We start from the raw sequence: 72,089 nt of genomic DNA, 5'->3' as shown, positions 1-72,089 counted from the left end.
GAGTAAGGGTATATTGCTGGATCATTTAGACAAAAGTGGAATTATACGAGAAACACTGTGTGGGTTGGTTAAAGGTAAATCATGGCACACTAATTTGATAAGCAGCTATGAAGTTGTTATAAAAGAACTTTATGACAATCGCATAAAACTGGACACAAAGAATATTTTCGATATTATTTGTATACTTAGACTTTAGTAAGGCTGTTGATAATTGTCCCACAATGAATCTTTTTATCTTAAATTGGAACAATATGCCATTAGCGGAAAAGTATCATGGTGTATAAAACATTGATTAAATGATAGGAGACAAAGGATTGATTACTATTTGTTGTTCTCAATGAACTGGTGTTTGCAGTGGAGTTCAAAGGATTCAATACTGTGTCCGAATCTTTGTTTCTGATTTTTTAATGACTTTAAGAAGCATGGCAGACTTTTAAATTAGGGAGGGACAGTTTTAAACTAGATTAAGGAAATTCTGTTTTAACCGAAGAGTTGTTAACTATTGAGATAATTTACCTCTTCTTGTAGAATTTGTGCTTATGTTAACTAAGGAAGGATTAGATTAACATAAGATTATAATAAGGCTTAATCGATACTAATACTAAAATTAACGTTTTAATTTAATTACCTATTAAATTTTCTTTGTATTAAATGTCTTAATTAATAATTCATTTTGTAATTTTAATTTATCTCCCCGCCTGTTGGCTTCGCGATGTCCATCCATCTGTTCATACATTAGAAGTCTAGTTTTAAAATAACTGAACTTCTAACGGATGCATTTCCATAAACTTTTATTGATCCTTTTAAAAAAAAAAATTGTCGAGCCACCCCATTGTTCATTAAAACTGGGCCAATAGAAATCCGGCAATTATTATTACTTCCATAGGACGGATTTTCATGAAATTGTATACTTAGCTCGCTCTGTTAGAGAGCCGCGTAGCGTAATTCCAAATTTAATTAAATAGGACCAATAGAAATCCGGCAGTTATTATTTCTTTGTCCGTCCGTCCGCATGTAATAACTCCACTCTCAGGGGGGATGGATTTCGTGAAATTTTATATTTGTCTCGTTTGGAACGAGTTATTGAGCCTTCCCAAATTTCATTAAAATTTATCCAATACAAATGGAATGGATCCAGGTAAATTTTCTCAATAGTTATCTCAATGGAAATGAATCTGCATTTAGTCTGTAATAAGTGAAAATTCCAATTGAGTTATAGAAAGGAATTCGTATATGGAAATCATGACTCAAGCTTGTATATGCGCAGTATTTCAAACAATGAATATTATTATTCACTTATGTTTAAAAAATTAAAACAAAAAACATAGCTGCAACTTAACTTGTGGACACCAGTATTTGAATTCCAGTCTGTCGTTGGAATAAATCCTATCTAAACTCAAGACTATTAACAAAAGGAGATTTCTAACCATTACGGTTTTCAAAGGGTAACTAGTCATTTTAGTAATCAAAGATGACTAACTCAGGTATGTTACTGGCCCTTGGAGATACTGAGTAAAGTTTTCAACGGGTTATCCTAAGAAACTGTCCAAACATATGTAATCAAAACATACAAAATGGTCTGTCAAAGTTTGACCGGACGTTTGAGCAATGCCCCTCTGCAGTTTATTTCTTTTGATCTCTGGCCAAAACAAATAGTGAGAATTTTAAAAACCACTTAATACATTGGTAACTGAACAAAAATGGTAACATTTCATAGTGTATTTCATTGATTCACATGACTCTGTGTATAAATAAGCAAACACAAACTTGTGCAAGTAGATACTTATTTCAAATAGTGCGCTGTGTTCCGGTACTTAGATGATCCATCTGTATAATTTCATCTGTCATTTTGACAGTTCGGCCACTTAATCTGGAGTGTCTGAGCTATTAATATCTCTCACTGTAGCGATCATCAGTATGCTGATATTAGTGATTATACTGATAACATAATTTCATTACACTTAGGAACGCCAGTCGTTTTCTTAGGAATTTCAGACTCAGAACATTCCAAAGAGGAGTATTTGACTTGTTAAATTGTCTCCACCTAAATGAGCAATGACTCTCCGAGTGCAAATCTTATCTCCTTCGCGTGATGTATCGACTGGGAATCACCCTGATCACTCTAGGGAGCAGTAAAGGGTGAATGAGCTAGTACATCTTTTCCGTGTGTTTTGCAAGGCACACTAGCTCAGTAATTGCTTCTGGGTGGTCTAAACTAGTATATGAACAGGTTTTTGTGTCTACCATATGTTCTCAACATTAGGGCGCGCTTGATAAGACGCCCAGCAAGGCAAAAATTCTCATCATTTAATTTTATTTCCACATTTTTTTCTCCCCAATTGTTTTGAGGATTCGAATAATCGTGAAAAAAATTTAGCATTTCCCCATCCAAACTGTTAATCCGTGTTGGTATGGTTTCCGTGGCGAAATATGCAAAGTATAAGAAAATACACCTAATCACTAAAGTACACTGAGTGGTCATTTATTAGGGACACATCCTTTCGTGAAATGGAGCAGCCTTTAGTAACAGCATCGCCTTGTTCGTATTACCCAATATAGAGTCAGATGGGTGATATATAGAGATGCTGTGTGTCCAGTTCAGTGGGAAATTTCACTACTTCCAAACAATGGCCTTGTCTAAATGTTAATCTTTATTTGATTAAAAGATGAGACCATTGTGTCATCCTCTTTCAGGATTAACTGCTCCCTTATCAGATAGTAGGTAGTTTTCAGTGGCAACGTGAAGATAAATCAGTTGTAAAGAAGTTGTTCAGTGTGAGCTGCCATGCGATATACAACATCAGTTTTCAATGTTGTAATATAGTTAAAGCTATCCGTTTTCTTTGAGTGTTGTAACTAGAGTGATCAGGTAGTTCTGAAACAGACTGAAACAGTGGCCTCATCTTTTAATCAAATAACCGATTAACTTTTTGGCGAGGCGCTCTGTTTGGAAGTAGTGAAAAACCAGGACAACTCGTTATAAAGTCAAGTTTGTTCTGCGAGATTTAAGACAATTCAATTATTAATGAAGTTTAAACCCTGCTATCTGCAAAAAACAAATGAAGTGCAGGCCTGCAAACGTCGTATAATTTTTCTAAGGCCATATGGTTTTAGCTGTACTGGACCTTTTGAATTTCTCTCTTTTAGTGCAATTTCTGTTTCAGTAAACTTTGCAACGGGCAATCCGGAGCGGACTGCCTGTTGCTTTTCTCTCTTCTATAGTTATAACGGCAGCAGAAACGAAACTTAGCAGCCTTTGTTTACATGTGAGAAAGTAATTGAATTTCATCACTCAAAATGTTACGTGAACTGATAAATTGTGAAAGTTTTTTTTTCTGAAGTATCCACTGATATTTTGACATTTACTGTGTCCATTTATTGTTGTTTGTTCATATCAACATCAAATTGCATTTTGTTTATATTTTAACCACCAGTGCTGTCCGTTAGTCAGTATAAACATTTGCAGATGTAAATACATTCAGTTGTTAGTGAATGTATTTACATTTGCGTTTTTTCTTCAACATCTGTTAGAAGCTGTTGGTCAGAGGGCACCTTACCTTTCGACTATCTTCCAAGAGTCTGCGACGAATTGTGGGATCATGGACATGAATTCCAGAATCGGAAAGTTCTTTTTGAAGATCAAAACTTGTTTTCTGTGGGTCAATCTTAGATTTTCTTAAAATGATTGCTGCATCTCTGACTGTAGTTTTTTGCTTTCTCAGACAGGTTCCTTTCCTCCTGGAAGACACTGACCCTGTCTCTCTCTTGCATTATAGAATGCTATTTACAGCACTCACGCTCATTCCACATGTTTTTGCTTTCTTTTTGAGCCATTGGTGTATGTGTTCAGACAACGTTACAATTTTTGTTCTTTTCTTTGGTGTTATATCCATAGCTTAACTTCAAACTATTGCCTGCATACTGGAAGAACTTGACGCAGTCACCGAATGAAACAGGCGTCACACATTTCCTTTGCAGAACTTCAGGTTTGGGCCAAACTTAACATCTTCATGTAAGTTCTGCAAAGTTCCTACCCCGACGCTTAAACATGTAAGTTAAATTCAGTATCTCATCAACCAGTTTCACGTACAAAACCCACGTAGAGTCATAAAAGTACGCTAAATTTTTTTTCTACTTTTTTTTTGTCTCATTTTCTGCGATTTCAGATTATATAAATCTAATTTGCAATTCGCAGACTGTTCTCAACAGGTATATCGATTTGAAGTTCTGTGTTTATTATCGTAATATAAAGCTATTTTGAGAGACATAAAAACGTTTATTTTTCGTGTTATCCTTCAGAAAACATTAACGTAAACTTACTGTAATCTATGATGTAACACAGAAGAAAGGCGGAAGTGTGGATAAATTTTCTTTCCTCTCGAGTAATGCGACACGTGCCGATGGCATACTTGCGTTGTAGAATGCCGCATTCCTTGGCGTTCGTTCAATACTTACTCTGTAGTTGTAGAATTACCGGAACATTCTCCACTTAACCAGAGGAGAATGCTGATCCTTAACCTATGAACATTTTGGGTCTACTTTGAAGCTTTAAAAACTGTACCACTTTAGCATCCGCGAGAAAAGATAGTTGAGTGACCACCTGCTCTGTGTGATCTCAAGGCATTCCTTGCTATTATAAATTAACGAGGTATAAAATTGGACAAGTACTAAACCTTTTCGTTGCCAAGAAATCCAAAACAGTAATCAGTTTTGCAAAGTTCTCACATTTGAAGAAATGTAACATTTAAATACAGCTGTAATCATTTTCATCCCGGTTATGAATTTTTCCTTTCTTAATTTTAATTTTACAATTTTAATGATTTAATTTACGTTAATGTACGTGTATATCCAAATTTTGATGTTGTTTCATTTTGAAATACAAATAGAACCTGTTTGAAATCCATTCTCTGAAATGTCTTTAAAAATCTCTTTGATCTGAAGAACTGAAATTACGTTCCATTAACCTTTTCTTTTATTTTTTTCTCTTTTTTTTTTTTTTTTTTTTTATGTAGAGCCAGGGAGTATCCGACCTTAACTAAACAATGGACATGACACACATTTGATATCGATGGAAGCCAAAAACTGGCTCGGAAGTTATCAGTAAATAGATAGATTATTCGGGAATAAGAATTTTGAAATAGTTGGGCACATTTATTCCTACTAGCTGGGATTCATATCTATCAGCTTAGGTGGCCACAGAATTCTGAAAACTAAAGTTACGACGTATTGGATGGGGATATTTCATCGCAATCAGTAATTTGAGCAGATTATGCTCCAAAAGTGCAGTTCAAATCCAAAATTAGTAAACTTGTTCATATAATAGTGACGACGCTTTGAATTCATGAATAAAACATGCGTGCTTATAACTGCACTCTGTAATGGATTTAAGGAATTATTAGTATATCTTAAAAACGTATTTAAGCACATTTTCACGGTCAGGCTGGTTCTAAAGCTCAGGAACCCGGTGAAAAAATTAAAGTTTGGTCCATCCGGCCATCCTCACCGTGCTTAAGAGTGCCCTCCCTTTTTAAATTGGCGACCCGGGATGCACGCCGTCGTGAGGAGCACAGTTGGTAGGATCGCTGTCCTCCCCACGCCGGCTGGAAAAGCCCTGAGTTCGATTCCCGCCAATGACGAGAGGAATTTTTATTGGCCTTTTTCACAACGTGGCTGAGTTAGTCGGTCTCAGGCGAGAGTAGTATGGTTTTCCTCCCGGAAACTCGGGTTTTTTGTTCAGCAAACAGAAAATCGACCTCAGAACACACTCGATTTACAGACAATATACACGGAACAATATGGTCTTAGTCGCTGATGCTTCTAAAACCCTATAATAATAACCGGAATGCACCCGAATACCCCATCTGGCCTTGGTATAGTCCCCCTATGTAGTGTAGTGAAAACCTGATAAAACAGTTCCGTACTTGTCATCTTAGATCAGGCATACATAATTTTTTTTGACGGAATTTACACAAGCTGCCAGTTGGCTGGAGCCCTTTAAAGTTTAGAGAGAACCTTTTAGAATTCCAATAATGAAATGTCGTTTATTTTTCTCTTTAAGTCAGAATGGCCTTGAAGTTCAGTCAACTCCATCTGCATATGTTTGGGAACTAAGCCAATGCTGTATCAAATGACAAGGAGAAAATATTCAGACTTCTTTCTTTGGAACGGAACTGTGCCGATCACTGAATTCTTCGTATGGTGAAAATAATTCATTGGCATATATAGCAGTAAATTTTTCGGGATTTTCTATAATGTAAAAACTGTTGTTCGTTCTAACTTATTATTGTCATAATTTTATTGCTACCAAAGTTGTCCCTGTACACAGGTGACCACTTTGGTAGCAATATTGGCTATTCGGATATATACGAGGGGTGGCAATAAAATTCCCGGACTGATGCTGTTGCGGTCATGTTCGATGAGTTTGATATGAACAAGGAGACGATTTGTAAAATGAAGATTTTGGAAAAAGAAACGTATGCTCAAAATTTGTGCTGCACAGCCTCACGGATGAGCAGAAGCAACAAAGAGTGTCATCATACGAAGACTTCACCCAGGCTTATCATCATAATCCTAATTTCCTGGACTGTATTGTCAGTGGAAATGAATATTGGATATTTCAGTACGGCTCTGAGCTTCAGAGCATACAGAACATCAAACTCATCACCAAGGCCCAAAAAGTTTCGTTTACAGAAGTCTAGGATCAGGACGATGCTGATTATGTTTTTTGACAAGCAGGATGTGATTCACTAGGAATTTGTAGCTGAAGAGGAGAGAGTCAATACTGCGTTCTACGTGCAGTATTGACCCGAATGCGGCCGCAATTTCAAGAGAAAGGCAGCGGGTTCTTGGTCCACGACAATGCTCACGCTCATTGTGCACTTGTGTTGTGAAGACATTTCTGACGAAACATAGCATTGTACAGATCAACCATCCACCTTACTCTTCCGATCTAGCACCGGCGGACTTCTTCCTCTTTCACTTTGTGTTCTCTTTGTTTGCACTAGTCCAGGAAATTTATTGTCACACCTCGTATACATAGCTTAATTTTATCATCCAGTCTAAAATAAAATTTAGGGCTAGAGCCTCAGACTGTGGAATTTGCTAGACATACAAATTAGTGCAATGCATCAGTTCTGTATGTAGTAAATCACCGAAGTTGGTGAAATGGCATAGTTTTCATTACATCTCATATTGTGAATACCTTCACAACGAGTTGCCTTTATTGTACTACTTCCAATAAGTAACGCTTCCCCATTAGAGAAGACTTGTTACTTGTTCTCAGTGGATACCACCACCAAAATGACCGTTTTAGGGCTATTTGACTCTTCATCGGTGGGTGGATAGGTATAACATTAACAATCTAGTTATGAAGTTAACTCCACAATATGAGTGACACCAAACGGACTTAGAGAAACTATTTGGATAATTTTCCCAAAGAACTTTCTTGAGCAATAGCTTCTAGACCTAAATCCGCATTTAATACTGAAAACACATAATCAGTTATGTGATTAACTCGACTGAGGAGAAAGGATAATGCTGGGAGTTGGACCATTTCCCCCCCCCCCCCAGTGGGATAACAATTGAAATTTCCAAACATTTCATAAATAAATAAAATTATAAAATGTCGTTTTAGTAATAAGTTTCTTCTATATATAATTAAAATTTAGTGAAAAAATTTTAATTAATATTAATAAAGTTTTTTTGGATATAAAAAGCATGGATAACTTGTCCTAATCTACAGAGGAAGAGATGTCTCAGAACAAATTTTATGTTTTTTTTTTTTTTTTTTTTTTTTTGGACGAGTTGTCTTTATATTGCACTACTTCAAACAAAATAGCATCGCGAAGTGGGTTACTGTGCCTTATATTTAAAAGATGAGGCTATCATAGAACTATCTATTTCAGGATTTAGGTGCAGATGGAATATTATTCAATTAAACATGTTTATAGAAGTTTTCGAGATATTAGCAGTTTGTGCATTTTTACTTAATAAATTAAGGAATAATTGATGATCAAGAAAAATGAACAAATATATCATTTAATTCAATTTAAATAGGTACGTATACTAAGAGTTTTTAAAACAGTACCACTCATTTTATTCTTAGAAAAATGATTTACAAAATCAACCAATTAAATCAATAAGAAAAAATCGCCGAATTTAATTTCACTACAAAACCCTGACATCCAATTGATAGGAACACATTTTTTCACGCTCTAACCTCTTAAGTTTCAAAGTGTTTGTTGGTCTGGTTGGATAGACTTCGTGGAGATAAGTCAATGAATCTCTGGTGTCCATATTTCTTTGCTAGGGTAATAACCCTAGTAAAGTAATACTAGGAAGCCTGTCGTACTCACGTGACAATGATAATATTTATGGATTCTAGTTCGTTAATCTGATGATCTTGTTATGCTGTTTTTAGCTGTAGAGTTGCATCTACGTGGTTTTATAGGCAACTACAAAATGAGCCATTGTGAGCACAGATTTTTGAAATTAATGTGTTTTTCAGTACGGAGCTTTTTATCTTCTCTGGGACAGGATGTGATGGCAGTGGATAGTTGGCTCTACCAGCGGCTGATGAGAAGATAACCATCTGATTAAGATCGTTTGCAATAGTGATGTTGAGACATTTAGTTATGTGAATGGTCTCTCGGCCGTTCTTGCGGTCAGTGTACGAAGCAGGATAAAAACAAAAACTGGCTGTCGTTAGCTGTCAGTCTCACTTTAATAAGTAAGCGTTGGAGAACAAGAGAGAGCAGCTGCTTTAGGCGTACGATGCTATCATCATTCAGGTCTGTATAGTGGATAATAGACTCCTTTATATAAGTGCTCCCTGCAAGTGGACGCATGCCGAATCGAATGCAAAATAACAATTTCGCCCACTACTTGCCGGGTTAAAGATTAACAAAGATTAATTCAAAGTTGCTAAAAATCTCACAGTAAGATTCCGGCACGCTCCGTCCCACGTGGCCGGTTTGTAGACTAACAAAAAGGTTATCTTGTAGACTTCCTTTTCCATTAATACTTAGAAATCGTGCTGAAGAGCAGCCCATCGTGGCTCTCTGCTTACAACTCTAAGGTCAAGAGCGCAGCTTTGTGTTCCGCGTGCTATCTTTCCAGTGTCACGTGATCCAAAGGAAAAAAAATGGGCGGGCTGTTGAAGGGAAATGTCGGCAATATTGGAACGGTACCGCACTGCCACAGCTGGTGAATTGTAATCTATCTTATACAGCATTTGTCGCTTTGCACAGTGACCTAACTCCAGGGAAAGTAACATTTGTGGAGACGACATGTCGCCGGATTCTATTCTTTTTGTTTTCCATACCATCAGGTTTTTTAACACATGCTGATTTTTGCTCTGGTTTCGAATGGAAATCGTTTTCATGTCGATAACAGATGGCTTCATCTCAGTTAAGCTACTGTTCTCACTGATTTCTTCAGCCGCTTCTGAATCCTATGGTCCAGATGAAATAATTGCGTGCCACCGAGTGCGTAGACTTTGCGCAGCATCCACATTTTAGTTTGAATTATTAATGGAATGAATTTAAAATAATCAATGACCCTACTTCGCATGTGAAGTGAATTACATTAAGTTTCATTCGTAAGACAAATTATAAATGTTAAGGAAATTTCCGGAATTGAGCATTTACTTATTGTATTCTTATTATTGTATTCTAATTTTCATACGTACACTGGCCAAAAACATACGAACCTTTGTATTAAGACAGTCGCAGACAGAAGAATTGCAAATAGATGCCAAGAAAACTGTGACATGTATCGTTGGGTATAAACACAGCACAGGCTTCGACTGCAATAATCTGACGGATGAATATGAATTAAAGCTGGAGTTTGTAGTGGATGGTTTCTGGCCCTTTGGTTCATAATATTGATCTGGGGGTGCCAGATTGATATTAATGCAATGATTTAAGTCCTGATTATCACATTCCACTCTAGAAGGGATAATTTGGTGTTTTCTTCAATAAGTGTGCCTATACTTTGGTATGCAGCTCCTGATCTGTTGTAGGCTCAGTATCTTCAGCAGTAGTCAGTGGCCCAAGCAATAAAGACAATTCTTATAAGTTTAAGAATAGAGGTTGCGGAAGTGTCTGTCCTTATGTGGAATTTTTTCATGTTTTAGTACACTGACTTTTATTTTTAGAAGGAAACGTGATATGATGAGGATTCTAGTGAGATGTCGACCTAGGAGGAGAGAGAGGGTCAATTGCAACAATTCCGGCCCATGATAGCTTATTCAATACACGTGGGCAATAGCTTTCTGATTTTTCATATGTGGATTCTGCTGATTTCAACAGAGGTAGAGATGTTTTTAGATACGGCAGTTCCAAACGCAAGCACGCGTGGTGTTGTCAGGCCGATACTTGGAAGTAGGTTGCTAATATGGTAGGCAATTTCTTACGGATTATGTTTCAGTTCAGAGATTTGACATGGGCAGATGACTGAGACTTCGTTGGTTGCTACTTTATGAAGATGAAGTTCATCTGTAAAGTGATCAGCTTCCTGAGTATTTGTTCGGCTAGCTGGTTTATCGGGATCATTAAAATTCACTTCTGGTACCTTAGCAATGCCATTACTTAGCGAATTTTTTGGGAAACGTTTTGCAACTTTCTAATTATTCTGATTCGCATTACTGTCGATGGATATGAAAGGATTTCACTTAACTGCTGTGGGGGGGGGGGGGGATTTTGATTTAATTTTTTTGATGTAGATATTTTACCTTTAGTATTTATATTTTATTATTTTATATTATTCGTATATATCCCCCTCTTTTTTTTTTTTTTTTTTTTTTTATATTTATCCCCACTTGCAATCTGACAATTTCTTTACAGAAAATTCCAAGTTCTAGGGAAAAATCTCCTTGAAGTGTTTAATTCCCTTTGGGTAGGCCTTTACACAGAACAACAAAGAGACACACAAATGTTGTATAAAAAAAATATCAGTTTATTGGACACTTTTACATAGATACATCAAACAAAAGAAATTTATTAAACTCATGACCAAATAGATTTAATTTCATCTTCTTATAACAGAATGTATAGGAGCAAGGTATTTTGCCTATTGAGTAAACTCAAGGAGGTCTATTTCCCTTACATAAATCATAATTAACTATCCCCTCTTTTAAACTAACAAAATGTTTCTACTTCCTTACTCCTGAGTTCAATTGACTTTCAAAAGAATCTATTAACATTCTCCTTTCATTACAAAACAATTCCTACTCCAAATTGATAAAGCTCCGATACTCTTAATTTCAGTATAAATCATTACTCTGTTTTCTAACAGATTATAGCCTACAACCTTCTCTAATCTAGGTAATTATTACTATCAAATTTCTACAATTAACTACTTGCACATTCGGGGGTTACTGACATCCGTCTATCCCCTTCCAAAATTCATACTTAGTCATTCACTTATTTAACCAAATATTAACAAGTATCAATCACTTCAAAAATTTTATATCTATTCCCTTCCAAAATTTATCTATATATATATTGACTTGCCCTGGGTAATGTCCTTCAGTCCATACCATTCACTAACATATTCATTACAATATAGTACTACTTATACATATGTGCTCAATCAAAAGTTCTGATAAATTGGTTATCGGGTGTCTATAGTCGGTGTGATGGTGAGAGTACTTAATCAAACTAATCACTTACTTACATAACTTGGCAGACTTCACGGTACATCCTTCCCTAAGCGAGTAGGGGATCCTTTCTATCTGGGTCGCATCTCACAATCACTGGGGGAGTTCGACATAAGATACTGGATTCCTTCTTGGGTACCTTTTATTTCTTAAGGACGCATTAATTTCATCTAATCAGAATGGCTGTACTCTTTTTGTCCGGCTTCGGATTTCATCAGCTCCAGCGTACTTGCTCTCAGAATATCAGGCAATCTCGTTCCTTCATAATGGAGTTGACTCCTTCTCATCTACTTTAAGGATCTTGAAAAATTTTCCCTCTTTTCTATGGCACGTGTTCATCTCTCACTTCGAAACTCAGTCTACTTTTGACTGACTGTCTGACCGACTTCTGCGCTCCAACTTCTTCTTTCCACTTACTCGACTGCTTCTCTCACTACTTATTAGATCACTGACTTAACTGTTCACTTAAAGCTTATCTACCCCTCATACCCACTACACATTAGAACTTAGCCACTTTTCTCCACCGGCTACTCTATCTAAAGAAACTCATCCCTTTCTTTTCTTCTCCAACTCTCATCTTACTGCCCCACTCACTAACACTGACCCACTCTCATCTTACTGCCCAACTCACTGACACTCTCTCACTCTCATCTTACTGCCCAACTCACTGACACTGACTCACTCTCCTTCTGTCCGTCTCCATCCACAAATTTTTCTTCTCAGTTTGTCACGCCTTCCTACAGTGGTTCTACCAATCTCCTCCTTCCTATATTCATTTTTATCCTTTCATTTGTTGGCAGGTCAGCCAGCCCTGTGGCACGTGATTCACAATACCCCTCTCCTTTTTTATTTCCTACCTGTTAACATCCGTTGAGCTCTTTCATGTAGGCCGAATGCATCAAAACAACTCCTTCTGTGTCATCACAGCTTGTCTCCATAGCACTACAGACAAACCACAAATGTGTCACTGGAGACCATCGCGTCTATTTTTAGAGGCTTGTGTGTGCGTTTTGCCGTATGCGTTTCCGGTGCGTGACCCCCCATAACTATAAGTGGTTTGTTTCGCCGTACCTCCTGCTGGGCTTGCTATAGTATTTTCCGTCAGTTCTCTGTTTTGACGGATGTAAAGCTAATTTTCTGTTTTTCGTTCTTCCTACCTTTTAAGTTTTACAATCCTTACTGGATAATTCTTGTTTATTGAAACTGACGCTATTAACAATTCTCCCAACGGCAAGAATCCAAAAAGGAAAACTAACTTCAGAAGTCAAAAAAAAATATTTTATTTTTGTAAGATTTTCAGATCTTACACTGCGATGGAACAAATCTAAAACATACCTGCTCGGAGTTAAATTGAAACCAAATGTTTGTGGTGACGATGGATTCTTAAAAAGAAATAAGAACTTAGAATCTTTTATTGGTGGCGTCGGACGGTACGGTCACGTATGTACGTTGCTCTCAATAATCATGAATATTAATGTAGTTATGCCTAAGTGTATACGGTGATTTTAGTGTTGTTATGCTCGTCAAGTGACTCTGAAAAGGAAGATATCAACTTTAAGGCGATCAAGGCTCCCAGGTATTTATTATTTGCAGTGTTTTCTTTCTCATATTGCAGAATCTCATAAGCGGACACTAACAAGCCGTATTATCGCTGCCAGCTACAGATCAAGGTCAGTTGCCCTAGTGATACACGTCATACACTAACCCCCGGAGATTCACGTCCCACGCAAACGGATTAACTGCATTCCTAAGATCGGTGTCAAGCTCGCTGAACCAAATACCGTCGTTTTAGCCTGTTAAAACCTTCAAACACGAGCATTTGTTTTTTCTCCTATAGACATTCAAACATGACTGAATTGAATGAAGTCTTTACCATAGCCGAATGCAAATTATGCAAATTAAACACGGTGCTATGCATAATCTGTGTTACGTGCTGCTCTACCTTTTGTGGGTCATGCCTCAAAATCGACCTAAAATAGATGAATAAGCAACGGAGACGCAATTTTTCTTGCGTTTCATGCGAGGAAATACCTGACAACGAGGGATTAAGGACACTTTCCCAACGTGATGTGATACAATGCACATCGACTGAAACTATATCATCTGCACAGGAAAAAAACACTATCCTACCATACCTTAGCAGAAGCACCACACCTGAAACTACCGATGAACAGGTACAAATCGCCGAGGGCGACAATCAATACCCCACAGATGACGATGCTGTCTCTACTTCTCTGTTGCACTACAGGGCAATTGAATGCCACCCTGAAGAAGTTATGCATGACGTAGCTACCTCGGCCACTAAATATTGCCAAAGCAACAACTTCGATACACGTGAATAACTACCCCCGGATAAGTAATGATTATGTGATTCTCATAAACAGTCAGCTGAATACTCTCATTAATGAGCTTAAACAAATTAAAGCACAAAACTCAAGCCTATTTGAAGAAGTACAACTACTAAAGGCAGAAGTAATTAGAAATAAGTTCACCGTTGTGAACCAGCCTTCAGTCATAGAACAAAACCATCGAAATGTCAAAGGCGCTACATCAAATGAATACATGCTACCAGCTTATCGTGATAGTCATCAAAGTATGAAGAAACCCACTAAACCTCAAACCAGCAGTACTAAAGAAAAACAATCTTTAACTAATAGGAAACACAGCGACCTGCCTACCCCCATCGAATTAAGTCAATTACCTGTATTAGAGCACCCTTGTGAACCTAGGTGTGTTATCGATTATATATCTGAAGCAACCGTTTCTCAAAATGCTCCATGCCTACACTCAAGCATGAGTGGTGACACCAATAAAAAAACCCACTTATGCACACATTGTCTCCCAGCAGTCATCCGTCAAACGATCGCGACCTAATTCCCCTTCGGAAGTGTCATTAACGGTCAATGATCCAACTTCTCTCCAAGATAGTTCTGTAAATATATTGGTAGCCCAGGGGGCCGGTCCCATTCAAGAAACATCACCAGCATACCCCAACAAAGCCAAACCAGTCAACCAATCCAACGTATTGGAGAAAATGTACAATATAACATCCATCCAAACAAAATCGAAAATCTTCATATCAAGACTTGGACCGTCCAAAACCGATGCAAATATATCTAAATTCTTTGAGGAACAAATAGGGATCAAAGTGGCTGTGAGACCTGTGAAAACAAGATATCCCTCCTATTCTTCATTCACAATTACTTGTGAAAAACAGGATGAACTAAAAGTGCTAGATACCAGCACCTGGCCGCCAGGAACTCTAGTAAAAATGTACAAAGAACGGACACCTTCCGCATCCTACCGCACAAGATCGACAATAATACAGGGATAGCAACCAATGTCAGCCTCATGCCAACCTGTCTCAATAACTCCCCTTAAATGCTTCTACCAAAATGTACGCAGTATCAGCAATAAACTACACCCCCTACAAACCATCATGTTACTAGCTGAATATCAGTTCATCTGCTTGACTGAAACCTGGTTATCTCACGGAAGGCAACTAGATGTCATAGGTCAGCCTCTTGATTACGTCAGCCTCCATAATTCCAGGGATAGCAGACGCGGTGGAGGTGTTGCGTTACTGTACTCATCCAGTTTCAAGCAGTCCAGATTTCAGGTGACCAAATCAGATAAATTCGAAGCCCTATGTGCCACATTAAGAAAGGATGCCATACAACTACAAATTTGTCTTGTATATCTACCCCCTGACCACACAGAAGATTCACGAAATGAACTGATAGCATGGATAGCAGCCAACCTAGTCCCCAATATCCCCACCTTCATTATAGGCGATTTCAACATGCCTACGCCTCGTCATGATGAGCCCACTGAAGATCTCATATCAGCCATTGGCACATTTGGCTTATTTCAACAAACCACACCTCCTACCAGGGGGAACCAGATGCTGGATCTATTATTCCACAATCTTCCACACCTAGGTCTGACCGCTGAACACCACAGCTTCCCCTCGGATCACTCTCCCATCACGTTTGAGTTCAACGTCACTGTAAACTCAAACACTGATGAAGCTCTCAGGAACAAGAAGATTAGCAAAACAGTATTCTCCATCAAATATTTAAACCCAGAGATCATCCTTGCACGTCTCACAGAAATAAACTGGAAGGATCTACAGCAGGAATCAATAGACACTGCTATATCTAACCTGGCTAACCAGCTGCTTGAAATTGCCTCCCAAGGAGCTTCCAAACAATTAAAACTCTCTGATAGATCCAATACATGGTTCAATGCCGAAGTCCAAGTAGCATTCAAGAGGAAACAAAAAGCATTCAGAATATGGAAAAAGTACCATAACTCAGCTGACTACCAGCTGTACAAGAAAGAGCGGGCAACCTTCCTCAAATGTAAACGAAATGCAATCCGGCAGCTGGCACTCAACAGAATAAACCACTCGAAACGTATAACATCCAAATGCAACAAAGATTTCCATATCGATGAGAAGGTATTTCAGGAATGGGTATCTTTGACTTTCAACGAATTGCCATTAGACCCAAAAACCCCAAACCTAAGTGATTTCATCATACACTCCAGACAGCCCCTTTCAACTATAACGCTAACAAAACAACATCTTATAAATACCATCAATAGACTTCCTAATAAATCTACAATTGGTCCTGACGGCTTCCCTCTCTTCATGGTTAAAGTGTGTAGTGCCTTCATTGTGGAGCCCCTTCTTGTAATCTTTAATCGCATATTGAAGTCCGGATCAATCCCGACAATGTGGAATCACTACAGGGTACAACCCATACCCAAAAGAAGAAACCCAAAGGAACCTAAAGACTTGAGACCGATCTCAGTGGGTTGCTCTCTATTAAAAGTGTTTGAGAAAGCTATCTTATCAGCACTGATCGACCAATGCTTCTCTCATAGACCGAAACATCTGCATACCGTGATCCCCAAAAGATCTACATATACAAACCTACTGGATACCCTATTTAAAATTCAAACTGCTCTCAACAGTAAATCTCAGCTGGACGTTATCTTCCTTGAAATTTCATCTGCTTATGATAAGCTCTCAATTCCCGCTCTCATCAACATTCTGGAAAAGTACTTTGGCATTACTGGAAGTCTGCTAAAAACCATCAACCGCATCCTTACACCAAGACAACTCATCATCAGCTACAAATCCTTCCAACAGGAGTGCAGTATAACGAGAGGAGTACCACAGGGAGGTGTCCTATCCTGTGTACTGTTCGCCGCTGCCCTTGAACCCTTCCTCGCAAGGTATACTGATTTCTCATCGTATGCAGACGACCTCAAATTAGACATAACATCTAAAGAAGCTGAACAAACTCACCTGACTAATCATCGAGTCTCCGTCCTAATCGACAGCCTTGTAGCATATCTACTGCAAATAGGTCTGGAAATAAATGCATCAAAGTCAGCTCAACTTACCTTTACAAAAAAGAGAATAAAAAATGACATCACAGCCTATCACAATGGAGTGCAGATAAGGAAAGTGAAGTCTCACACCGACCTCGGCTTGACTTGGGACGAGGGTCTCACTTTTCAAAACCATTTCTCGACCATGAAAACGAAGACTTTCTCGGCGATGTGGGCAATTCGACAAGAGCTGACGGGGTTACTGAACGTAGATGTAGTCGGAGGATACGTTCAGCGGTGCCTACAACCTATCGCACTGTATGCATCACCAATCTGGTCTTCTGCCCCGACGTCGTACATAAACAGATTCCTGGCAGTCGAGTACTGGGTAATGCGATGGATGAACGGGGTCACGGGCAATGCTTTCACCATCTCCAGGGCTGTGTTATATACCAACTTAAATATCACTCCCTGGAGAGTTCACATTGCATCCAGGAATATTCTTCTACTTTCTCAGATGCTTATCGGTGTGATTGACGCCCCCAGTCTTCGAAGACTTATTTCTACTCCACGTGCCGGACGCAGTAGTGACAGTCCCTACCTACCGCTGCATTCTACGCTATCCAACCTGTGCTGTCTGAAGAACTTCTTTCCAAACAACGCAGTGAACCTTTTCAATTCATTGACAATAGACCCTGTGAAATACTCCAAAAGCAAGCAGTACAGGGTGAAGAGCATCTCAGAAGCGCACTGCTTACTTCAACTATAATCTTGGCAATGAGTGAATTTGTAAACACTTGTGTAAATTATTGTAAATAATGGTATTCGTGCATTTTTGTACACTCTTTTTATATTGTAAATACTGTAAATAATTGTAATTTTTGCTTTTTGTACACCCTTCTTATATTGTATATAATTGCAATTCTTGCATTTTGTACACCCTTCTTATATTGTATATAATTGCAATTCTTGCATTTTGTACACCCTTCTAGCCGGTCGGCTGTGTATAAGGGGTGAAAGCAAACACTTGCTATTTTTTAATAAACGGATTTTAATAATAATAAAAAAAGTCAATTTCTGGTTCAGTAGATTGTGTGGTTGTTACCATTGACTGGTTCAATTGGTTTGGAAGGCTAATGAGTTGTAGATCTGTCTTTGATCGCTTATTGGCAAAAAGGTCGTTTAGAGCAGATACTCGTATATTTGTTAACGTGAGTAATAATTTTCTTTATATCGTCTATACTAGGCTTAATTTTCGAGTCATAAGGGATTTTTGGTGCCGTGTTCTCCTGCATGGACAATGAGACAGTTGGCATTATTTCAGAAAAAGAAATATCAGTTTGGATCGCAGCATTGTTAGTGATCCAGGCCTGATACACAAGCGATTTATCGTTGGCACTTGATATTTATGACGAATGTTCAGATGAAATCATTATCTCAACCTTGGATTGCACTAGTACGGTATTTTTTTTTTTTACTGTTTGCCATGGATGTTTCGCCATCACCATTGCAAAGACTAGGTTTAGTTTAACTCCATTGTTATTGACATCAGTATTTTCATGCATTTTACTTTTGGCTGGCTCGCTTGATTGCATGTTATCAGTCTCTCTGGTTGTTTCAAGGGTATTTGCTACTAGTTCGGTATCTGCCTTTGGATCAGGCGCTGTTTTAGATTCGAGTCCGACAACTGTAATTACAGTACAGTCCTTGATTCTACATCCGGAACAAATAAAGATCTGTGTCTTGGATAAAGATTCTAGAGAACTTAAAGAAAGGTATCTTTGTGGATGTAACAGGCGATAGAATGCTATACTTTTCTGATACACCTTTTTCTTTTGTTTAGTGACATTATATGTGAGGTTTTGCTATATCATTATTGTAAAGTCCCAATCAGATGGTAAAAAAACTGCTTTGCTGTCCAGGTTTTAATATTCATAAAACGCGTAAGATTTACAGCAAAATGCCCATTGGAAACTTGCAAAATCAAGTCCTAATTTGTCACCGTTCAGAAGATTAACTTCAGGTGTACTTTCAATGAAATTATTTAAATGTAATAGAGCGGGTATTGCACGTAAATATTATTGCGAATAATATTTACGTGATTATTTGTTGATACTTCATTCAGATTTGGCTAGATCAGAGTATCCTGAACTTGGTCATATGCAGTGTTCTCAGTATGCTTAAATATGACTGTTTTCAAAAACACAGAGCACGCTCGCCAAGGCGCATTTTCAAACGAGTGGCAGATGGCGATGTATTGGTGCTGAGCTGCCTCAAAGGACTTTAATAACTATTGACTATTAATTTATTTTATTTTTTTTGTTTAACATAGTTATAAACCAGGAAAAAAATTTCTGAATTGATTTAAGTTTTTGCATTTACGCTACGGTTTTCATGTTGCTTTCCATCTTACTTCGGAAACAGAAAATTAAAACACAATGCGCATCTTTGAATATTTATATTAACTATAAAATGGCGTATGATTCAAATCATAAGTATGTTATTAAAATTTAAAAATAATAAAATATTTTAAGTTTTCAAATTTCATGTTTCACTGTGCATATTTTTACTAAAATTATTTTTATCATTTGATGTTAATATTTAAATGGAAATCCGTTCTGTTTAATTAATAGCTCGTACAGGAACGTCTCACTAATGATTTATCATTGTATCCACTCAAGTTGCCATATTTTTGTTAAAGCATTTGTTTTTCTTATTTTCACACTTCTATCACTCTATTAAAGAAATTAGTTTGTACGTTTAAGTGAATAAGATCCAGTAATTAACATCAGTAATTACTTACATTCTTTCTGCAGTTTATAACAACATACAGTTTATTACTTTCCTTTGTCAATACACCAAATAATTTCTAATATCAAAATTTCACAGCATTTTTTGTACCGACATTATTAGTATTAGAAATGGCCGCATGGTGCAAGAAAGCCTATGGCTTATGCTACACCAGCCAAAAAAAAAAAAAAAAATCCGAACAAAACAATGATAAAAACAAAAAATAAATAAATAATAATAATTAATAAAAAAAGGAAATTAAACCAAACCTATCATCCTATGCCCTTTCCTGACCCGAAAGTACTATCCAGATGTCCTTTGAATTTCCCCAAACTGTCAGCCTCTACCACCCATGTAGGCAACTCATTCCAGTAATTTATAACTCGCCGGCTAAAATAAAACTTCCTGCAGTCCAATCTAAACATTTCCCCCCGTAACTTGAATTTATGTCCCCTAGTTCTAGCATCATTTATAATCTTGAAAATTTCGTCCTCATTCATTTTACTGATGCCTCTCAGAGCCTTAAACACCTCAATCAAATCTCCTCTAAGGTGTCTCAGAGTTTCCAAACTCTGCAACCCACATATTCGAAGTCTTTCTTCATAAGAACGCCCTTTTGCCGATCTCACCAGGCGAGTTACCCTTCTCTGCACCCTTTCAAGAAGCTCGATGTCTTTCTTCAGGTGCGGTCTCCATACTTGAACACAGTATTCCAAGTGTGGTCTAACATAAGCCTTATATAATGGGATTATCACGTCCCTATCTCTACTTGCAAAAGTTCGATAGATCATCGATAGAGCACCATGGGCCTTCCTTGCAACCTGTTTACAATGCTCTGAGAATTTCATGTCTGACCGTATCGTAACACCCAAGTCCCTTTCCTCCAGTACTGGGTTCAGCTGAACTCCACCAAGTGAATAAGTTATTTTGGGATTGCTGTTTCCCAGGTGTAATACCTTACACTTCGTTGGATTAAAGCATAGCTGCCATTTTTTTCACCATTCCTGAAGTCTATCTAGGGTTTTCTGAAGAAGCTCGGCTTGACAGTGATAATTAACCACTCTACCAATTTTAACATCATCTGCAAATTTAGACATCACGCCCTCTATCCCTTCATCGATGTCGTTTATTAAAATTAAAAACAACAGTGGTCCTAATACTGATCCTTGGGGAACGCCACTTCTTACATCAACCCAATCAGAGGAATAGCCATTTAACACAACCCTCTGCCTCCTGCCCTGAAGCCATCCTTCTATCCATCTAAGGGTTTTCCCAGTGATTCCAACCTGTTCCAGCTTATAAAGCAACCGCTCGTGTGGGACTGAGTCAAAAGCTTTGCTGAAATCTAAATAAACAATGTCGAAATTATTCCCTAAATCCAGTTCTTGAGTGACCCTTTCGAAATAGGGAACCAGATTCGTTAAACATGATTTTCCCTTTTCAAAACCATGCTGAGTATCCTTGAGAATTTCAATTCGATCCAAATGATCCTGAATCCCACCCTTGATCATTGTCTCTATGATTTTCTCTACCACTGAAGTCAGGATGACAGGTCGATAATTTCCCACTTCACTTTTAGAGCCACCCTTATGTATGGGAGATACATTGGCACTTTTCCAATCCAAGGGAATCTCCCCAGAGTCCAGTGATGCTCACATAATTAGCCTCAATGGTTCAATGCACTCACTTGCCGCCTCCCTTAAGATTATAGGGTATATTCCATCAAGTCCAGGAGCCTTACTGGTCTGTAGGCTCGAAAGTTTTTTTTTTCTTTAAATAATCTTGCGAAATTTCAATATTACTATACATATTTTTTAACTTCACTCCCACAATTTCCCATTGCCACAAAAGGCTTTTCATTTGTAAATATCGATGCAAAATAACTGTTGAGTTCATCTGCAACGGCAGCTGGTGTATTTAATACTGTCCCCTTTCCCTTACGTAAAGGTCCGATCTGGTTTGTCCTGCTCTTCTTGGCATTTATATATGTGAAGAATTCCTTATCCCCCCCTCTTTGCTCTGTTTGCTAGTGATTTCTCATAAACTGCCTTTGCCTGTCGAACCTTTTCTGTGGCTCTATTACAGATCAGATCACCTTGTAGCTGTCATAGCCTTCAGTACTTTTTATTGCTCTGTAACCTTTCCATGCCACCCTTTTCTTCTCAAGTAATGTGGCAACTTCACTCTTCATCCAACTTCGAACCCTCCTCGTGGAGTATTTTTTTAATGGTATATACGCATTCAAGGCATCTGTGATTAATGTTTTAAAAGCGTACCACAGTTCAAAGGTATTTATTATCTGCGCGATATCTACCCACTTAATAGAGGCCATGTAGTACCTTAAGGCATCGTAATTTCCTTTTCTGAAATTAAAACCCATTCCTTTGCCTTTTACTTCAGCTACCTCTCTCGTCATCATCCACAGTAGAACTCCGTGATCACTTCCTGCTACTGGTTCCTCTACTGTCAGCCCTGTTATGTCATCTGATTCACGTGTGATGATGAGGTCTAGGATATTCTTTTCTCTAGTACTTTCCCTGACATGTTGATACAAATAACAGTCATCTAGTTGATTTAAAAATTTTGTTCCCCATGTCGAGTTTCCTTCCCATTTACTCCAATCAATTAGAGGCAAATTGAAATCACCCATAATAAGACATTGACGCTTACTTGCCCATTCCATTTGCATGTAGAGGCTTTTGTCATAGTCTTCACAATCACCTGGTCTATAGATTACTCCTACTCGCATTGTACCTTTGTTTCCAACTATCTCACACCATACAGACTCTATACTAGCATGTGAAATGTCTGAATCCGGGAAAGCTATCGTCGCACTCAGGCTGCTTCTGATAAGAAGCATTACCCCACCACCCCTTCTATCTAACCTATCCTTCCTAAATACAAGCCGTACTGAAACTCATCATCCCCACTTTCCGGGTGGCACCACGTCTCCGTAAGCCCTATTATGTCCGCGTTACTTGTTTTAACCAGCAGTTCGAATTCGCTCATTTTATTGTCGACACTTCTAACATTACTGTATGCATTTATCTACTTCTACAAACTAAAGGAGTTGGCGTTTGTCACCACAAGTGAAAAATGTTTCTGATGTGTGATTTCCTCCCCGTCTCTGGCGCTTGGTATGAAAAGCAAGATTTCCACACACGTACTTACCAGGATTCTGAGTATTGTCGGTGCCCGTACATTGCGCAAAGTTTTCTTATGAAATAAGATTCCACTGTTTTTTTATATCGGTATCCTACACTCTTCGTCTTTTATTCCATCCCCCCCTTGACTGACCTTTAGAATATAGTCTTCCCTCCAGATTGCCACAGTCTTAGGGTGTTTATCCCCCCCCCCTCTGCTGTTTTGAAATAGGCAAACGAGTTCCCGATTTGAACACAGTGGCAGAGTGGGGTATAAACACTAACTAACGCTAACCATAGCGGCTTAGAGATATCAGTCAGTGTCATCTTCTTCTATCGCAGTTCCCTTCTGGGAATTCAAAAATTAAGATTAAAAAAAGTTCTAGGGACTGTCACGGTGAGGCGCTGCTGTTTAAACTAATTTTAATAATTGACCGAGTTTTCTAGTCCCACTTCATGCGCACAATCTTTTCCGTTTAAAATAAAACTGAATTTTAGTAACGCGGCTTATTGGATCTACACTGCTCGACAAAATCAACAGAACACGTATGAACGTGTTTAAGTCGTGCAGCATGCGATAATGCGGAAAACTATTTGTAAATGAGGTGACATAGAATAACGATGAAGTGAGGAGACAGGGAGAAACTTCGGACAGGTATAAGGGACATTTCTAGGGGTTGAATAAGATTTAGGCTTGACGTAGCCGAGTGGTCAGGAGTGAGAGTGCATAGCACGCGTTCCTTGATTGACAGGGGTTCAAGCCCGTGATTACTAAATACGATAAATATTTGTATTGATGATTTATTGTAAACTCTACTGATTTGATTGTCGTTCCGGAGTATAAACAGAAAACTAAAACTAAAACTAATTGCCAAACAGATCGCATTACACAAGTCAGTACAAGATGCTCGAAAACGTGGTCACATGACAGTGAGTGAATTCTCTAAACGTCAATCGGGCCTGACAGCTGTGAACCCTGCTCCATATAAGGGTGTTTATGAGATTCTGCGGCAACATTCTCCCCCCAGCGCAGATCTCAGCTCACCAATGTGTTAATCGCACTGTACCCTTAAGCGTAACAATAGGATAATATACATTATTCCGGAAACAACTACTGATCATTAGTGGTAATTTCGATCATAAGATGTTCCGAAGAAAGGGAAAATGTATCCAGGTAATTTTATGGTGTCAGATAATTTTTTTTTTGTAAATTCTAAGTGTTAATTAATTAAATTATTTATTGTGGCCATTACATCAATAAACAACAACTTTTACTTTATTTTTACTTACGTAAGCTGATTTTATTGCTTACCTTGCAGAACGGAAGAATTACTGAATATTCTCAGTATGCTGCCAAATCTACAAGAACTATCCACGAGCTACAAGGACATAAATAACGAATTATCTTTGTCACCAGAACAAACATTTAAGAAGCACAAAATGTTGAGACTGAACTACCCAGAATGTGATAGAGAAAATGAAATGATAACACAACAGGTGTGGCACACCATAAAAGAACAAAATTTCCTCTTCGCATTTCTTTTCAATTGCGTAAATACGAACTGAATTCAATGCACACCTAATTTTCATTGTCATCATCCTCTTGATCCGGTTTATATGGTTTATCCAATGATTCGATCTGAAACCTCTTTGTGTCCTTCATTTTCAGAAGCCAATCTATTCGCAACGCAATTTCTTCAAATTCTGAACAAAAATATTCAACTCACTGAATTTAAGTACTGCGGAATCTGCAATAAAGACGTTATGACGCATATCATGCCCGCAGACAAAATGCAACATTTAACTACAAAATTCTCTCCAACAATAAGTAAGCAGAGATAGAGAGAGAGAAGCCAATAAGTAACTGAATGCTTCCTCAATATCAGTGTAACTAAGAATAATCCTGAAAGGAACAAGGATGCAAGAAGAAAACATCAATCCATTATGATTCATCGTTGAAACTTGAAGTGGAAGTTGTCAGTAACTGAACTTCTTCTGATGAAATCGTCAACACAAAACTGTTGACAATGGTTGAAATTGAAATTAAAAACTTTTATATTTTCAGGCGAGAACTACGGAATTTTGTGTTCTATGAAATTTCTAAAGTCGCAACAATAAGACAAGTGTCATTATTTTCTAAACCCAACTGAACAAGTGTCGATTTGATGGAACCGTGCCCAGTGATGCGAAAAGACGTGTATATCTTTGGAGAAAACCGAGATTTAATTTGCTGATCTGAAGTACATTATCGATGAACTGGTATGTGATTCCACCCTTGACTGACGTGGTGCAAAGACCTTGCCAGACGTAATTCAGTTCCGATCAGATACGGATCTTTTCCTACTTAATATCATTTTAACAGTTTGCAGAAATACCAGAAATGCTATCGGCAATGCGTGCTTGAGTCGACAACAGAACTATCTAAATATAAGATGAAGAGTTAAGGGCAATGTCCCACCTGTTACTTGAAGGATTTCCGTAGAAACTCTTCTAGAAGTACGTAGCATGCAAAGCAGCATTGAGAACTAAAGAGGATAGTTCCAGTTCATTAGTATCACATCTCGATGAATACTCAAAATGCAATCACATTGCTAGAAGAGTTTTGTTGGGATTTGGGTGCCAAATTAAATCACAAGGTCGGAAGCCAATATCTGCATTAAAGTATTATTCAAAATATGTTCATAGAAATCATCTTACTCCAACTGATTTATTTTCCTGGTATATGCTTCTCTTCGTAAGTAGATTCCTTTAGTAGACTCTTTCTTAGCAAGCCCATATTAGTGTAGACTGCATTCAAATGTACATTCTTCCTCGGACAGCTTATCTTAGAACAGACTGCATTAATATTACGGACCCTCTAAAAACATATCCTCAAAAATATATATAATATTTTTGAGGATATCTTTGCCTAAAACGTATATGTCAAGACCATTCAAAAAGAAGGTTATTTTGTTATTTGGAGCATTAGCAACTAAGGCCATATTGCTCCGTATGCGGTGGTCATTCCCTGACCTTTCCACATCCTCCGTATTTGGTGGTAACAGGCTCGAACACCGGTCTAATCAAGAAGCATGTGCTATGCACTGCTGCTCCTTCCCACCTGGCTAAGGAGGCGCCGCCACAAAAAGAGGGTTCCACCCAGAAAACAGTTCAAGATCATTCCAGTGAAACGACTAGTCTTGGCTAAGATAGTTTCAATCTTTGTCTTAAATTCAATTTTTGTAACCAAATTGCTTCCTTATTTGCAAATCAGCGTGCTTTTCCATGGCTTATCCCACTTATTTCCCATATTTCTAAGGTATTTTCCCAGTTTTTGTGCCCGAAACACTTGAACGGTACATATTTACATTAGTTTTGCTACGTCACTTTCGGAATGAAAAATGCCAATTTCTGTATCTCTGAAATTATGCAGTAGAGGGTGCTGAAAAAAGTACTGAAAAATAACGAATGCATTTGTGGTTAAATATCTTCAAAATGGTGACTGGCTGATCAACAGGAAGGGAGAAAAGGGCCTCTGTACCTAAACCCAAAAGCAGCCCAAAGTAGAATTTTAGTCAAAAGGATTCTGGCTGCTTCTGTTGAAGAAATAATAAGTTTTAATTTATATTTTCCTCAATTTAAAATACATTCTCACAAAGCAGATGGCGCTTTAAGCCAAGTATCCACCATTTGAAGTTTCCTTCTAAATACTGATGAAGGGGACCATTCTACACCAAATAACCAAACAAAGAAGGAGCAGTAAATACAGCGCAGTATTGTACCGGAAGGCCTCACACATAACAGAATAAATACTATAAACAAAATACAGTTCAAGTGACAGTATTTACAAACATTTCAACCTTTTCTTTTTAATAACATCAGGGGAATCAACTGCGGTCCCTGAAAATTCCTGTTATGATAAAGATCAAATTGTATCCTGTTAGAACTTTTAAAACTTATTCGTACCTCACTATTACTCACCAAGAGTGATCTGAACTCCGATCTTTTACCAAACACTAAGCGCATAAAATCCTGAAAAGCAGTAAAATTATCTGACCTTTCCACAAAGGATTTTAAATTAGGGACTCTGTGCTTCAATATTTGTCTCTCTTCATGATACTGGGGATAGTGTTGTAGTACGTGCAACCAAGTTTCAAATTCTCCACACGAACATGTCAGAATCCAGATTCCTTTAAAAAATTTAGTTCTTAGGGAACTAAGTCCAGTCAAGATGTAAGACGCCGTCATGTTTGGTGAAAAGCAAAGTTACACCGACGTTGATTATGCAAAAGTCACGTCTGGAATTAAAACCCTTTTAGCTTCATCGTGTTCTATTTCATCTCATTATTGTTGCCATATAATCTCCAAACCGAATTTTAATTTCTCATTTTTAAGAGTATTGGCTTGGTTTGTGGTTATATTTAGACATGAAGAAGAAATGCCCTTCTTAAGACTGCTTATCATTCCATTGGAGATAATGTGGAGATCTGGGGGATCTGTAATCACTTGAAGGCTAGGTTTCATACCGTTCTTGGTATATGCTTAATTGATAAAAGCAAGGATGTTTGCTTGTGTGGAGATGAGTTTAGCTCTAATTTTAGTTTTCGTAGCAGCTGTCAACCACATTCTGAATGCGTCAGAAACAGTGGGGATCAAGATAGCTGAATGATATCAGCCAAAAACTTTTTTAGTCAAGCTTCACTCCTTTCTAGACTGCTAAATGACCTAAAGACGCCTTAAATTTCTTAATTTATTAACAAAATCTGTTTTCTTGTGACTGAAAAGTGATCTTTTTGTCCAAAGTGATGAGGAGGTATTTAACACTAGTTACAAAAAGGAATTTTCCTTCCATCCAAAAGCATGCGGGGAGGTCTGTTGTGATTAGGGTGACCATTTACTTGTGAAGAAAAACCGGGACAAAACGTAGTCCAAAGAAACGTATTGCTTCCTAACCTCAGTGACCACTGGTAATTGTTTCTTGCATCCTTTGCGCATCTGATTACATCCCTCCTTAATCTGCATCATCAAACACGCAGAATGAACATCATTTCTAACTCATTTATTCCTTCAATTAAAGTTTTTTTTTTTTTTTTTTTTTTTTTGGAACAACCTCCTTTCACAGATATTTGTAGACATTTATATTTAAAAGTACAAATATAAACATTAGTTTTAAAATTACTTCACCAACTCATAATATAATTTGATATCCTTGTTTACAATATGAATACATTAAGCGAGGTGGCCTTCGATTACAAATTCTCTATGAAATTCTGCAGTTACGCATTATTAGAAATAACTGAAAGAATGAAACAATTAGTGGAGTGAGGATCGTGTAGTGTCAGTTATACAGCTGGTATGTGCTGCCATCTATCTCCAGTGCATCGAATTACTATTAGATTTTATTCGTAAATTAATGCTTGACGCACACGATAAACGTAATAACACCTCATTTCTGTTTTTAATTGCAAATTGTTTACAAGTATCACATTCATTTTTATTATTTGCATATATATATATATATATATTTTTTTTTAACTACAAAAATTTCACCCAAATTTTGGTCCTCATTCTGTGGCGCCATCTGTTATTAGGATTAACTATGAAATAGAAGAGATCAGAATTCCAATGATTTTGTGGACATAACTGGAACCCACTCTATATCAAGTGATGTTGATTTGAAAGACTTCTTGATATACCGAAGATTAAATGAAAAAAAGAAAAAAAGAAAGACAACATCGTGCAGAAATTGAGCTGCGTTTTAATCCAAAGAAATCGAACATAGTGATTTCTGTGTATTCGAATATTCAAAAATATCTGGATTCAAAAAACAAAGTGTGAACTGCTAGCTAAGCAGCAAGGAATGTCTTATAATGGCGGGTTTTAACTTCCCAGATATTGATTGCAACTTGTGGTTTGGTCTCTGGCACACTAGCAACACTTTTGTGGATTGTTCGAGGATTGTTTTCTACAGCAGCATGTTCGAGAGGAAACCGAGGTGGACAAACAGCCTTCCTCTGATTATCAGCAACCATTATTCACGCATTAAGAATCTGCAAATAAAGGAACCACTAGGTGGCAGTGATCACAGTGTGCTGTCGTGTGATTTTATGAAAGAGGTAACTACTAATCAGAGATAAGGGGAAGGTTTTTACTTTCATAAAGGTGACTACAGTGGTTTTTCATTCCAACTAAGATATGCTTGTTACGGTTTAAACCGAAATGCATCACTGCTGATGGAATTTAGACCTAAACCTCGAACAGAATTCCTTTGTTGGTATAGAAATGCTATTAGTTTCCAAGATTAATTCATACTCAGATGATGTAATGAGACGGATGGCAGAGAGGAAAAATGCAAGGAATACATGAATATAAATTATCAGGTGATAAGTTATATGTATGGTGAATATGACAATTTATATGCATTCCTTGCGTATGAACTTGGAATGAAGTTTATATGGAAGGAATGCATCCATATAAACGAATGCATCCAACAACAAATCGGCAAGATTTGTTGTCGCAGAATTTTATTGATACCCTGGTATCGAGTGTTGTTCACCGTTGTCAGGCCCGATTAGCGTTTAGAGGGATCATCGCGGTTCTACTGTCATGTGACCACATTTTCGAGCATTTTGTTCCGACGTGTGTAATGCGATCTGTTTCGCAATTCTTATACAACCCCTATAAATGTCCCTTATACCTGTCCGAAGTTTCTCCCTGTCTCCTCACTTCATCGTTATTCTATGCCACCTCACCATAACAATTTCTTTTCCGTTTCATCGCACGCTGAACGACTTAAACACGTTCGAGCGTGTTCTGTTAATTTTGCCGAGCAGTGTAGATCCAATAAGCCGCGTTCATAAAATTCACATAATTCAGTTTTATTTTGAACCAAGAAGATTGTGCGCCTGAAGTGTGACTAGAAAATTCTGTCAACTATTAAAATTAGTTTAAACACCGGCTCCTCACGATGACAGTCCCTGCCGATCGGGCTAGCCGGGTGGGTAAAGTGCCTGCCTCGCTACCCAAAGGTCGCGGGTTCGAATCCCGCCTCGGGCTTGGATCAAAGTACCGCAAAAACTTTGGGAGGTGCATTATGGCCGGAGAAGCCCATACGCCAACAACGACCAAAAAAAAAAAAAAAAAAGTGACAGTCCCTGTAACTTTCTTTTTTAAATTTAAAGATTAATTTAAATTTCAGATTTAATTTTTTGATTTACCAGAAGTGAACTGCGGTAGAGGAAGAAGACAGTGTAACATTGACATGTGTAACCCGCTATGGTTAGAGTTAGTTACGGTGTGTACACCCCACTCTGCCACTGTTTTTAAATCGGAAACTCGTTTCCCTATTTTAAAACAGTAGGAAGGGGATAAACACCCTAAGACTGAGGCAGCCTGGAGGGGGGACTATATTCTAAAGATCAGTCGAGCGTAATGGACGAAGAGTGTAGGAACCATGGTATCTTCTCTTGAGACCAACTAACTCGACCACGTTGCGAAAAACGCTCATTAAAAATTGCTCTCCTCATCGATAGGTCTCGAACTGAGGTCTTTTCCATCCGGTGCGAGGAGGATGGCGATCGAACCAACTGTTCTACTGACGAGAGTGTGGAATAGGAGTGAAATTATATAAGGGGGGAGCGACGCGCAGAGAAAGAAAGAAATGGCGAGAAGTGGGAGAAAAATAAGCAAGTTAAAAGGGTGAAAGTGAAAAGAGGAACTATAAAAAGTAAAAACGAGAATGAAAAATTAGACTAATATTGAAAAATTAAAAAAAAAGAGTAGAATAAAAGAAGGAAGAGAGAAAGATTAAGCACCAAGTTGGGACTATCGCTCACTTATACTCTCATCTGAAACGACACTGTAGAAAAGGGAATGGATCCCCCTTCCAAAATAGCGAAGAGAAGAGAAAAGAAGAGAAGAGGAGATTGACACGTTTAACCTGCTATGGTTAGCATTAGGCACGGAGTTTATCCCCAACCCTGCCACTGTTTTTAAATCGTTTTAAACTCGTTTTCTTATTTTTAAGCAGCAGGAAAGGGTGGATAAACACCCTAAGACTAAGGCAGTCTGGAGTGGGGACCGTATTCTAAAATCAGCCGGGGGGTATGGAATAAAAGACGACAAAACCCAAACACACAAACCTACATGACACATTTCATGCGTTTCTGTGAATACCAAGATTGAAACTGCCGAGTCAAAGAAATATCATTGTTCGCATGGAAGAAACCGCCTCCCAAAAGAGTTGCAGCGGTATTGCACTACTTTGAGACGAATCATATCAGAAACCGATCATTTAATTTAAAGATTTCTTTTAAATAAAAGGTAGAATCCTTCTCCCGATGACAGTTGTTTGAAGTAGTGCAATATCGGACAACTTGCTGTTTGTTTGTTTATGGGCTTTAGGGTGCAAGGGCAGCAAGACCATAAGGCGCTTAACTATGATGATGTTAAATACACAGTAGATATAAAATAGTATTTTATTTATAATATTAACTTGTACCCAGAATCGTCTTTCTAGGTAATTCATGTTTAAGTTAAATACAATTAGTTTATTATACATATTCACAAATAAAAAATCTAGCAAATCATTACACATTATTCACTTGATATAAGTACATAGCATGGATTACGTTCCTGGTCATTAGGCTCTCCTATCCATCATCTTCTTCTTAATATTGGGCCACTAACACTCTCCTACGATCGGTTTAACTTAACTCTTTCTTAAATACAATTGGCATTTAATTATTATTCATACTTATCTAGCACAATCCTACATTCTTCTTCTTCATGGTTAATACAATTCTTCTTCTGGAATTTAATGTCCACTTTACAAATTATTTTAGGCTAGTCTCACGTTAACACAATCAAATTACTCGTCAATGAGATATACATTGGTTTATTTATTTCTTGATTCTCTCAGGCAAATTTCAGCATTTAGCGACTAATTGCACCACTTCTCTACTTCAGTAACATTATACAAGTTAACATAAACTCTACCTGCTCTATACGTTAACCGGTCCAGAATTATTACTTTCCCTCCATTAGTTCACTCTCTCCATTGCCTACGCACATGACTTGGTTCTCATCGTATCTCAATGTTCAACAACTCAGCTTGTAATCAGGATGTCTGAAGGCCTTCAGCACCTAAATTTTCCGGCTAAATAAACCTAGCTTATCTAAGGCGAAAACGAAGTTAATCTCATTTAACCATGAGTTTAATCTGAACAGCCTTCCAAGTATTTAGACTGACGGCAATCAAATACAGTATGTTGTAACTTGTCTAATGAACTGTTCCTTGTCGTGTTATGATGTTGTGTTATTTATATTTGAAAAAGCTACGGTTAATGTAGTTAATGTAGAACTATCTAAATATAAGATGAAGAGCTAACGGCAATTTCCCACCTGTTACTTGAAGGACATCCGTAGAAACTGTGCTAGAAGTACGTAGCATGAAAGTAGCATTGAGAACTAAAGAGGGTAGTTCGAGTTCATTAGTATCACATCTCAGCAGACACTCAAAATCCAATCACATTGCTAGAAGAGTTTTGTTGGGATTTGGGTGCCAAATTAAATCACAACGTCGGAAGCCAATATCTGCATTAAAGTATTGCTCAAAACATGTTCATAGAAATCATCTTTCCCCAACTGATTTATTTTCCTGCTATATGCTTCTCTTAAATAAGTAGATTCCTTTAGTAGACTTTCTTAGCAAGCCCATATTAGTGTAGACTGCATTCAAATGTACATTCTTCCTCAAACAGCTTATCTTAGAAGAGACTGCATTAATATTACGGACCCGCTAAAAAGCTATAACAGGTTTATGTCAAGACCATTTAAGAAGAACTATGTCTACTGCGCAGTTCTGACGTCCTACAACGTGCTCCTCCAATGTCTGTAATCTTTCAGTGCCACAGTAATCCCATGGCTTAAGTTTAATACCTTCCGACGCGGATTTAAATCACCAATCCAGATCTTTAAGTGATTCCGGAAAGAAGATACAAGGTAAAAAGATATTTATGATTTTAATATTAGTATATCAAAAGCCAACAGCGCTCTACATGCCTTTTGTGTCCCCTCTCAAGGTCGTCCGTGCGAGCTTCCCCCCTTGCGTGGGCCGATTGTTCTGAAGCTGAAAGAACCCCCTCTCTTCGTCCTTGGGAGTTCCCACCTAACAGAGTGAATTCCTTTCTAGAATTATCAACCATTCACTAACTAACAGCCCTATTCGGCAATATGAAAAAAGTGGCTAAGGGCCTATCGGGCATAAACACCGCAGGGATCCCTCATTGCAACCACCGCGACATACCCGAAAGTAAGGGTAACGCCGGCCAAGAGAACAAATCTTCCGATAGCCACGATATTTCAAGGGCATCTCCCCGCAAGAGCGAAGTCTCGGAATGCACAATGAATCGTATGAAACACACGAGAATGAGTCGCAAACTCAAATCTATCCGCAGCGAAACCAAATCAAAACGCAAGATTGCAATAACTACCCGCCCCCACACTCCTGAAAGAAAACAACTTGAATTGTAGTAGTCAAACGAAAAATATTAAAGCAGCACCGATAGCGAACAGCAGAACGTCAGCCACACCCAAACTACCCAGCTTAATGACGATACGGAAAGAGATAACACTGCTAAAAACTCATGTAGCAAAGAAAGAAAAAGAATTCGCGGAACAGATTTTGAAGGTGCAGGAGGCTGATTGGAAAAGAAAAACAATAGCAATCGAGGAAGCATCTACGAAATTGTGTGAAGTCCTCGGGACAATCGCTCGCACCCTTCAGGAAATAACAGCTGGACGGTGTCTCTGCACTAATGACCGCTGCATAGTCACAAAACGGGATGCAGCCAGGCCAACAACACCCCTGGAGTCTGCCGAACTGCTTACACAAAACGAAAAAAGGCACAATAAGAATCCCTTTAGGGTGGCTAAAGAAAATGAAAGCTCCCTTGAAACTCTTCTAATCAAATCAGATTACTGCAAGTTCCTGAAATCACTTGAGAATCGAGATCAGAAGAAGAAAAGCGACAAACGTCCACAGGAAGTAAACAAAGCCACCCGCGTAGTGAACCGCACTAATAAGTTGACTCTGTTTCACGAAAGAAATGATGATATTGTACCACACGACAGACATGACCAAGCTGCTGAACCGAGAATCGCTGACCACAGATGTGTATCGAGAAGCAAGAGCCCCACTCCATTTTCTCTCCCACTAGAAGGCAACCAAAGAATTCCAACATTAGCCAACAAGCGATTATCAAAGACTCACCCTAGTAAACAGAAAATATGACATCTCTGTCGCTTTGCCCAGAACCAAGATCTTTGTCTCCCGGTTTGGACCCTCAACAAGCCCCGATTCCATAAAGAGAATGTTTCTGGTGGAACACAATGTCCCCATCGAAGTAAAACAGCTTAAAACTAGGCAAACTGGCTACGCCTCATTTCTAGTAAGGTGTTCACCCACTGCCTACGAAAAAGTTTTGGATCCCGACTTCTGGCCTCCACGCATACTTATCAGACCTTTCTCTGACGAAAAAAGGCCATCTCCTCAGCAATCCCTGCTTACTCGTCCTCTACAATAGCAATCATCTATTCCAAAAAACCTCCATCCATGCCCCACAATCAGGGTCTTCTCGCAAAATGTGCGCAGTATTGTTAACAAACTGGCCCCTCTGCAATCTCTCCTCCTGCTTGACGAATATGATTTCATCTGTATCCAGGAAACTTGACTTAACGATGGAAGACAACTCACCCACTTGGCCACTCCCCACCATTACAGAAATCTTTGCAACGGCAGGGACCACAGACGTGGAGGTGGCGTCTCCATCATTTACAAAGACCTCCATCACCTTGTGTGTGTACAACTCAGCGATTCCCCTGCATTTGAAGCCATTTCTGCAATTTTTAAAGTTAAAGAAGTGAGAACTCAAGTTGTAGCGGTATATTTACCTCCTGGCCATAATCCCGACACAAGGGATGAGCTAACTACCTGGATTATAACCCACCTCAAGCCTCACATGCTCACCTTTGTTTTAGGATATTTCAACATGCCCTCTCCAAGACACGAAGCTGCTGTGAAAGACGTCGTATGCTCCTTCTCATCTCTAGGCCTTAGACTAACCCATACGCAACCTACAAGACGACATCAAAACCTCGACCTCTTATTCCATAACCTTGACCATCTCACTCTCACAACGCCGATCTTTAAGTTTACATCAGATCACCTACAAATTTCCTTTGATAGTGAAAGCCTATGCTCTCCCCGACAGCTTGCACAACATGACCATAAAGAATCCCAAATCATGATCCTCTCATTAAAATATATGCAACCTGAAATCATCCTACAAAGACTAAAAGCTACTGACTGGAAAAAAATTGCTGCTAGCCATCCTGATCAAACGCTTACCAATTCAGCTAACTTGTTAAAAGACATCGCCTGTGAAGGGGCCTCCAAATCTGTACGCCTGTCTCCCAGGACCAAGAACTGGTTTACCAGAGACACAAAACTCGCCTTCATTCATGAAACAGAAACTATACAGGAAATGGCAAAGAACACGGGATCTAGCCGACTACCAACCCTATAAAAAAAATCGGGCACGCTTCCTACGCATTCGGAGGAAGGCACAGAACGACTGGATTGCACACAGAATGAAACTTGGGAAAAGAATCTTCACCAACAAGAACCAACAGTCCCCCATAACCACTGACATCTTCTTTGCATGGGCAAACTGGCTCGCAACTAAGCCCTTATCTGCCCCAAACCCCTTTATTCGGGTTAATCCACCAGCTAAACAGGCATCACTGGATAAAATAGCCATCACAAAAGAACGCCTTACTGAGGTCATCAACAGTCTTCCCAACAAGTCTACCACTGGCCCGGATGGATTCCCTGTTTTCATGATTAAACTATGCAGTGTATATATCGTTGACCTCTTACTTGATGCATTCAATTCCGTCCTCGTAACAGGAGTTTACCCTGCTATCTGGAACACATTATGTTTCTCCAGTTCTAAAAACGTCGAACCCAAAATCGCCTAATGACTACAGACCAATTTCCGTAGGATGCACTTTCCTCAAAATCTTGGAAAAAGCCATACTTCCTGCTCTCACCCATCACATGTTCGGCCACAAACCTTCATACCTCCATAGTGTACTACCTGCACGATCCACGATCACCAACCTCTTGGACACACTGTTCAGAATTGAAGGTACCTTAAGCAACAAAGAGCAACTGGATATTGCGTTCCTCGACATTAAGGTGGCCTTTGACAAACTGTCCACCCATGCAATATGTACCATACTGTGCAACTACTTCAAAATGTCTGGCAGCATCCTAGTTCTCCTTAGGAAACTCCTTCAGTCCAGGACCCTATGGATCAGAAATCAAAACCATAATCACCACATTCTCTGCTCCAGGCGTTCTCTCTGGGGGGTGTTCTCTCTGCCGCCCGCTTCGCCGCATCTTTAGAACCCTTCCTATCAAACCGTACTAATTTTACCACCTACGCAGATGATATTAAGTTCTTCATCATCACAAAATGCCACAGTCTCTTCAGTCTATTACTGTGAGCTCCAACCGACAGCAACATGAACTGGAAAACTACCTTCATGCGATTGGGCTCTCCATTAATAAAGCGAAAACTTCACAACTCTCTATCACCAAGAAGAAAAATACCAACGATGTGAACATCATTATAGCGAACTCTCCAGTTAAAAAAGTCACCCAACATAAAGATTTGGGTATCATCTGGGACAAAGACCTCACCTTCTTGCCTCACTTTAATGCTACTCGAACGAAAACATATTCGGCTTTATGGGCAGTAAAACAAGAGATCTCCAACTTCCATAATCCGGACCTTATTATGAAATACATTCTTCGTTGCATTTTCCCAATTCCATTATATGCCTCGACTATATGGTCCTCAGCACCCTCATCATACCAAGCCAGGTTCCTCTCCCTGGAATTGTGGATCTTTGAAATGGCTAAATAGGGTTGCCGGGCTAACTCCTACAATCTCAAAATCTGTTCTTGTCACCAATCTTAATACGGTTCCTTGGAGGTATCTCATCATCTCTAGGAACCTTCTTACCCTCTCTCAGCTTCTATCATGAAAACTGAGGTCACCCGATATCATCGCGAGACTGGAGAAGATGCCAGTCCAACACCTCTCCATACAGATCGAAGCTGCTGTAAGGACCTGTCCTTACAACTGTTATTTTTATAATGTGAGTTGTTAATATTGAAGAATTATTAGTATTTTAATACAGACAACCTTTTGAAATATATATCAGGTCAAAAGTAATAACAGAATTTGAATAGGATAGTTCAGATAAGTCCCAGGTTTAATTGTGCTCGTTTCGCCTATTACTGTTAAGCTAGAGGAAGATTAACGTAGCAACGGGGGGGGGGAAAGCGTTTCGAACACGCGATTCAATAGGAAACACTGATGGAGCAGACCGTAGTTAATGAGCACAGATCAGAGCTAACGTTTCTCCCTTAAAGAACAATGAGCCGAAACAAAAACAATTAAGATAGAGATGGAGCTCAGTAATGGAGGTGCTGATGAAATTTAAGTGCACACTTTAAAATTTCACGGGGTCAATTAACAACAGGTCTAGCAAGACAAAAACAGGGGCGTAGTTGGGCAGACACAAAGAAAATCTAGAAAATTCCAGAAAATACTGGAAACCAAAAGTCTCTCTCTTCAAGGATGGAAGGACTCGCCCACGGAAGAGTATAGGGGACGAATGGGAATTACGGTGAAAAGATGAAAAGGTCAGCGATTGGTCAAAGAGAAAAGCATGGGAAATTTTGAAATTCAGAGTGGAAAGAGAAAAAAAAAAGAGTTTTTGGGAGAGTCCTTGGAAGTGTGTAGAGGAAGAGAGAAGTGTGGTTGAGTCGTAGTCCAGTTTGGGTTGTGGTGGTTGCAATTCTGGGGTGGTAGTCGTAGAAATGGGAAGGAAGTTTTTCTTGTGAGAAATTTTGTAAGTTTAAAGTTTGGGAAGGAATGTGTCCATGTGGAAGAAAGAAGATACAGCAGTAGTAGCCAATGAATGCAACAACAGAGTGAGAAGCTTTTGCAATTCAAAGTGAAGGAAGGAGAGTGCCCAAGGAGAATTCTAGAGAATGACCTAAGAAAGGATCCTTATTCAACTCAGCAGAGCAGTGCCTACAGGAGAGCGTACTTCAGGTAGATTGAGATATTCTAAGGATGAACAACTGCCCGCCTTCTAGTCTACGCCGTTACGCTGATGGTTATGGCAGCCCAGAATAGAAAAGAACACTAGGAACACACTGAGTAAGTGATAGTCAGTACGAAAAAAATCTTAATTTAATAAAAGAAAGAACTCTAGGGGAAATACTTAACCTATGGGAGAAAGCTAAATGTAATTGCCCCCATGTACACAGAATTGTAGAGGAATTTAGATTAGGACCTTACGGTAAAAGTTCATTAGTGGGTAAGAAGGATACTTTGAGATAATAGTTAATTTTGGGGGAATGGATAATTAGATAACAAAGGATTGTTGTTGAATGTGATGTTATACTGTATTTGGATATATATATATATATATATATATAGAGAGAGAGAGAGAGTATAACTTAGTGTGATAGTAATTGTTAAAACGGATAAAACACTAATTTAGTGCCCTGTTAATTAAAGAATTAGATACTGGAAGATGGTTAATTACATTGATTGATTATGAATGATGGACAGGTCTGTAGTTGAGGAAAGGGAGATAAATATGTGTGTATATATATATATATAGCTAATTGAAATTGTTTATTACCATGCTGAAAGCCACTTGTAGACCTACTAGGACAGTTGATTTGTAGGAAAGCTGATGTAAGGATTATGAGATGTAATGAACGACTAGATTTGTTAGAACCCAAGGATGAGACACACACGAAGAACCTGATATATATATAAATATATATGTGTGTGTATGAAGATTCTGTAGTTTAAATTACAAAGATATGTACACATTTAAGGCCTAGCAGTCCAACAAAGCCACACTTAAAGTTCTCAGTTAATCGTAGATATTGATGGAAATGTATATAATGTCAATAAATATTATATTTTGGTACTTCATTTTGAACTTCAGTCATTTGGTCAGTCATTTTGAACTTCAGCCAGTCCAGAGGAGAAAAAAAAAAAAAAAAATATATATATATATATATATATTGAGACCCCCTTCGAGTCTAGAATCTTCTGGGAAACAAACAAGTCAGGTGCAAAGTTGGAGGGAACAGAAAAGGGGGCATAGACGAGTTCAGGAAGAATTAATTAAATAACTATTAATGAAGTAAGGAAGTTGGGAAAATAGTAAGGCAGAATAAAGTATTGAATGATATAAATATTGGAAACATAGAATATATAAACGTACATGGATTAAGATAAAGGAGATAAATAAAATAAACGTTCATAGACACATTAATTTACATTTAGATTACCCTGCTCCACATACTCATTTGAAGTAGATTTGTTAATCAGTTCTGCCAATGTGAGCAAGTACAAAACAATTGGAAAGTGAAAATGGATGGCAAGGTGATTTCTAAAAATAACGCTTCAGAATGCAGGTGATGGTAGAAACATTAAAATAAAATTTTATTTATATTTACTGTTTAACAATTAGAACAGTATCTAATACTGCAATTAGATTTTCTCAATTAGAAAAGTAAAATTAACATTATGTTTCTTCAATTCTGTTGTTAATTTCTTCATTTGTTTCACCAGAATTTCAGTATTTTCTTGACGTTTTACCTGTTTGGTTAGTTTTACCACTCTTAAGCCTGCAAAATAAAAAAAATAATAATAAATAATTAGAAAGGCCATTATTTGCCAGTTTTAAATAATTATTTACAATATTTATGACAACTAACGCGCAAATTACACATGAAAGGAGGAAGATTCACTTCAGTACAAAATAAACATCACACCTGAGGGCAGCTAATGGTTATTCTTCAGACGCGTGTAACGGCAACACTGATTTCCCTCAAGGATCGGTCCTTGGCCCACTGCGATTTCTCATTTTGATAAGCGACGACGATGAAGGGCATGATGCCAAAATTTGTAAAAGGCGTAAAGACTGAAAGGGTCGGCAATGATCAGAGCCAAGCATCCGTCAAACCTATTCAAGCATTCTTCGGGATGCTTGAACAGGTTTCCACGATGGTCAATTAAAGTGGCACTTATACTTCCATTTTGTGAACTTACAGTTCGGGAACCTTGACCCCAAAATGAATTGGTGGATTGAATTGAAAACCAAGTTTTGTTCGCAGCGTAAACAGGCGGCCATCAAAGTCCATGGTGTCCCGTTCATGATTGGACGAACAATTTCCTGGAGAGACAGGGAGGTCATAACCCCACTGTATACGGCAATTGTAAGACCTCATTTGAAATACTGTGTCCAAGTTTCAGATACTGTGTCTGTGAAATACTGTGTCCAAGTTTCAGAAAAAAACATCTGAAAAAAGACATTGGGCGTCTTGTGAGGGGTCCCAAGACGGGCACTCTCGTAAGATGAGATCGGCAAAAGGGCGACCGTACGAGGAAAGACTCCGATTACGTAGGCTACAAAACTTGGTGGCCTTACAGGGTACCTGCTTGAGGTTTACAAGGATGTGAGAACGGTTAGTACAGTGATTGAAGACGGAATTTTCACTGTTATGAAGAATTTCAAGAGGTGAATCGAAATTCGGGATTAAAGGTTGTACCCAGATTGGAGGAAGTTTTCTTTTAGCAGTGATTATTCAAATAAGTTCTGACCGCAGGTAGTTGAGGCTGACAGCTACTGAATAGTTGAGGCTGACAACTTCTTTCTCCTCAATAGGGGAAAATATTGAACGCTCAGAGCAGAATTGTAATATTTTTAATTCGCAAGGTTGCAACGTGCGAGTGACTGCAAAAGTGAAAAAAAAAAAAAAAAACAAATGTTGTGTTTCCCTTTACAAGCTTGTAAATTATACTTTATTATTTTGTTATGAGATTTTCATATTGTGTACATCTGTAAATCTACTTCTGTTAACCCCTGGCTTGGAGCCGTGAAGGGAGGTCCTTTAGAGCAATGTGTCTTCTATGTGTAATGAGGAGTTATTCTTTTTCGAATACATCGTCCTTTGAAAAGTTACAAATTATCGCACAGAAATGATTAGGAAGTGGAAAGTTGCCCGAGAGCAAACGCCATGTTCGTTTGATAGTGTGACCCTGAGATGGGTTGATTGTGGTGAGGAAAGCTAGGGAATTGTGTTCTCTTCAAAGAAAATGACAAATTACTTTCATTGTGAATTACACGTCTTAAGGACTAGAACAACGAGCAGAATAAAGGAAAAAGTTTGTCACTCATACTTACTTTGATTTCTGTTTATTTTCGAGCGGTAAATGTCGCTTCCGAGATGTACAGAAAAGGCTCCTCTTATTTTAAGTTTTCTTAGATGTAAGCATCTTTCCACCATGTATCGTACAGGGACGGTTGATACCCTTCTGTGATCACGCAATTCAATAGATACGGTATCTAAAAGAGAAATAAAAGAATGAATGAATCTCTCTCTCTCTCTCTCTCTCTCTCTCTCTCTCTCTCTCTCTCTCTCTCTCTCCTTACCTAATGTTGCGCTAAAATGTTCAGTAATATGCCGTATGACGTCTTCAGGCAATACATGTTGAATGTTTTGTTTTTCTAATTTTGACTTGAAATGGAATTTGATTAGGGGAATACCATTATTTATTAGTTGTTTCAATTTTTGTTGCGTGATGTTGCATTCTGAAAATGAAAGAAACGAAGAGGTTTGAGATGGGAACATTTGATAAAACATGTAAACAGGATGAAGAAGATGATGATAATGAAAATTAGGTTTGCATTATTCAATTTCAGTTCGTACTTACCCAGATGGAAAGAAATGCGTAGAGTTCTGTTCCGTAGCTTTACAATTTTCCATGAATTTTCTTCTATAATTGGACTCTGTTCATCCGGTTTTCCATAATACAAATTTAATGTGGTGAGATTCTTGAAGTTTCTCTTTAGATTTGCAAGTTCTTCATTTGTTATGTGTCTATAATTAAGACTTAACTTTCTGAGGTTGTTTTGGCGTCTTAAAATTTCGAAAATTTCTTCTGTTCTGCAAAGTAAGCAACAAAATCAGCTCATGCAAGTAAAAATAAAGTAAAAGTTGTTGTTTAGGGAAGTAATGGCCACAATAAATAAGTTAATTAATTAACGCTCCGAATTTACAAAACAATTACCTGACAGGATAAACTTACCTATGAACATTTTCGACTTCTTCAGAAATTCCACTAATTCCGATTTTCAGCATTTCATTTTTATTGCATACGTTTCCTAAGATGTGCATTGCTGATCTAAAGTCAAAACCTACATTAATTAAATTCATTGATTTTATCTTATCTTGTAGATCTAGGAATTCGATTATATTTCTAAGTATTTCTATTCGTAATCCCTCTTCTGTGTGTTTGAATAGATCAGAAAGATTTATTAAACTGAATTCCTCTACCTTGCAACGCAACACATTAATAAATAGAAGTCTTAATTCTTCTAAAGTTGTCTGTCCAATTTGACTATTGAATTTCACTGTAATCTTCCTTGTGAAGTGTCCGAATCTGAAAAATATATGTAAAATTAATTAGCAGCCCCAATACATAAAAGTAGACAGTGATAATACAGAAATATCGCATTTACATAAAATGAATTCGTTCGCCATAAAGAAATAGAAAAATTGAATTGCATACATCGGTGAAAAGCGCTAATCGTTTTTGTTAATTACTATTATTAATGAATATTAATTTTATAAACTGAAGTAATATAAATTACATAAATTTTCTAAGTTACTCACCTTTCAATATACCTATTCGCAACTTGTAACATTTTTGTATTTTCTCGCTCACTTTTAAAAGTGACTTTCAAGGTGTCCCAAAGCTTGGCTTGATTTTTCAAACCTTCGTTCCATGTAGAGCATACATCTAATAGATTAATCCTACTATTCATATCCAAAAAACTATGAATTTTGGACAGTATAGGTTATGGTACGTACTCCATATTTAGCTATTCCTTATCTTTAACTAGCGTTGAAAATACAAATTGCTGTATGAACAGATTTGAACATAACGGTACAGTTATGCGTGCGATGACACGCGAGTGAAGGCACGTTCTTCATTCAAGTGGTGTCTGTTCTTCCGGCACGGACTTGCGCGTTTTTCTACTCCAGCGTTTGTCCAGGCAAAAAACGATTGACTCTAAGTTGGGGTGCAGTCTCATGCCTTTACAACGGTTTATGCATTTACAACTTTTCCATCTTACTGCGGTATTCCAGTGTTCTTCTCTTTTCTTATTAAATTCACTGCCGGATTAGCAAGCATTTTAAGACTCGTCATTATCGTTGCTGTTTATATTGAGGGTCGTGATATTGGGACGCATCGCGTGAAATTCAACAAGGTTTCACTTTGTTTATTTTTCGGAACTTATGAGTAACAAAGTTGGCACATTCCGAGGAAGATAGCAAGGATATCGTACTCCGTGGCGTAACCATGGCAATGCGGGGAATTGGAAACTACGAACGAAACGGGTCCTACTGCCCAAAAGAGAAAAAAAAAATAATAATAAAATAAAAATTTAACTTTGTTAGTTCTGTTTATAACACAATTTACTGTCTACAAACAACAAGACGTAAACAGCGCTATAATTAACAACGAAGCTTGGATTCAGATGAAACAGGACAATGAAAATGTAGGAGTTTCGTTTGGATTTCTTAAGTAGGAATTTTAATTATTGCGTAGCTAATGTTCATTGTCATCGTGAACTTGATCCTGTTTAGGTGTTAAATCTGCCTGTTAAATACTACAATAGCTCACTTAGGTCTATTGTTTCTATTCTATGCTAGAGAGGATCCTATAAACATATCAGCCGTCTCGGGTGAATATGATTCCAGCAGATGTTGGATGCCAACCCCCTTCTCCTGTGCTTTTACTCTACCCCGATCCAACACCAATCTAGACCGCTGCACATTCGCTTTAGAAAATTAAAAGTGCCACCCTCACTTACTTCAAAATGATTACTAGAATCTCGGGAGTTGTCCCTACATTTCGCCGTCTCCATCATGTCAGTGCACCCTGGACGATTATATTCGGGGAAATTAATATCTCTAATAGAATGGTCTTATGTCCTCCCACGTCATTTACAATTAACGCAGCATCAAAACGTCGCTCCTCCTTCCAGTCTGCGCACGCAGCCCAGTGTTATCGTCTCTGTCGTCCCCACACCGGGTGCAAAAGGCCCGGGTTCGAATCCCGTCGATGACACGAGAAACTTTAAAGGAATTGTTTCACTGGGTGGCTCAGTTAGTCGGTCTCGGGCCAACATGCCAAGAATTTCCCCCCAAGAAACTCGGGTTTTTTTCGCCGAGCAAAACGGGCAAATCGACAAAGGAACACGCGCAAATAACAGACACAAATACGGGTTTGTGTAATCAACTACGGTTAACCTTAATGCAGTAATTGGAATTATTTGCATTTTCTTCTTTCATCATCGCAGACTGCTGACGCTACATCTAACAATTCTTCTCACCAATTGTTTCTAGAGGCTCGTGCTATCAGAATCTCCTTACACGATTGTATATTATAAAGTTTAAATACATTTACAATAAAAGCTGAATCCCTAAAATGGGAAATAGCCAACTATTTACAAACTCACAATACAAGATCGAGAGCCCACTTTAAGGCGTACCCAGAATGGCTCTAAAATGCTCACAAGAATCTCTTGAGAAGCGAGCTAAAACCCATCTCACTCAAGTTCAACGAGTCAGGGTCCCGGGGAAAAAGCATTTAATTTGGTGGGGGTAAGGAACGCTCTCATTAATAACCCCAGCAGAGGTAAAAGAAACATGACCGGGAGAGGCACTGATTGTAAAGAGAATGCGCTTCAATCTCTTTACCGAATTTACGCAATCGAGGATAATTCTGAGCAAAGAACTAATCTGACGGCTGTATAGGTCATCGTGAAACAAGAACGGGGTAACGTGCACACCTAGTCCAATCTGCACCACGAAGAATTGTTATTAACGTCTTATAATATTAGGGGGCAGTGCATTCATAAAGAAACAGTTGCCGTTTTTAAAGCTACTGCTCTACGAATCATTACTGTTTGAATCAGGGATTTTTGGTTGCCTTCTGCGTCCCCCCAAAATATTATTTCTCCCTGATTGGGGGATTCCACTCCTTGACGGGCACTGCTACCAAGTGCACAGGGTGGTTGTTGTTATGTCAGGTATTACTGTCGGTTCAGGAAATCTGACTGTCCTCAAGGTGCTCAGGATTGCGACTTTCTCGAGTTCCTTGTAGGTTTATCAACTTTTATTTAATTTTTTTTTTCCATTTCTTCTTTCGACGTCCTGTTTCATAACGTCCAGAAGAAGAGTTTGTATTTAAGAAATATTTTATTTAAGAATAAGAAATATTTTAAAAACTTTAATTGATTTATATTCCCCACCACTAAATGCTTTGCATTTTTTTCAAGAACAGAAGTTTTAGTTGCAACTTCTTTTTCTTGCTCTCCGTTCAAAAGTATTAAAAAAAAAAAAGAAAAACTGAAAGAGCGTGATCATAAAATTCTGTTCTCAGGAGTGTAACAAAAATGTGATGTGAAGGATTAGGAGTTTCAAATCAGCCTTCTTTCAGTATGTAGAGTTCAGTGGGACAAAAAACATTAAATGGCCTAGGTGTCTCATACAGATGCGCTCCTATTCGCAACGAGTTGCCTCGGTATTGCATTCCTACAAGTGCTAAAAGTGAATGGCGTTTTTAAATAGTATAGCACTTTCTTATCTATCCAAGGAAGTGCTCTTTAAGGTACACATTGTTTTTGAAATTGAAACTTCATATTAGAAAAAAAAGGTTAAAGAAAAAAGTTCCAGGACTGTCACAGTGAGACGCTGCTGTTTAAAATAAGTTTAAGAATTGACAGTTTTTTAGTCACACTTCATGTTCTTGGTTCAAAATAAAACAAAATTATGTGAATTTTACTGACGCGGCTTATTCGATCTACACTGCTCGACAAAATTAACAGAACACGTACGAACGTGTTTAAGTCGTGCAGCATGCGATGAAAAGGAAACCAAATTGGTATTGTGAGGTGGCACAGAATAACGATGAAGTCAGGAGACAGGGAGAAACTTCGGACAGGAATAAGGGACATTTATAGGGGTTGTCTAAGAATTGCCAAACAGATCGCATTACACAAGTCGGAACAAGTAAATGCTCGAAAACGTGGTCACATGACAGTAGTACGGCTTTTAATCCCTCTAAACGCTAATCGGACCTGACAGCTGTGAACCGTGCTCCCTATAAGGGTGTCTATGAGATTCTGTGGCAATAAATCTCATTCACCCCACCAAGTGAGCGAGGAGTTCTACTCCCAAGGGCGTAAATTATGATAATTTACATGCGTTATTCCTTGCATATAAATTATAATTAATTCTATGCGAGGAATGCACATAAATTGTTATATTTATCATGCATATTAAATTATCGTCTGATAATTTATAAGCATCCCATGTATTTTTCTTCTCTGTCACGAGTCTCCTTAATTCATCTGACATCCATTTAACCCTAACCTTGAACAGTATTTATTAATTGGCATGAAAAGCCTAGTAGTTTCCAAGATTAATTCTTTGAATGCTTCCATTTCGAATTTCTGTTGGTAACATCATCAGTTGATACCACTCTATCGAATTTGAAAACTGCTTAATACCACTGTAGTCACCTTTGCCAAAGCAAACACCCTTCCCTTTACTCCTGATGGTAGTTACATCTTTGAGTAAATCTCCCTTCAGCATACTGTGGTGATTCCTTTATCTGCAGATTCTTGATGCATGAAGAATCCCTACTCATTACCAGATCGAGGGTGTTACTCCTTGTGGCCTCTCTAAAGTGCTGCTGTAGGAAACAATCCTCCAATAAATCCACAAAAGCCTTGCTAGCGTGCGAGTGACGAACAATCCTCCAATAAATCCACAAAAACCTTGCTAGCGTGTGACTGACCAACAACATGTTCCAGTCAATATCCAGGAAGTTAAAAATCCCCATTACAGGACATTTTGATTTGCTGTCCAACTTTATTTCTCCGTTCAGTTGTTCGTTGTACTCATTACAGTCTTCAGTCCAACAACATTCTGTTACTCTTATTTCTGCTTTGCCAGTGCTGTGTTACGAGCGGTATGAATCCCACCTTTCTCTTTCGAATAAATTAAATATTCAGTAATGGATAAATTAACTTTAGTCTGATTTCCCTGGTTGCTGATGTATATTTGAATTGTGTTGAAATTCATAGAAATTGTAATACCATCAGCAAGGACGGAAATCAGTAAAGTCAAGTAAATGTTATTCGAAATTAGAAATAGAATATTAAACATCCTCTAAAGGCCCAGCCCACTCGTAACCTTGCTTAAGAGAAAAGTATATACAGTACAGTTTCGGCTGTATAAACTTCCGTTGGAGGGTCAAGATGTCAAGGGAAAAGTGTCTTCTCCTATAAACACATGAGCATTCGACAACGATGGGAAGATGCTATAACAGGGGAAGGACAGTTCCTTCCCCGCATAAACAACAAAATACCTTGAGTTCTTTCCGAATGATGGTGATATTGAATAACATCTCGCTTGTCCAAAAATGGTCAGAAAAGTAACACCAGTGTAAGTAGCCATGACGTACTTAGGTTGGCTGCTTGTTGAGTGGCCCAGTAGAGGAGTCAACAGATTTCTCAACCATGACCTGGCACTTGGACCGCCTAAAATTCTGGCCTTGAAATTAGACTATCCAATGAGATGAGCGATGGAAAGATACCCAAAAGATTTGACCCTCAATATAAAAGCAGATGGAGAGTGTATTAGGATAGAGAGAGTTAGGAGAGAAGAAAAGGTGTTGGCGTTGTTGTTGTTAAGCATAGCATTAGTAAGAAGAATTGGAAGAAAGTTCGATCTAGAAAATCAAAGAGAGTTCGCGACATTTTATATATAGTGAAACGCTACTTAGCAAAAAGTGGTCAGCGAAAATCGTATTGAAGAGTCAAGTAACTTTCCACCAGCAGAATCAAGCAGAAGAAAGACGGAAGAAAGCTTGAAGCAAGCCTAAGAGAGAGATAACGGTAAGCTAAAATGTTTCATTATGTATGTGTGAGAACGAGAGATAGTTTAAATGGAATATTACGGTGATGCAGTTTTAAAGATGATTCCTTTCTAAGTTGATTTCTCCAAATGTTTTATATATGTTACATATGATTTGTATTACATGTCGCGGTTCAACAGTTAGGTACCATGAATATTAATTGGTTAACATAAAGGTCTGATATTCTAATGTATGTTCTTAAAATATTAAATGTCTTAAATGTTAAATGCTTAAAATATTAACTATTTTAAATATTATACAGAAGAGAGAAAAGGTGAAAGACGATGGTACCCAGTTGATATTAGTATTAGTATTAGTATTAGTAACGGCCGTGTGGTGCAAGAAAGCCTATGGCTTATGCTGCACCAGCCAAAAAAAAAAAAAAAAAAAAAAATCCGAACAAAACAATGATATAAACAAAAATTAAATAAATAAATAAATAATAATAATTAATAAATAAATAAAAATAATAAAATGAAATAAAAAATAAATAAAAAGGAAATTAATCCTATCATCCTATGCGCTTCCCTTACCCGAAAGTACTATCCAGATGACCTTTGAATTTCCCCAAACTGTCGGCCTCTACCACCCATGAAGGCAACTTATTCCAATAATTTATAACTCGCTGGCTAAAATAAAACTTCCTGCAGTCCAATCTAAACATTTCCCCCCGTAACTTGAATTTATGTCCCCTAGTTCTAGCATCATTTATAATCTTGAAAATTTTGTCCTCATTCATTTTACTGATGCCTCTCAGAGCCTTAAACACCTCAATCAAATCTCCTCTAAGGTGTCTAGTTTCCAAACTCTGCAACCCACATATTCGAAGTCTTTCTTCATAAGGACGCCCTTTTGCCGATCTCACCAGGCGAGTTACCCTTCTTTGCACCCTTTCAAGAAGCTCGATGTCTTTCTTTAGGTGCGGTCTCCATACTTGAACACAGTATTCCAAGTGTGGTCTAACATAAGCCTTATATAATGGGATTATCACGTCCCTATCTCTACTTGCAAAAGTTCGATAGATCATCGATAGGACACCATGGGCCTTCCTTGCAACCTGTTTACAATGCTCAGAGAATTTCATGTCTGACCGTATCGTAACACCCAAGTCCCTTTCCTCCAGTACTGGGTTTAGTTGAACTCCACCAAGTGAATAAGTTATTTTGGGATTACTGTTTCCCAGGTGTAATACCTTACACTTTGTTGGATTAAAGCACAGCTGCCATTTTTCTGACCATTCCTGAAGTCTATCTAGGTCTCTCTGAAGAAGCTCAGCTTGACAGTGATCATTAACTACTCTACCAATTTTAACATCATCTGCAAATTTAGACATCACGCCCTCTATCCCTTCATCAATGTCGTTTATGAAAATTAAAAACAACAGTGGTCCTAATACTGATCCTTGGGGAACCCCACTTCTTACATCAACCCAATCTGAGGAATAGCCATTTATCACAACCCTCTGCCTCCTGCCCTGAAGCCATCCTTCTATCCATCTAAGGACTTTCCCAGTGATTCCAACCTGTTCTAGCTTATAAAGCAACCGCTCATGTGGGACTGAGTCAAAAGCTTTGCTGAAATCTAAATAAACAATGTCGAAATTATTCCCTAAATCCAGCTCGTGAGTGACCCTTTCGAAATAGTGAACCAGATTTGTTAAACATGATTTTCCCTTTTCAAAACCATGCTGAGTATCCTTGAGAATTTCAATTCGATCCAAATGATCCTGAATCCCACCCTTGATCATTGTCTCTATGATTTTCTCTACCACTGAAGTCAGGATGACAGGTCGATAATTTCCCACTTCACTTTTAGAGCCACCCTTATGTATGGGAGATACATTTGCACTTTTCCAATCCAAGGGAATCTCCCCAGAGTCTAGTGATGCTCGCATAACCAGCCTCAGTGGTTCAATGCACTCGCTTGCCGCCTCTCTCAAGATTATAGGGTATATTCCATCAACTCCAGGAGCCTTACTGGTCTGTAGGCTTGAAAGTTTTTTCATTAAATAATCTTGCGAAATTTCAATATCATTAATTACATATTTTTTAACTTCGCTCCCACAATTTCCCATTGCCACAAAAGGCTTTTCATTTGTAAATATCGATGCAAAATAACTGTTGAGTTCATCTGCAACGGCAGCTGGTGTATTTATTACTATCCCCTTTCCCTTACGTAAAGGTCCGATCTGGTTTGTCCTGCTCTTCTTGGCATTTATATATGTGAAGAATTCTTTATCCCCCCCCCCTCTTTGCTCTGTTTGCTAGTGATTTCTCATAAACTGCCTTTGCCTGTCGAACCTTTTCTGTGGCTCTATTACACATCACCTTGTTGCTGTTATAGGCTTCAGTACTTTTTATTGCTCTGTAACCTTTCCATGCCACCTTTTTCTGCTCAAGTAATGCGGCAACTTCACTATTCATCCAACTTGGAACCCTTCTCGTGGAGTATTTTTTTAATGCAATTCAAGGCATCTGTGATTAATGTTTTAAAAGCGTACCACAGTTCAATTGTATTCATTCTCTGCGCGATATCTACCCAGTTAATAGAGGCCATGTAGTACCTTAAGGCATCGTAATTTCCTTTTCTGAAATTAAAACCCATTCCTTTGCCTTTTACTTCTGCTACCTCTCTCACCATCATCCACCGTAAAACTCCGTGATCACTTCCTGCTACTGGTTCCTCTACTGTCAGCCCTGTTATGTCATCTGATTCATGTGTGATGATGAGGTCTAGGATATTCTTTTCTCTAGTACTTTCCCTGACATGTTGATACAAATAACAGTCATCTAGTTGATTTAAAAATTTTGTTCCCCATGTCGAGTTTCCTTCCCATTTACTCCAATCAATTAGAGGCAAATTGAAATCACCCATAATAAGACATTGACGCTTACTTGCCCATTCCATTTGCATGTAGAGGCTTTTGTCATAGTCTTCACAATCACCTGGTCTATAGATTACTCCTACTCGCATTGTACCTTTGTTTCCAACTATCTCACACCATACAGACTCTATACTAGCATGTGAAATGTCTGAATCCGGGAAAGCTATCGTCGCACTCAGGCTGCTTCTGATAAGAAGCATTACCCCACCACCCCTTCTATCTACTCTATCCTTCCTAAATACATTATACAAGCCGTACTGAACAAGGGCAACAAGCGTATTCAACAAGGGCAAATAGAAATATATATATATATATATATGTTTGTGGATAGTATAGATTGTTGTATTAATAGTATGGCCCTTGTAAGAGAAATATAATTATAAGGAATCATGGTATAATTTTAAAACGGTTTAAATCAAATGATGATAATTTCCTAACCTTTAGTAAGAAGATAAAATGTTATAAAAGTGAGAATGAGTATATATATATGTGTATTTCTTTTGTAATGTATTTTATATATTGTATTAAATGATTGTTTTGTTACAAATACTGCCTCGTTGCTGACTTCAGATCACATCAGTATTCACCTGGGGTTGATTAAGATCAATTAAAAATTATTGCGCTAAGAAAGGTAATTTCATTAAATTATTAATTAAATTCTTTCTTAGTTACACAACGCAAAAACAGATTCAAATCGCATGCATAGTAGAGGAAATAGATTATTCATCTCATCTATTATGTATTAGGATATACGAAAGCTGGTCCTAAACAAAGCCACCAGACACACAGATTAAGCCATAACTATGTTGGGGAAGATTACTGATTTAGTTAGAAAATTTGAAGTTTAAACTTAGATCAGTAGATCTATAAACGGTTTAAAAATATATATATTATTAGTTACTGCTTGCTGCTAACCTAACCTTAGCATTATATCTTTTGTGGGGCAATTGTGATATAGTTTGATTTAAAAAAAAAAAAAAAAAAAATGGAAGAACCAAGTTTAGAAGGGCCAAATTTAGAAATGTCTGAACCATTATTTCCCACCCAACCCGAGGCAACACCTGCGAGGGTGTATCCACCTCAAATTGCTGGTTTTCTTAATCTGGTCCCGATGTACCACGGTAAAGATGACGAAGTTATGACGATTTCTTATTTTTTCGAGATACTCGAAGAAATCGCGGTTAATACTCTTGAGTATAATACTGATGTGTTCATTTATTTTTTCATTGTGCCTCACCTGCTTTAGAAAGTAATATCGCCGAAAAAAAAATAAATAAATAAAATAAAATAAATAAATAAATAGATAAAAAATATATAATAAATTTTAAATGAAGAGAATGAGGGTGAAAAGGAGGGATAGCAACCCATTAGACGCTCTCACGCTTTATTTGTTTAAAGCTTAAGAGAGGGAAAGAAATAGTAAACGCAGTACCTTCTCTTCTCTATTTAAAAAAAAAAAAAAAAAAAAAAAAAAGGGGAGTGAGAGATGGTGAGTTAGGAATAAAAGAATATTAAAGAAGTTTTAGAAGTAGCCTCTTTTCTTTTCACTCAGAATACTTATTCCATTGGAACTAATAACAACAATTTGAAAAAAAAATCAATAAATGAATAAATTGAGAGATACTGAATTGGAATCATTCTTTTAAATAGGATACCCAAGAAGACATTCATCAGAAATATAAATGGAAAATCATAGTGAAATACGCCTCCCGTATCTGACTTTCACAAAACTGTCAACACTGGCACATACCCCCACAAGGGTTTCGCCAGATAGTACCGCCTTTGATTTGTATAGTCCAAGGGAATATTTAATTTCCCCGTTATCAAAAGTTATAATTCAAACAGATCTTCAAATTCGCATGCCCACTGGATGTGTAGGGAGAATCCTTCCAAGGGCTGACATTCCCATCAGTCATTACCTGGAAGTGGGTGCAAGCTTGAAAAACCCAGAATTGTGTGAAAATCTAGAAGTAGAATTATTGAATCTGGGTAGAATAGGGATAAGAATTAGACCCGGAGACAAGATAGCACAATTGGTGAGCGAACGCCCATTAACTATGCAATTATCCGAGATGATGTTGCCCAATCTCTCTAATATAAATCACCAATCAATCAAAAGTCAAGGAATCCCATTCCAAACATCTATGGAAGATGCAGCGTACTCTATGGCAAATCACAGACGGGGAACATGCATAATTTTCTGCAATAAAGTATTTCAATTTCAGACGAGCTCCGTGTTTAAGGATATGAGGTCTGTAGAAAAAGACACAGTGCGGTTGGCAACCTGTTTCAGCAATTTGGGCTTTGATGTCATAGTACAGCATGAATTTCTGGTAAGAGAGCTAATCCACGCGTTACAACAAAGTGCGGCAAGTGATCATTCAGAGGCCGATTGTTTTGTGTGCTGCATTCTAACTCATGGAGTAGTTGGCGCTTTGTTTGCACGAGACGGGAAATATGGCATGGAACAATTGTTCATACCTTTTTGGGAGAGCGCTTCCGCGACATTAAGAGATAAGCCTAAGATCTTCTTTATCCAAGCTTGTCAGGGTAGTGCTGCTTTGGCAGGCGACCTGATAATACCAGATGATATTCAAACGGAAAGCCCAGTAACCGAACCAGTTCTTCAGGAAGAACTGGTTCTTCTGAACCAGTTCTTCAAAAAGAATATACAATAAGACATGCTTATTGTATATTCTTTAGTGTCTGAATGTATGTCGTGGCAACACACAGAAGAAGGATCTTGGTATATTCACAACCTCTGTGAATTGTTGGATCTACGAGCAGATAAAACAGATCTTGTAAGTCTTCTCACCATGGTAAATCGAAAAATGGTTAATCACTCAAAATTTATGAGGAGGATCTTAAACAGAAATTCTGATCGTGTTCCATTGATCACTTCACTCTTAACTAGGGATATTCTTTTCCTTCCAAAATGGAGGGAGATTACAGCACCTACGTCAGAAATACCCTCAACATCAATCTCTGACCGGATATTAAATACACCCTATCATGTGGAAACACCTGCTACCCTTCCCACGACACCCACAGTCCAGGGAACATCACCGTCTTTATTAATGGATCCGACCCCGTCTACATTCAGGTGGAAGGAGCCACTTTCCCAACTCTACGCTTTCGTACAGGAGTTCCCAAAATAAATATAAAAAAAAAAAAACCCACAATATGGGAAAATTTCCATCTATAATAAGATAATTTTAAATCGCCGTTGAAACATTTGAAAAAAAAAGAGAGAGAAAAAAAAAAAGGGGTATATATTTGTATAAATATTTCAAGAAACCAAAATATTATTTTTATTCTTTGCCTTCTCCGCAGAAAGAAAAGATAGTCACCATTATTAAAACCAACTCGGAAGGGATGCAGCACATACAACGTATTTGGGAAGAAATTTCGCAGTGGATTTATAGGATATTAGCCTGGTTACTCCCCATAGTACGAGTGTCGCCAGAAGACCAAAAAGAAATGGAAAATGAAGTGAAGGAGATCCTTTCAGATCGTCTTCGAGTCATCAAAGAAGAAACAGAAGGAAGAAACTCGGGCGTTGCCATTATGGAAAGAAGTTCTGAAGCAGAAAAGGAAGCTAAACAGCCACAGATGACGGACTCACATAGTATCGCGGAAATAAAGAAGACCAAGGAACGTGAAGAGAAGAATAGCAGAGACTTCGGAAGATCCAGTTTCAATCCTAGGGTGTACAAACCCCGCAGGCAAAATCAGCATATTAGGCAAGAAGTCAGAGCTACAGAAAACCAAAGGAGGGTGTTACAACCCTACCCAACTGAGAGTAACAGAATTCCAGTAATAGAAGAGGAGGAAGATTGGGACAAAGAATATACTCTCTTCGTAGCACAGAGAGAAAATGAGAGCTCTTCTCATCCCAACATAGCCAAACCTCCCGCGAAATCCTTCTTAACAGTTAGAAATACATATGAAGAGCAGTGGAGCAGCCCAAGTTTGGAAACTCCCGTCTATACACCTAAATTAATTCGATCGGAAATTAGCCATATGACGTCGAAGCGTGGGTCAGCCCCTTTTCCCATTCCCGTGGAAAATTGGTGTTGCATAGACCTGCAGTTTTGTAGGGACACAACCGGAGCCCTCTCGCCCAAGGAGATCGCTTTAATAACTTGCGATGGTTTGAAAAGAAACACTGTGTTTAAAGGAGATTGCAGGTTTTCAGACCTACCAAAATGCCTCCAAACTCAAAACATATGGATTTGTGATAGACTTTTAGGCTTGCCTTGGGGACGACCTCAGTCGCATTTTTCGACTCTTGGTTGAAACCCCTCACCCGCCCTTATTGTTACATCTTTGTGAAGGGATCAGAAAAGACGAAGTGGCTTAAAAATTCATTACCGGGGAAGACAATAATAAACTTGGATGATTTAGGCTGCCCGAAAAGAGATCAACTTCCAACAAGAAGGTTCTCTTTTCGCTGCTTCTGGGACCACCCCCTGTCCTTTTGTGCCGTTCTTGCGGTCAATCAATATGTAGAATGGATTGTTCAGGAGAGTTTCGAGAAAAGAAGAGAAATACGATAAAGTTAATAGTTTAATAACAAGAAAGAAAGATTCTAGCAAGAAAAGGAATTAACGAAGGTACACACATTTTATTTAATGAATATTTTTAATCACTCATCTTTCCAGTTAAAGTTTTACATTTTGGATTATGTCTTAAATAAACAAAAATAATAAATGATAAAAATATATAAATATATATATCCGGGGCAAGAGGAAAGGAAAGAAAAAGGAATAGAAAATTTCTTTTCATAGGAAGAAGACCAGGAAGATGGAGGTGCAAATGAAAGAGTTCTTGCTGGTCATATTGCTAATTTTGAAGTATACTACATCTATGCACGCTAATATCTTTATTCTTCAACCGCTTGATAAAGAAGCCATAGCAGGACAGAACGTGATTTTTCCATGCAGACTTATTCGTAATATTACAGCTAATGTAGCTTGGATTGTCAATGGAAAGAATATAGACAGTTACTTCAGACCCCGTGGTCTCCCTGATTATGAAGTAGTTGGTTCTCCTAAAGAGAATGATTTTTCACTGCAGATTTCTGAATTGCAGTTGACAGATGAAGGTGACTATTATTGTCGAGTTAAAACCGAGGATGGACGTCAGTTCCGATCCAGCACAGCTAATCTGACAGTTTATGTCACACCTCTACCTCCTCTGATAGGGGAAGGTTCGTTTCTCAGTGGAAACGAGGGGGACCAAGCTACTCTCACATGTAAGACTCTAGCCGGAAAGCCACCCGCTTCATTGAGCTGGATTAAATACGATGGTTCAATGATAAAAGGATCGTTACAATCTAGCCATGAGCCGTGGTCAGATAAAATTAGAATGACTTCCCATTTGAGATGGATAACTACTCTGATACCAGAATATGATAAAAAGGCTTTCTCATGTATTGCAAATCATGTGACTTATCCTCACCCTTTGATGATTTCCATAACAATCATCGTTAAATATAAACCAAGAGTTACCATGAAAGCAACTTCAAGAATTGCACGTGAGCATGATGATTTTAAGTTGAAATGTGAGGCGTTAGCAAATCCTGACGTTTTCTCATATCAATGGTTCAAAGGAGAAGAGCGATTAATAAAGGAAGGAAATGCTACGCTTATAATCAGGAACATTCGAAGAGAAAATCACAATAACAATTTCACATGCGTTGTACGAAACGAATTAGGATCAGCTCAAGCGTCATTTACAATTACGGTATCATATGGCCCCTCCTTGAACACGAAACTTAGTGACATTGCCACAACCTATGGTAACCCAGTTGTGTTGCAGTGCGATGTCAGAGGATTTCCATTGCCTATAGTAAAATGGTACTTTGAAGATAAGCTCATTCAAGTTGGCATTATTTCTACTCTAACGATCCCCAAAATGTCGCCAAGAACATCAGGTCGTTATTCATGTGAAGGAGTGATCCCGAATTTTCCGTCGGTAAAAGACGAAGCTTTAATTTATCTGAAGGAACCACCAGAAGGCATATGCAGTTCACATCTCGCAAGTCTTGGAGATGATGTTCAACTTCGTTGCGTTTTCAAAAATGTGCCTCCTGTCGAAAATCTGACTTGGAAAGGCCCAAATTTGGATGATTTGACAACACATATAGAAATGCAAGGAATAAGAAATCTCAGTAGTTCACTTATGATTAAGTCTGTACGTGTAGAAGATTTCGGTCATTATCAGTGTCACGCATGGAATAAATGGGGTTATTTAAAACTCACCATACCTTTAGAAAGAAACTGGTCAAAAGAAGCAATCTTTTTCACGTTAGGAGTCCCAGCCGGACTGTTAATCATTATAAGCTTAGGAACTGTGTTGTGGAAATTACGAAAACGTGGAAATAACATGGAAGAGATAAGCAACTCTTACCAAATATATTATAGTAGAAACATCACTGACGAAGAAAACATCAGTAGCTTAGATCTGAGAAGAGAAGATGAAAGACAAGAAGTTCCCATTTAGATCAGAATAGACTGCCACTTAATCGGAATCGTTCTGAATTTGTGAACATCTTAATCACTGAGTCTTCTAATAAAGCATTTTCTTTTGATTTTTCTTGATGTAATCATGCAATACTCACATTATATCTTTGTGCTATACGTCCTATTCAAGAGAGATCTTCAATTCCAGTTTGCAAAAATCATCACAAGTGTTACCAATAGTGATGTGTTTTCTTCAAATTGGTCAAGTGAAAGATGAAGAGAACTCAGTCGTTAAAGAGAAGAAGAAGAAGGAAATAAACATTTTTTAATGATTTATCATTTTCTATTAGATATATTCTTTTTTGGTGAAACTGAAATTTTAGTTTATAGTCTTTGTCATTTATTACTATATGTATTTTAATAATCAAGTAATTCATTATTCATAAATATGCTGAAAGAATATATATTAAAATTTGTTTTTTTTTATTATATGTATCATCTCTTCTGAGTGATTTGGAAGATAAGGAAAGACAGACTAATTGTGAAAGAAAATCAAAGTTGTTCACTCACGGAAGTGTTTGAAGCAAGAAAAGATGCAGATACCGAATCGAAACTGAAGAAGTGGACGATTAGACTGGAGTGTATAATCATAGCTGAAGCAAGTGCGTGATTAAGGACAGTAATACAAAGGAAGTGAAAGAACATAAATAGTATGCTTCGAACATTCTATTTTTTCTTTTTTGAACAGTTTTATCTGAGACTGAATGTTCAGGACTATAGTGAATCCCGAATGCAAAGAAATGGTAGTTATCCAAGAGATAATGTTTCAGAATAATATTATGTATGCTTTTCTTATATAACATTGTATTACTTATGTTAATGACTTAGAAGTATTCTAATAATCTATATTGCTACATTAATATAATGATAAAGTAAATATACCCATATTAATCTTCAATTATTTAGTAATGTTATCAAATAATTACTTTATGTAAAGGAAGGAATCATTTTTTTTTTGTTTGAAGTCGCACCTACTTTCCCAAAGCTTACCAAAGATTGAGTTCCTGGATTTTCATCCCGTAAACTAAATCTTTTTCTCGGGGGAGAGAGCAGTATTACGAGCGGTATGAATCCCACCTTTCTCTTTCGAATAAATTAAATATTCAGTAATGGATAAATTAACTTTAGTCTGATTTCCCTGGTTGCTGATGTATATTTGAATTGTGTTGAAATTCATAGAAATTGTAATACCATCAGCAAGGACGGAAATCAGTAAAGTCAAGTAAATGTTATTCGAAATTAGAAATAGAATATTAAACATCCTCTAAAGGCCCAGCCCACTCGTAACCTTGCTTAAGAGAAAAGTATATACAGTACAGTTTCGGCTGTATAAACTTCCGTTGGAGGGTCAAGATGTCAAGGGAAAAGTGTCTTCTCCTATAAACACATGAGCATTCGACAACGATGGGAAGATGCTATAACAGGGGAAGGACAGTTCCTTCCCCGCATAAACAACAAAATACCTTGAGTTCTTTCCGAATGATGGTGATATTGAATAACATCTCGCTTGTCCAAAAATGGTCAGAAAAGTAACACCAGTGTAAGTAGCCATGACGTACTTAGGTTGGCTGCTTGTTGAGTGGCCCAGTAGAGGAGTCAACAGATTTCTCAACCATGACCTGGCACTTGGACCGCCTAAAATTCTGGCCTTGAAATTAGACTATCCAATGAGATGAGCGATGGAAAGATACCCAAAAGATTTGACCCTCAATATAAAAGCAGATGGAGAGTGTATTAGGATAGAGAGAGTTAGGAGAGAAGAAAAGGTGTTGGCGTTGTTGTTGTTAAGCATAGCATTAGTAAGAAGAATTGGAAGAAAGTTCGATCTAGAAAATCAAAGAGAGTTCGCGACATTTTATATATAGTGAAACGCTACTTAGCAAAAAGTGGTCAGCGAAAATCGTATTGAAGAGTCAAGTAACTTTCCACCAGCAGAATCAAGCAGAAGAAAGACGGAAGAAAGCTTGAAGCAAGCCTAAGAGAGAGATAACGGTAAGCTAAAATGTTTCATTATGTATGTGTGAGAACGAGAGATAGTTTAAATGGAATATTACGGTGATGCAGTTTTAAAGATGATTCCTTTCTAAGTTGATTTCTCCAAATGTTTTATATATGTTACATATGATTTGTATTACATGTCGCGGTTCAACAGTTAGGTACCATGAATATTAATTGGTTAACATAAAGGTCTGATATTCTAATGTATGTTCTTAAAATATTAAATGTCTTAAATGTTAAATGCTTAAAATATTAACTATTTTAAATATTATACAGAAGAGAGAAAAGGTGAAAGACGATGGTACCCAGTTGATATTCAACAAGGGCAAATAGAAATATATATATATATATGTTTGTGGATATTATAGATTGTTGTATTAATAGTATGGCCCTTGTAAGAGAAATATAATTATAAGGAATCATGGTATAATTTTAAAACGGTTTAAATCAAATGATGATAATTTCCTAACCTTTAGTAAGAAGATAAAATGTTATAAAAGTGAGAATGAGTATATATATGTGTATTTCTTTTGTAATGTATTTTATATATTGTATTAAATGATTGTTTTGTTACAAATACTGCCTCGTTGCTGACTTCAGATCACATCAGTATTCACCTGGGGTTGATTAAGATCAATTAAAAATTATTGCGCTAAGAAAGGTAATTTCATTAAATTATTAATTAAATTCTTTCTTAGTTACACAACGCAAAAACAGATTCAAATCGCATGCATAGTAGAGGAAATAGATTATTCATCTCATCTATTATGTATTAGGATATACGAAATCTGGTCCTAAACAAAGCCACCAGACACACAGATTAAGCCATAACTATGTTGGGGAAGATTACTGATTAAGGAGAAAATTTAATCATGCAAACACATCTTAATGACAGCCTTTATAGCAATTATAGAATATTCTCTTTCCCCCCTCCAACAATCGTGGACATTATCATACATTCATTCTCTCCCCCCCCCCCTCCGACAACATCTGATGTCGCACCAACTGACTCATCAGTTCAGTGTCCACCCAGGCCAACAAGGTCATTAAAATCTAAACGAGGAGTTTTTGAAATATGAAACTTAATATTTCTTATAAAATATTCATTTAAAGTTTAAAATAATTCTAAAATATTAAACGTGACTTTTATTTTTGTAGTAAATTCGTGGAATCTGAAAAATATGTGAAATTAATTGGCAGCCCCAATACATAAAAGCAGACAGTGACAATACAAAAATATCGCAATTACATTAAATTAATTCGTTCGCCATAAAGAAATTAAAAAATTGAATTGCATACATCGATGAAAAACGCTAATCGTTTTTGTTAATTACTATTATTAATGAATATTAATTTTATAAACTGAAGTAATACAAATTACATAAATTTTCAAAATTACTCACATCTTTATGTAGCAATTGCTTATCTTAATAATTTTTGCATTCTCCATTTCGTTTTTCAAAACTATGTTTAACTGGGTCCACAATTCTCTCTGTGTGATCAGTGTTCTTCTCCAATGCGAGCAAATATGTAACATTTTTATCCTGTCTGACAATGGAAGATGCCTATAAATGCACGTTAGAATCGGATACTGCATATTTTGTATGCTCATGTTTTCACTAACAAAATTTACTTTACAAACAACACCAATGTAAGTTACATAATCCAAATGTATTATGAACAGATTTCAACATAACGGTCAGTTATTCGTGCAATGAAGCGCGTGTGAAGGCACGTGCTTCATTGAAGTGGTCTCTATTGTTCCCGCACTGACTTGCGCGTTTTTCTACTGCAGCGTTTGTCTAGGCAAAAAAAAGATTGACTAAAATGGGGTGTAATCTCATGCCTTTACAGCGGTTTATGCATTTCCAACTTTTCCATCTTACTGCGGTATTCCAGTGTTCTTCTCTTTTTTTATTAAATTCACTGCCGGATTAGCAATCATTTTAAGACTCGTCATTATCGTTGCTGTTTATATATTGAGGGTCATGATATTGGGACGCATCGCGTGAGATTCAACAAGGTTTGACATTGTTTATTTTTCGTAACTTACGAGTAACTAAGTTGGCACGTTCGGAGGAAGAATGCAAGGATATCGTACTCCGTGGCGTAACCATGCCAATGCGGGGAATAGGAAACTACGAACGAAAGGGGTCCTACTGCCCAAAAGAGGAAAAAAAATAAAATAAAAATTTTACTTTGTTATTTCTGTTTATAACACAATTTACTGTCTACAAACAACAAGACGTAAACAGCGCTATAATTAACAACGAAGCTTGGATTCAGATGAAACAGGACAATGAAAATGTAGGAGTTTCGTTTGGATTTCTTAAGTAGGAACTTTAATTATTGCGTAGCTAATGTTCATTATCATCGTGATCTTGTCCTGTTAAATCTGCCTGTTAAATACTACAATAGCTCACTTAGGCCTAGTGTTTCTATTCTATGCTAGAGAGGATCCTATAAACATATCACCCGTCTCGGGTGAATATGATTCCAGCAGATGTTGGATGCCAACCCCCTTCTCCTGTGCTTTTACTCTACCCCGATCCAACACCAATCTAGACCGCTGCACATTCGCTTTAGAAAATTTAAAGTGCTACCCTCACTTACTTCAAAATGATTACTAGAATCTCTGGAGTTGTCCCTACATTTCGCCGTCTCCATCATGTCAGTGCACCCTGGACGATTATCTTCGGGGAAATTAATATCTCTAATAGAATGGTCTTATGTCCTCCCACGTCATTTACAATTAACGCAGCATCAAAACGTCGCTCCTCCTTCCAGTCTGCGCACGCAGCCCAGTGTTATCGTCTCTGTCGTCCCCACACCGGGTGCAAAAGGCCCGGGTTCGAATCCCGTCGATGACACGAGAAACTTTAAAGGAATTGTTTCACTGGGTGGCTCAGTTAGTCGGTCTCGGGCCAACATGCCAAGAATTTCCCCCCAAGAAACTCGGGTTTTTTTCGCCGAGCAAAACGGGCAAATCGACAAAGGAACACGCGCAAATAACAGACACAAATACGGGTTTGTGTAATCAACTACGGTTAACCTTAATGCAGTAATTGGAATTATTTGCATTTTCTTCTTTCATCATCGCAGACTGCTGACGCTACATCTAACAATTCTTCTCACCAATTGTTTCTAGAGGCTCGTGCTATCAGAATCTCCTTACACGATTGTATATTATAAAGTTTAAATACATTTACAATAAAAGCTGAATCCCTAAAATGGGAAATAGCCAACTATTTACAAACTCACAATACAAGATCGAGAGCCCACTTTAAGGCGTACCCAGAATGGCTCTAAAATGCTCACAAGAATCTCTTGAGAAGCGAGCTAAAACCCATCTCACTCAAGTTCAACGAGTCAGGGTCCCGGGGAAAAAGCATTTAATTTGGTGGGGGTAAGGAACGCTCTCATTAATAACCCCAGCAGAGGTAAAAGAAACATGACCGGGAGAGGCACTGATCGTAAAGAAGAATTCGCTTCAATCTCTTTACCGAATTTACGCAATCGAGGATAATTCTGAGCAAAGAACTAATTTGACGGCTGTATAGGTCATCGTGAAACAAGAACGGACGGAGTAACGTGCACACCTAGTCGAATCTGCACCACGAAGAATTGTTATTAACGTCTTATAATATTAGGGGGCAGTGCATTCATAAAGAAACAGTTGCCGTTTTTAAAGCTACTGCTCTACGAATCATTACTGTTTGAATCAGGGATTTTTGGTTGCCTTCTGCGTCCCCCCAAAATATTATTTCTCCCTGATTGGGGGATTCCACTCCTTGACGGGCACTGCTACCAAGTGCACAGGGTGGTTGTTGTTATGTCAGGTATTACTGTCGGTTCAGGAAATCTCTGACTGTCCTCCAGGTGCTCAGGATTGCGACTTTCTCGAGTTCCTTGTAGGTTTATCAACTTTTATTTAATTTTTTTTTTTCATTTCTTTTTTCGACGTCCTGTTTCATAACGTCCAGAAGAAGAGTTTGTATTTAAGAAATATTTTATTTAAGAATAAGAAATATTTTAAAAACTTTAATTGATTTATATTCCCCACCACTAAATGCTTTGCATTTTTTTCAAGAACAGAAGTTTTAGTTGCAACTTCTTTTTCTTGCTCTCCGTTCAAAAGTATTAAAAAAAAAAAAGAAAAACTGAAAGAGCGTGATCATAAAATTCTGTTCTCAGGAGTGTAACAAAAATGTGATGTGAAGGATTAGGAGTTTCAAATCAGCCTTCTTTCAGTATGTAGAGTTCAGTGGGACAAAAAACATTAAATGGCCTAGGTGTCTCATACAGATGCGCTCCTATTCGCAACGAGTTGCCTCGGTATTGCATTCCTACAAGTGCTAAAAGTGAATGGCGTTTTTAAATAGTATAGCACTTTCTTATCTATCCAAGGAAGTGCTCTTTAAGGTACACATTGTTTTTGAAATTGAAACTTCATATTAGAAAAAAAAGGTTAAAGAAAAAAGTTCCAGGACTGTCACAGTGAGACGCTGCTGTTTAAAATAAGTTTAAGAATTGACAGTTTTTTAGTCACACTTCATGTTCTTGGTTCAAAATAAAACAAAATTATGTGAATTTTACTGACGCGGCTTATTCGATCTACACTGCTCGACAAAATTAACAGAACACGTACGAACGTGTTTAAGTCGTGCAGCATGCGATGAAAAGGAAACCAAATTGGTATTGTGAGGTGGCACAGAATAACGATGAAGTCAGGAGACAGGGAGAAACTTCGGACATGAATAAGGGACATTTATAGGGGTTGTCTAAGAATTGCCAAACAGATCGCATTACACAAGTCGGAACAAGTAAATGCTCGAAAACGTGGTCACATGACAGTAGTACGGCTTTTAATCCCTCTAAACGCTAATCGGACCTGACAGCTGTGAACCGTGCTCCCTATAAGGGTGTCTATGAGATTCTGTGGCAATAAATCTCATTCACCCCACCAAGTGAGCGAGGAGTTCTACTCCCAAGGGCGTAAATTATGATAATTTACATGCGTTATTCCTTGCATATAAATTATAATTAATTCTATGCGAGGAATGCACATAAATTGTTATATTTATCATGCATATTAAATTATCGCCTGATAATTTATAAGCATCCCATGTATTTTTCTTCTCTGTCACGAGTTTCCTTAATTCATCTGACATCCATTTAACCTAAACCTTGAACAGTATTTATTAATTGGCATGAAAAGCCTAGTAGTTTCCAAGATTAATTCTTTGAATGCTTCCATTTCGAATTTCTGTTGGTAACATCATCAGTTGATACCACTCTATCGAATTTGAAAACTGCTTAATACCACTGTAGTCACCTTTGCCAAAGCAAACACCCTTCCCTTTACTCCTGATGGTAGTTACATCTTTGAGTAAATCTCCCTTCAGCATACTGTGGTGATTCCTTTATCTGCAGATTCTTGATGCATGAAGAATCCCTACTCATTACCAGATCGAGGGTGTTACTCCTTGTGGCCTCTGTAAAGTGCTGCTGTAGGAAACAATCCTCCAATAAATCCACAAAAACCTTGCTAGCGTGCGAGTGACCAACAACCTGTTCCAGTCAATATCCAGGAAGTTAAAAATCCCCATTACAGGACATTTTGATTTGCTGTCCAACTTTATTTCTCCGTTCAGTTGTTCGTTGTACTCATTACAGTCTTTAGTCCAACAACATTCTGTTCCTCTTATTTCTGCTGTGCCAATGCTGATGTCGCACCAACTGACTCATCATTTCAGTGTCCACCCAGGCCAACAGGATCATTAAAATCTAAACGAGGAGTTTTTAAAATATAAAACTTCTTAATATTTCTTATAAAATAATCCTAAAATATTTTGAAGTTATATTTCTATTTAAGATGTTATATTATATTTGAAATTATGACATGATTTTCAGAAAATATTAATTTATCTAGCACACGACGATTCATTTCATAATTTTCTTTATTAGAGGTTGGTCAGCAAGAAATTTCTTAGTATATTGTAACAAGATTCATCTGTATTTAAAGTGTAGAAAGGAAAGTGAACTGGCTTGTTTTGAATTCTGCGATTTATTGAATTGCGTTAAAACGGAAACTGAAGAAAACCTAAGAAGAAAAGCGTTTCAGGATAAAATGGAGAAGTAATTAAATTAATGTTGATTTTTTTAATAATAAATATCTATCCAATAGCTAAGAGAAGCATGGAAGCCTGTTCCAGCAATCAACTACCCGCTGGCAAAACGCAAATTTCCGCACGTCTATTCTACAACCGTCTTTCCTCAATTCGAGCTTATGCCTCCTCACGTTCCTGAGGAGAGGAAGAATCCCATCAGAACTGAGGCGGCTCAACCCCTTCAAGACGCTTCTACACCCCAATCAGATCACATCCCATGTGCCTAGTGTACACACCTGCAATTGCAAAAATTAAACCTTTCATGGTAAGAGATCCCCTTACTCCCTCTCACCAATCTTGTTGCCCTCCTCTGTACACGCTCAAGCCAATCTACATCGTTCCTCAAATGAGGCCTCCAGACCTGAACTCAGTACTCAAGGCGTGGCCCATTGTGTTATCCAAAGGGACCATCACTACTTGCAAAATTCGTGAATATCATTGGCAATACCACATGACCAGATCTGGCAGCCTGTCTGCACTGCTCACAAAACTTTATTTGACTGCACAATCACTCCCAAGTCTTATTCAATCTTTACCTCCATGAAAATAGTACTAAACACCTGGTACGTTTCTCTGGGTTTAGTTCAACCCACGTGTAATACTTCGCATTTATCAACTTTAAATTTCAGTTTCCACATCTCTGTCTAACTTTTATAGTTCGTGTTGCATACTGTGATTAGCGACCCTGCCGACCATTGTATTATCTGCAAACTTGGAGTTTAAGCTTGAATGCCTGACATACCTTCAACATTGATAAATACACAAAACAGCAGTGAGCCCACACCGAATCCTGTGTGACTCCACGAATTACGTTGGTGCGCGAAGAGCAGTGTCCGTTGATTTCCACTCTTTGTCTTCTCCCACTCAACCATCCGTTTATCCACTGTAGCATCTTGCCCTTAATGCCATGCTGATCCAATTTATACAGCAGTCATCTGTGTGCAACAGTACCGATAATAAACCTTTCTGAAATGTGTCCAAGTATATGATATCAAAATTATTCCTTGCATCCAGTTCCTTTGTGACTTCATCATAGCATCCAAGAAAATTGGTCAGACAAGGTCTCCCCTTAACAAACCCATGTTGTGTTTAGTGTCAAGCGGCACCAGGGGTTTCCCCCATCTCCGCGTTGCTTTCGTTGTAGGTGTGCCAGTTCACTGGAAAGGCCAGAGGTTTAAAAGTGTGTGGATATTGTATACGTATAGCGTTATGTGCCGTTGTTCTTCTGGCCATTTATTCGCTGCACCCCTGCTGAGGCATGAAATTTTGGGATGGGCGGGTTTTTCTACCAACAAAAGTGTTATGCTTTTTAGGTAGCATAGTGATGTGCTCATAAGTGAGTGGGTTTGCAGGTACATGATCTGAAGGGGAAGATGTAACTCTGGCGTTCGTACTCTTGGAATACATGCATGCCCCAATCATTTCAGTGGATTCCTGTTGTCCTAATATTTCTGAGATTTCTTTATTTTGGTTTCGACCTTTCCTAGTGGAATGTGTGGAGCCATTTCCTTGTGCTGCCCTTAAAGTTTCACTGGGTTTGGTACTATTGCTTGCGAGGTCCTGCTGCAAACAGACAGTTCGCGGCTGGGCTTGAAATTCACATATTATTTGGCTGTCATGTAGTTTTGCAATTCGTTCTGATATGTTTTCCCCCGAATTCAATTCGTTTCTTGTCTTCTGTTTGTGATTTTCAATGCTTTCTACCCTCCTGTGCAATCCATGCATATCAATTCTACTTTTCTTTGGGTAGCTCTGCCTCGCATAGAAAGTTTCGTCGGTTACGGGGGCCGCTGAGCCACCTTGTGCAACGAGGACTGATTCAAAGCATCCTAGTTTTTCCTCCAGTCGTTTAAGGGTGTGCAATATTCTACTGTTTTGTTCTTTGAGAAGAAAATTCTCTTCTTGCAGTTCCTGTAGCATTTTATGTACAGGGATGAATTGCTCGCGAGGTTTTCAGCCTATTCCACAGCCTGCATCGAAAAGGGGCTGATGCAGTCTCCAAGGGTATCCTTTAATCCCTAACTTTGTCACCGCTTGACCTTGTTCAGAGCTTAAGTGCCGTGTTGCCTTAAGCAGAATATTGCTGTGTTCCGCTGCACTGAATCACTATAAACCAACCGTTCGTTTCAACTATTACGCGAAGTATGAATGCTTAAAATCAAGATTAGACATATTACCTGTTCAGGATTCCATTAGTAGACACTATATCCAGATTCCACTTCTCATAAGCTCTCTGTCAATACGCAGTTCATTTATGATCCTTTCAGGTTAACTTAGGTATTTGAGTATTTTTAGGAGCACAAATTCAGTAACTCACTGACACTTGAAGGACATCCGTAGAAACTGTCCTAGAAGTACGTAGCATGCAAAGCAGCATTGACAGCTAAAGAGGGTCGAGTTTAAGTCAGACTTTACAGTTTTAACACGCTCAAACCACATAAGAGAACCATTAGCGACAATTGGAAGAAAAGCAGCTTTGTAATAAAGCAAAATCATCTTCCTGCCAAAACCCCAGTCAAATTTCGAAATTCAAACTATGGCCATGGTAAATTTCTTGACCCTTTTCGAGAGGACTGTTGATATGTTTGGTGAAGGCAAGTCGGTCATCTACAACGACGCCAAGATATTTGAAGTTACAGAAGTGTGTGTTTGCTTGTGTCGAGGGTGGCTCCCAGGAATACGCCCATCTCTACCGTATTCATCTGTGATTAGGCAGAATCTCTGCATATCGGGCCTGAAAAACTGTTAGTGCTTGTGTGTGATATTAATGTGTGATGTGATGTTGTGCTCTGTATGTCAGGGCACTCTGTCAGCAGGGAGCAGTCATCAGGGCAACTGCTTCGGTGCCCAACCGATGGCGTCGAGCCGAGCATGGGTCTACTGTCTGTATGTACAAAACGTACCAAAACCCCGCACCTTTTCTTTTTAATAATGGGGACATCGTGGGAATCAACCCCGGTCCCTGAAAATTCCAGTTATGATAAAGATCTCATTGTATCATGTTAGAACTTATAAAAACTTATTCGTACCTCCCTATTACTGACCAAGAGTGATCTCAACTCTGTTCTCTTAACTAACACCACAGACATAAAATCCTCAAAAGCAGTAAAGTTAACTGACCTTTCTTTAACCAGGGAGTTTATATTGTTATTGGTCAAATTAGGAACTGTCTTCTTCAATATTTCTCTCTCTTCATGATACTGGGGATAGTGTTGTAGTTTGTAGTTGTAGTGATACAACCAAGTTTCAGATTCTCCACACGAACACGTAAAAATCCAGATTCCTTTAAACAATTTGGATCTCAGGGAACCTTGCCCCGTCAAGATGTAAGACGTTGTCATGTTTGGTGAAAAGCAAAGTTATACCGATGTTGATTATGCAAAAGTCACGTCTGGAATTAAAACCCTTTTAGCTTCATCGTGTTCTATTTGATCTCATAGTTGTTGCTCTATAACCCCCAAACCGAATTCTTAATTTCTCGTTTTTAAGGGAATTAGCTGCCTCTGTATTTATGTTTAGGCACGAAGAAGAAATGCCCTTCTTAAGACTGCTTATCATTCCATTGGAGACAATGTGGAGATCAAGGGGCGTAGTACCTGTAATTACCCGAAGGCCATGTTTCAAACCGTTTTTTGTATATGCATAATTGATAAAAGCATGGATCGTTCTTTGTGTTGAGATGAGTTTAGCTCTAATTTTAATTTTCGTAGCAGCTGTCAACCAGATTTTGGATGCAACAGAAACAATGGAGATCAAGATACCCATACACGTTTGGAGATACAATATATATATATATATATATATATTGCATCTCATCATAAGCAATGAGATGCAAAAAAGATGCTTGTAAATGCTAAAGAGGTTGACAAAGAGAACAGTTGAACATGAGAAGAGTGGAAGGAGCAGATCATTTAACTTCGATTCCAAGCTGCACTGGTTTTCATCAATAAATATGGTATCACCGAAAGAGAATTTCCATCTGGTGTCCTCAGTAATATTAAAGAATAAATGTTGAACAGCGAAACGGCCCTATTTAGTGTGGAGTGAAACTTTTTTAATACATTAAATTAAAATAAACTTGCTTAGACGTTTCTCTTTGCTTTATTTTTAAAATTACTTCACCAAATCATAATACAATTTGATATCCTTGTTTACAATATGAATACATTAAGCGAGGTGGCCTTGCATTAGAAATACCCAAGAAATTCTCCAGTTAATGTTACGTTTTATCAGAAATAAGTATATTTTTATAAATGAAAGAATTAATGGAGTGAGGATCGTGTAGTGCGAGTTATACAACTGGTATGTGCTACCATCTATCGACAGTGCACCGAACTACGATAAGATTGTATTCGTGTGATCCGTAAATTAATGTTTGACGCACACGATGAATATAATTTATGCATTCTTTTTTACACAGTACGACGTCCTGTTTTGTAATTACACCTCATTTCTTTCTTTTTCTGCAATTTTTTTACAAGTATCACATTCATTTTTATTCTTTGTATATTTGTTTTTTAAAACATTGCACAAATTTCACACAGATTTTGGTCAGTATTCGGTGGCGCCATCTGTTATTGGGATTAACTATAAAATACAAATGCTCAGTATTTCAATGATATTGTGGACTTTGCATTTCCAGCCAACATATTACAGTAGAACTCGGGTAAGAATTTTTACAAGAAGGCTGATCATTTCTTATTTAGGAGAGTTTTTTTCTAAACCTGCTGGAAAAATTTCAGGAGGGTTAGAACTACTACTGACGTGGGAAAATGACCTAAAAGTATGAAATATTAACTTCACAAACGAAAATGAAAATACGTAAATTAAAGGTGATTTTTAAGTACTATTTCAGAATTTATAAACGTTTTACTCTATCTATGGGAAACATTTTTAAACTGAAGATTTCTAATTGCTTAATATTCTGTTTATTAAACTCCTTAACAAAATTCTCATTACCAAGTTGGAAAGATGAGTTCCTTTGCAGTTTCAACATAGCAAATGTCACAATTGCAATAATACAGAGAACAATCCCTAATTCCGAACTGTTCGATACAATCAGAACTTAACGGCAAATACATCACGTGGTCTGAGTATCCAATTATGGATATCGATGGAAACAATTGCAATATGTCACCTCCGTTATATGCAAATTTTTAAACTAAAACCGTTTCAAGGCTGAAAGCATCAAATTATGAAAATTTGAGTAATCGAACAAGTGAGTGCCAAGCATAATTTTAGTTAATAGTAAATCACCGAAGTAAGTGGCATTGTGTTTGTGATATTCTCATATTTCTAATTTCTTCACAACGAGTCATTATTATATTATTTCTCCCTGATTGGGGTTCCACCTCGTGACAGGTACTGCTACCAAGTACTCAGGATGGTTGTTGTTATGTGTGGTGTTACTGTTGGTCGAGGAACTCTCTGACACTATCCTACAGGTGTTCAGGATTGCGACTTTCTGGAGTTCCTTGTAGGTGTTCTCTGGGAGACCTGTTGCTGCCAGGTTGCTATGTAGAATCTTTGGTACCATACCGTGGTTGTCATCGTGTCATACCAATCACGGTTGACACGATGATTGGGATGGTTGATACTTCTTGCATTTGCCACATCTCCTTGACTTCATGTCTCAGGTTCGTGTACTTCCTAATTTTTTTTCTCATGTGTTTTCTGGACATTGCTAGTGTTCGGCACCGCTATGTCAATCAGGTAGGTAGCCTTTTCCATCTTGTCCACAAGGTTATGTCCGGCCTGTTGTGCGGGATGGTCTTATCCGTTATTATGGCGCAATCCCAGTATAAATTGTGGGTTCAGGTCTCTAGTACTGCCTGGGATTGGTACTTGTAGTACAGTACACTTTCTTTGGTCAACTGGTATTTCCTCGCTAGCTTCTGGTGTATTATGCTGGCTACCTGGTCGTGTCTATGAGTGTACTCAGTCTGGGTGATCACCTTGCACTCCGCGATGATGGTTTGGATCGTTTCTGAGGCCAGGTGGCATCTTCCACATGTGTCATCTGACATTCCGGAGTTAATTGCGATGTATTTTCTATAGTTTCTGGTGTTGATTACCTGGTCTTGGATGGCCAGCATGAATCCTTCAGTCTCGGGGAAGAGCGTCCCGCTTGTGAGACATGCTTTGAAAGCAGTGTTATCAATGTGATCTTGATGGAGGTCATTATAGTGTCTGCCATGGAGTGTTTTCTTTGCCCATCTTTCTAACTTCGTTTCTTTTATCCTCTGGGCGGGAAGGGTTTCCTCGCTTAGGTTGAGTGGGTATAAGGAACATACATACCACTTATCTATGTTCCTTATGGCCTGGTGGAGTGGTGCTGTGTTGTTCTCGAAGTATTCCTTCGGGTTAATTATCGCTGTTTTCTGTGGCTCTATCAGGTCTATCAAGCCCTTCCTCCCTCTCTCTTTCCGAG

General features: G+C 38.0%; 3 protein-coding genes across 3 annotated transcripts; 2 read left to right on the top strand and 1 right to left on the bottom strand.

Annotated features, from left to right (window-relative positions):
- Window positions 1-24,514: 24,514 nt before the first annotated feature.
- On the bottom strand, window positions 24,515-42,912 carry LOC150085278 (F-box only protein 39-like). Its single transcript, XM_090374513.1, has 5 exons — window positions 42,761-42,912; window positions 42,174-42,527; window positions 41,799-42,031; window positions 41,518-41,676; window positions 24,515-24,639 (listed from the first exon to the last, which is right to left on the bottom strand). The coding sequence occupies exons 1-5, from the start codon at window positions 42,910-42,912 to the stop codon at window positions 24,515-24,517; spliced, it is 1,023 nt and encodes a 340-aa protein (XP_090230639.1).
- Window positions 42,913-52,646: 9,734 nt separating this feature from the next.
- LOC150085277 (caspase-10-like) lies at window positions 52,647-53,642 on the top strand. Its single transcript, XM_090374512.1, has one exon. It carries the CDS (start codon window positions 52,647-52,649, stop codon window positions 53,640-53,642), a length of 996 nt encoding a protein of 331 aa, XP_090230638.1.
- Window positions 53,643-55,833: 2,191 nt separating this feature from the next.
- On the top strand, window positions 55,834-57,471 carry LOC150085276 (irregular chiasm C-roughest protein-like). Its single transcript, XM_090374511.1, has one exon. The coding sequence runs from the start codon at window positions 55,834-55,836 to the stop codon at window positions 57,469-57,471; it is 1,638 nt and encodes a 545-aa protein (XP_090230637.1).
- The last annotated feature ends 14,618 nt before the right edge of the window (window positions 57,472-72,089 follow it).

The sequence above is a fragment of the Mastigoproctus giganteus genome, chromosome 5 (genome assembly GCF_048544385.1).
Source record: "Mastigoproctus giganteus isolate SK-2022 chromosome 5, ASM4854438v1, whole genome shotgun sequence".
In the NCBI taxonomy this organism is placed as follows: domain Eukaryota; kingdom Metazoa; phylum Arthropoda; class Arachnida; order Uropygi; family Thelyphonidae; genus Mastigoproctus; species Mastigoproctus giganteus.
The sequence above is the reverse complement of the archived record's forward strand: the minus strand, read 5'-3'. Positions and strand labels throughout refer to the sequence as shown.

Excerpts from the sequence above, each read along its gene's own strand:
- LOC150085278 (XM_090374513.1), bottom strand. The coding sequence starts at position 42,912 with ATGAATAGTAGGATTAATCTATTAGATGTATGCTCTACATGGAACGAA. Across the intron at positions 42,528-42,760 it reads GCGAATAGGTATATTGAAAG|ATTCGGACACTTCACAAGGA; the intron begins GTGAGTAACTTA and ends TATATTTTTCAG. Across the intron at positions 24,640-41,517 it reads ACATTTTAGCGCAACATTAG|AATTTGAAGAAATTGCGTTG; the intron begins GTAAGGAGAGAG and ends ATTTTTGTTCAG.
- LOC150085277 (XM_090374512.1), top strand. The coding sequence starts at position 52,647 with ATGGAAAATCATAGTGAAATACGCCTCCCGTATCTGACTTTCACAAAA.
- LOC150085276 (XM_090374511.1), top strand. The coding sequence starts at position 55,834 with ATGCACGCTAATATCTTTATTCTTCAACCGCTTGATAAAGAAGCCATA.